Genomic DNA, 71114 nt, shown 5'->3' with positions numbered 1-71114 from the left:
AGAGGCCCACAATTCATATTTGTTAAAATGATTACCCCTTAAAAGAGGTGCTGGGGACAGAGCCCAGCACCAAGCTGGAAGCCTTGTGGGCCAGGCTCGTGCGGACCATGCCTGTTGCCAAGCATGCACAACTGGGGCTCGGTCCCTGCCGCCCAGAGAAAGGACCCCCAGCCAGCCGGGCGTGCTGCAGAGCGGGCCCCGCAGAGAGCTCTGGGCCACTTGGAGGTGCTGAGGCAGTTTCCCTGGCATCTGTGACTCTTCTGTTCCTGGACTTGCTCTGCTTATCCGGCCCCCACCCCCATCTTCTCCCTGCCAGCCTCTGTCACATCATGACAGCCACGGGCCACTCAGACTCTTTCCAGATAAAAGCTATCAGCACCTGGAATAGGGACTTAGACATAGTAGGCACCTGATTAATATTGAGCAAGGCAGGTGGTTAGGATGAAAAGAGGGTGAAGCAATGCTCCATCAGTCCTCCAGAGTGGAAACCTGAGCCTGTGACCGCCACAAAGGGTCAACTGGCCAGGCAGTGGCAGCTGTAGAGATTAATGGATCAGATACTCCTGGGAGCTTAGAGGCAGGGGCAGGAGGAGGCCATAGGGAGCCAAGCAAGGAGCTGGCCATCTTGGTAAATGTCCCTAGCACTCTGCTGCTCTCAGCATGCGGGCAGTGGCTCTGGTGAGAGCCACAGAGCCATCATCCAGAGCCCTCCCAGGATCCCCAAAGAGCTGCGAGCCACTCTCGGTCCCACAGCCACAACCCTCGTGGTGGTGATTCGCTGCACACACAGACACTGAGCGTTCACATCGTGCCAGGCTCCCTGCCAGGTGCTGGGTTGGGGACTACAAAGAAGAATGAGAGACAGGCTTGGTCCCTGAGGAGCTCATGTCTTGTGGGGAAGACAGATACATAAATAAATGGTTGCAATACAATGGGATAAAGACTGTGATGCGGGGGTGTTTACAGAGGTTTGAACACAGAGAAGAGAGTTACTAAATTTGCCAGGAGGAGTCAGTGATGAGATTGTTGAGATTTTCATTGAGTCCAAATGACTTTGGGGGCAGAATGGGAGTAGTGAAATTTCATTTCTTCCACAGAGATATGTGAACACCTCTCTGCTCAGCAGGAACCTGCCTTCTAGGGGCAATACTCACCTTGCTCTCACCCAGCAAGCATTTATTGAGCACCTACCATATGCTAGGCACTACATTAGGCTCAGAAGATATAAAGATGATTAGGCGCAGTTGCAGCCCTGGTCTACAGGAGAGACAGGCAGACAAAAAATATGCGTTGTAAGCCAGTGGAATATGCTCATCCCAAGAGGGGCCTGTTCAAGGTACAGAGAGAAAGGAACAATTACCTACATGGAGTGGGGAGATTAGCAGCTCAGGGAAGACTTCCTAGGGGTGGTTATGTTCAAGATGGGTTTTGAAGGATGACTAGGAGTTTTCAGAGAAAAAGTGGCAGGAGGGGGCGTTATAAGGTCAGTGGGAATGATTATAAGGGCATTATAAGGACATGAACAGCTGGGTGATTCTGGAACTCAACAATAACACAAATGAGAGATACACAAGGTGTCCCAACATTGAAGACAAGCCTCCTAAGTACCAAATTACTGTTGTGGAGAATAAACCCAACACAGGGTTTCTTTGCATGTGTGAAACATACTCAGTTTGGTCTTAGCAGTTGTGGCTTATACCCTAGGTGGATGTGCCCTGTGGGCATTTGAACATGGAGCCAGACTTCTTCTGCCTCCAGCAATGTCACTGGTCACTCTCCCAGTCTCTGGGCTGAAAATGTTCAGGGGTCACTCCTGGGCTTCCTGTGAGTTGAAGACAAACATGAGGAAGTCACCTGGTGCAGTGGCTCCCAGTGTGTCAGAACCACCCGAGGGCACTCTTCACATACTGCTCCTTGCCTGTCTGCTGGGGGTCCTCACTCAGTGTGCCCAGGCTGCACCCCAGGGTCCTCACTCAGTGTGCCCAGACCATGCCCCAGGCGCTGGGTGTTTTAAGCTCCCCAGAGTGGCTGTAATGAAACCGTTGATCAAGTGTGCCCCTACGTGGCTGTCCCTTGTTTCACAAGGAAAGGACAGTAGGCTATAGGTATGTTTCAAGGGGAGATGAGGCCTGTGAAGTGGCCGTGCGGGGCCCCCAGGTGGTGCTGCAGCCTGCAAGGATTCCAGAGGGAGCAGAGGCCCAGAAGATGTGTCCCCAAGCACACCGGGGTGGGGGTGCTGCCTGTCAGGTTGTTTAGTCACTGATGATGATGCTATTCTTAGCACTCAGGCAATTTGGGCTTCTCTAATCAGGGAGCAGGGAACAGGCCAACTGAGGGTGCCAGGAGATTTGAAATTCTATGCAGGGCTTGTTAGGACTGGACCAGGAAAGATGACATTCTTGGGCAGGGGCTGGTTGGAGGAGAATTGGATGTTCTCCAGCTCTGCAGAGAAAAGGACAAGAGTTAAAGATGCTAAGATGCAGCAGGAAGGAATTTGTGAGATGCCTAAAGACTTATAGCCTCTCCGGTGGTTACCCAGGCAGGAAGGTAGACTCTGCTCTGCCTTCAGAAAGCCTGGAGCTGGCTCAGGCAGGGAAGCCTGTTGGAAGATGTGCAGGGCCCATGGGGAGGAGGCTGGGGCTCAGATCAGGAATCCCAGAACAAGGAGGCTGGAGCACCATATAGGAAATCGAGTCCTAAATCAGGGCATAGAGGGCTCAGAGAAGGAGCCTAGTCACAGAGGAAATTAGTCCAAGCAGGGAACCAGGCCACCAAGTTTTGAGGAGAACCAGTAAGCAGAAAGACTCTCGGTTGAACAGGGCCTGGCCAGGTTAAATGACATCTTTGTATGAATTAGAAAAAGTGCTTCCCTTCAGCCCTACAGATGCGGCCACGCAGATTTCAGCCCCTCCTGACCCGCACAGTTGTGCACAACGGCCTTGAGGCTGAGCTTCTAAATGGACTCCTCTGCTTCCCTGTCTAGACACAGGGCTGTTCCCAGAGCTTGGTCTGGGACTGTGCCTACAAATGGCGCCACCCACAAGGGTAGAGGGACTCGGGGGCACGGGACCAGGCTAAGCCACAGGTGTTCGTTGCCAAGAGGTAGGTTTCCCTGAGTCCTTGGGGAGCAGGAGACTCACACGGGGTGAGGGGAGGGAGCTGGGCTGGGTGGAGGCCCCAAGCCAGATCCCCTCAGTTCAGCCCCTCCTCCCTGCCTCCTGGGGGCTGGGTGCTGTTTCTGGGTGCTACGGCGACAGCGGCCTGCCCGGTCACAGCCTCTGTCTCCTGCTCACCAGGGGAAGGGGAAATGAGAGAGCCATTGAGTTGCTGGTGATATCAGAGCGAGCGCCCACTTCAGGAGGCTTGCCATGTCTAGACGGTGTTCAGGCCCGATCAATACGACGCCAGTCTCCAAGGGCCGCCTGCACCTGGCCGGGAATAGACAAGCGGGAGCGCAAGTGTGCTGCCCATCCTCCCACGGCGCAGAGGAAGGAAGGAAGGGGGAGGGCAGGAAAGAGCCAGGAAAGGATGAAGACCAGACTGGAGCCTGGAAACAGAGGAGAGGGGAGAGCTTGGAGGGGAGTCCATGGCAGCCAGTGCTCCCTGTAGACAGCGCATCTCGTGTCCCCCGCGTCATTCTGCACTGATGTGTGCCCACCTGGTTTCATCCTCACACTAATCTTACAGTGTCAGGACTCTTACTATCCGTGTCTTATAGACAGACACAGAAGCAGAGAGAGGTGAAAGCATTTGCCCAAGGTCTCAGAGCTAAGGAGGGGCAGAGCCAGGACTTCTGGGTGGGCCAGCCCCAGCAGCCACATGCCACGCAGACTGTGACAGAGCCAGTGTGGCAGTGTGAGTGCAGCCCTCCTGGGCCTGTGCGGTGGAGGGAATGGAATCCTGGGTTTCTAAGGCCTTTGGGTTTGGTTGGAGTATGTGTGAGCCTGTTTTTCACAGCTCTGCTGACAGATACCTGAGAATCACCTTGGGGCTGCGATTAGCTTCCAGGGAGGAGGACAGGAAGGGAGTTAGGCATCAGGGAAGGAGCAGTTAGCCCACACACCCCTCACTATGTGACGTTCCCATTGGACTTTCTGGAATATAAGAAATGGTCTGTAGACGCCACCCACAGGGACACCCCTCTGAGGACACCTGGGGGCCCTGGGTCAGAGCCCCAGCCCGCACAGACGTGGACGCTGGTCTCAGACGCTGAGTCTCAGGCACCACTTGTTGCTGAAGACCCGCAGGACACGGCCTCCCTTCCCGCTGGCCGCTGGCCGCGTCCCCTTCACATCAGGGAGAGTCCTCTGCCAAGACATGCAGTCACCATGGAGCGGCTGCAAGGAGCTGCTTGCCCAGGTCTGTGCCTGGGTCTGTCATCTGTACCTGCAGTTCTGGGGACACACAGGTGCCCATGAAACAGGCGGCACCTGAAGACGTGAGAGGTGGCAGAGGTGCTGTTTAGCCCGCCTTTGCCTACGGGCAGCCAGCCTGAGGAAGGAGTCCCCGGGGGAGGAGGGACTGGCCAGGGTCCTGCCATCCAGGGCAAGGAGGGGCTGTGCGATTCCAGCCAGGTGGGGGCAGCTCGGCCAGTCCAGGGCGAATGACGTGCGCTTCTGCTGCCCAGCTCTGCCTCCAACCTTCCCCTTCCTGGGGATCCTGCCCACAGCTCCAGGACTCCTCGCCCTGCCAGAGGGAAGCTGGAGGCCTCTGTTCCCGCCATCCTCCCTCCCCAGCTGCTGTGAACAATTAAGCCCAGGACAGCCGTTACCCAGTGCTGAAGGGCCTGTATTGATTAAGGATAATTACATTTACTCTTTAGCAGTGTGAGGCCTGGTAAGAATATTTTTTGTTAATTTACTGCTACTTAACCTCAGGAATGGGGACTGATATGCCAACCCCACCTGGATCACCCCCTACACACACACACACTCAGGCACACATGCACGCACGTCTTCATTATTACTGAATTACTGTAAATGCTCATCGAAAGCCCATGGCATTCTGGGCTGCCCTTTCTGCAGCATTTATTCCAGAAAAGAACATGGGAATGGTTGAAGGTGGTTTACTGTCCTTTGGCTATTTTTATCTTGGACAAGAGGCATAGAGGAGCCCAAATTGCCCAAAGCATTGCACGCACGTGCACACACACACACACACACACACACTCTCACACGCACACACACACTCCTTTCCTCCCTTCTCCCCAATAAATATATTTTTAAACCTGAATTCTAGGAGTAAAGGTGATACAGAGGTGTCTCTTCTGTGTCTGTGATATAAAAACCCAGATCTAGTGAGAGGCTGGCCCGATGCCCTCCGTACGTGGTAGAGTGCACCCTCCCCACCGCTCAGCCCCTCGGGCCTGCTGGCCCTGCCTCCCTGACAGCACTTCTCACTCTTGGCGCTTTATTTTGATCCGGCACGAGCACAGCTTCCCCTGTTGCGGGTTCTAGGTGCCTTCCTTCGTTCTATAAACATTTACCAGGACCAGGCGGGCACCAGGCTTGGGCTGAGGATACAGAGGCAAAAGGTGGCCTTAGGTGGCTCTCAGGCCAGTGAGGGAGACCAAATGGGAAGATGCAGGCACCACCCATGCTGTGGGTCTGGAAGGCCTGGGCTCACACCTGGGTGCCAGCACTCCCCAGTGCCACTTTACTACCTGGGGCAAGTGGCTTCTCTAAGACTCAGTTTCCCCAACTGTAAAGTTAAGACAATAATGATCCCTACCTTGCAGAAGTGTTGTGACAGCACATGAGATCATGCCTGTGATGTGCTCAGCAATCGCTGGCATGGAGCAAATGCCCAGTAAACAATCATTGTGAGTGTCTGATGAATGCTGACTGTATACCAGGCAGATTGCACACACACTGTCTCGTATCATCCTCATGGGAACCGGATGAGGAAACAGAGGCCTGAAGAGGTATGCAATGAGCTGAGAGTCAGCCCCCGCAGCCTGGCTCCTTGCCCACATGCTTAACCTGTGCTCTCTGTGCCCACGCCACCCCCAGGTGAGACCGCTGCCATCCTTTGATCAGCAGCAGCAGCGGAGAGCATCGTGGTGCACGGAGAAAAAGCACCTTACATAACCTGGGGGGAGTGACATCGGGAACAAGCTCCTGCAAGAGGATAAATGGGTTTTTCTGGCAGAGAGAACTGTGTGTTCAGAGACCCAAAGGTGAAAGAACACAGTGTGTTTGGAGAACAGCAATATTTCAGTATAAGTGGATGATAGCTCGGGTGACCATATATTCTAGTTTGCCTGGGACTGTCCTGGTTTACACCTGTTGACCCAGCTTAATTATAAATAGTCCCTTGTTCACTCTCAGACAATCCCAGTTAGGTTGATAAATTACATGGTCACCATAATGCTAGCATGCTGGTAGGTTACAGGGAAAGGCAAGGAGTGAGGCTGGAGAAGTAAAAATGGGGCATTGCTATTTGCTAACCCACCCAAGGACTCACTCCACTGGGGGGTGCATTCTAGGGAGACAAGGCTGAAGCCAACACACCTGTAGGCTGCGTGGTCCAGGGACAGTGATGTTGCAGGCACTATTTCAGAAGTGGAGTCAAAGGCTTTTGTTAGCAAGAGGCAGTAGGGTTAGTGGGTAAGAGCATGGACTCTGCTGCCAGGCTCTCACAGTTCAAATCCCAGGCCAGCCACTGATTATGTGACCTTGGGTAAGTTATTTTATCTCTCTTTGTCCCTGGGTAGGGTAGAATAGAACCCCCCTCCCACGGCTGTTGTGAGTATTCCGTAGAGTAAACATGTAAGGCAGTTGGAGCAGCCCATGGTCGGCAGCAACAAGTCAGGGAGGACTCCTTAGTCTCTGGCTTAGGCAACTGGAATGGAAGACGGAGAATAGGAGACACAGGGATGGAAGGCAGTAAGCCCTGTTCGAGATATGCTGGATTTGAGGTGCCCAAACTGAGTGGCGATACCGCATAGGTAGCTGGACATGCCAAGTCAGGCATTCGAGGAAGATCCAGGCTAAAGATTCCAACCTTGACATCACCTGCTCACAGCTGGGAGTGGATGCAGTAGGAAGAGGAGCACCTCAGGGAGCACCAGGCTTTTAAGTTGTGGGTAGAGGAGCCCATGAGGAATCCAGGGCATTGTCAGAAAGGCAGGAGAGAATTATTTCTCAGAAGCCAAGAGAGAACTGAATTGCAACAAGAGGGGAGCTTTCAACAGCGTCAAATGCTGCAGAGGCTGGGCAAAGGCTTTGCTCTTCAAAAACTGAAGAACACCTGGTGGATACAGCCGCAGAGGCCATCAGTGACCTTGGTGGGCACATTTCACTGTGGATGGTGGGGATTACAGTGCGTGGGAAGCAAGGAAGCTGAGGGCACGCTGTGGACCGTGTTTAAGAAGCTTGGCTATGAAGGAGAGGGGGTGCAGGCTCAGGAGAGGTGCACTTGTCTGTAAGAGCAGGAGCCTCGAGCTTGGGAGAGAAGGGTAGAGATGGAGAGGCTGAAGGAGATGTCTGATAAAGGCTCAATTGATGGCACAAAGTCCTTGAGGAGGCAGGAGGGGACGAGATGCTGGGTGCCCCAGCAGGATCAGCTCTGACAAGAGGAAGGCTGCCTTCTACAGTGAGACGAGGGACAGAGATAAGAATGAGTAGGAACACAGATTGCTCTGTGGGCTGCGTGTGTGCCGAGTGCAGACAGGCGGGTAGCCACCATTTTCTCCGGAACATCAGAGGCAAGATCTTCCGTCTCCAGTGAAGGGATGGGAGTCAGGAGTCTTGAGGAAAGGGACAAACATTTGTAAAAGCTGGGAGGAGAATGAGAAACGTGTTTCCTGGGGCAGGTAGAGGCTAGCGAGGGGCCCAGGCAGAAGGCTGTTGTTAGGGTGGTCCATGTGGATCCTGTAGCCCCCTGGGGTGATGACAGGGCTTGGAGTGAGGTGGGAGCAGATGCCATGGTTTTCAGTGACCGGAAAGTTGATCAATGGCATGGATTAGAAAGAGGGTAGAGGTAGTACATATCTGGCATCAGAGAAGCAGGATGCTTTTTTTCAGTTTGCTAACAAAGGAATAATTCTGAAGTGGCATTGGTTATCAGGTAGGGAGCCTCCCCCCTCCTGGAAGAATGAGGATTCTTGCATAGAGGTCTGCAGGCACACGGCGACCTTGAAAGCAGAGTCTGTGTCCAGTTTTTCTTCACCTCATTTTCTTACCCCCTTGGCATGCCCAGCATACGTAAGGGGCCATTTTCAGCTGGGGAGTGGTGGAGTGAGTGAGTGCCCCGAGCAACGAGCCCATCCTGAGAGGAACCTCCAGCTGGCGCCTGCCTTCCCTGCCCTGGCCCTCGCCCCGTCCTGCCCCTGACAGTGGTGGCTTGGCCTCTGCTATGTGCATGCCACCTCTCTTCTCAGGGTCACGTGGGGAATTGGAAGGTGAAGACGTGTTTGCTGTCACTCCTAGCGTGAGCCGAAGTCCCTGCCTGGGCCCCAGTTCCACTCCTGGACCCCATTTGTGCCAACATAAAATGATGGCTGTGTCGTGTCCAGCACTTGGGTTCTCAGTATCTCTAGATAACAATGCAATATGTAGCAAAAGGAGTAGTGGCAACACAGGGTAAGGGGAACACAGGTTCAAATTCGAGGAGCCTATACTTTTGCAACCATGGTTCTAGTCTCTCGGTCAGGCTTATTTTGCCCCTCTCACTACCTTCTTCCTTCTCAGCCTGGCACCAATGGCTTGATCAAGAACCCTGCAAGGCAGGGCAAAAGGTGCTTCACTGGCTCCCAGGGGGACAAAATGAAGCAAGAAATCCACCCGGGCAAGGAGGACCACAGCTCATCTATTCCCAGAGGCCACTCAGACTCCCAGGGAGCAAAAACAGACAGGCTTTATTTTTAGCCCCCTTCTGGGCCCCTGAGTCCTGCCCCACTTTCTGAAAGCGGAGAGCTTGGGGCCCACACCATCTGGCCATAGTGTAGGGACAGGGCAGCCTTTGCCTTCTTTTGCCACTCATGACAAAAAGCCAGGGGAACGCAGCCCTCCTCACGTCCACATTGTCCAGGCCAGGAGACACATGTGGTGGGGCCTCCACTGGGACTGGAGTCTGTTGGACCCACACTGGTCAGGCCTGTGCCCAACTCTGGTGTGGGAACAGCAAACTCCAGGGGCTGTTCTGACTCCACTGTCCCCTCCGCAGACCCCAGCTAGCATTTTCCTGAGCTCGGCTTGAGCTTCCCTCTAGGACTTGGAACAAATCTATAACTCAGATGGCAAAAGACAATGAAAGCAATGCAGAGGCTCCCAATTGAGCTCAGTCCAGACCAATAATGAGCATCATTTATTCACTCGTTCAGCAAAGCATAGAACTCATGCCCATAAAGATGCTAAGGATGCCAGAAATGAACATAACATGATCTTTGCCCTCAAGATGCTGTTTATACTCTTACTGTCTGTCTCATAACTGGTCGCAGGGACTGCCGTGATCCCAAGACCCAAGGCAGAGGGGGTAGGGAGTGGGGCTGGAGAGCTGGGGGTTTCTCCTTCCTGAACAGAATCCCTGGATTTGTAGTTTCTGCCGACTTTTTCTCTGCTCTGGCAGTGACCCTTGTTTCATTCCATCTCCCACATGCTCTCAGCTCTTCCCAACTGAATTGGGAAGGCACCTGCCAAACAGCATCGTCCTGTAAACAGAGGTGGGCACCACTCACGTTGGCAGGGTCTGCTCTATGGAGCCGCCCATGGTCCCCGTCCAGAGTGAAGACCCTTCTTGGAGTCACCTTCTGCCCTCCTCACCAGGCATCCGACCTAAGCTGAAATCTTCCCAGTGCCCCCAGACTCAGCTGGGTCTCTTGCAACCTGGACACCTCTCAGTGGCATTAACTCCCTGGTCAGAGCCTCGCTGGACCTCACCCGGATTCCCACTCTTGGGCCCTGACATCTTTCAGGGGGTCCCTCCTGTTCCCCATGGTTGCTCCTCAGAGAGACACTAAAATGCAGCAGCTGAACGAAAGGACGTGCAGTCATGTGGGCAGCACGGGCCTCTCAGGCTAGGTGGGGAGTCTACAGCTGAGGCCTATCTCGAGCCCAGCGCTGATTCACCCTCACCATCAGCACTTCTGCCAGGAGTTCTGTGAGTCCCATGTCCCCTGTGAATGCCCTGCTTGTCGAGGGCAGTCCCGAATCAGAACACCTGGGCCCCTTTCTGGTTGGCATGTGGGACCCAGACCCATGCCCATATGGCATCCCAGGTGCTTTGCTCCCAAGCTGCCCGCTCTCCCTCCAGGAACGTTGCCATGCTGCAAAGTCCCAACGTGCCCTGGCCCAGAGGCAGCAGCTGAAGAGCAGGAATTGTTGGAAATGGCATATCTGGGCCAAGAGTCATCCCCGGGCTCCCAGGGTCTGTACTCCCAGGGCAACTTGGGCATCGCCTCCTGCCAGACCACACTTCTGAGTTCTTTCTTCTCTCCTAAAGGGCCTCAAACAGCAGACACTGAAATAAGACATTAAAGCAGAAGGGGTAAAATGCCAAGAAAAGGCCGGGTACGCGGGAGGAAGCCAGGCACAACAGAGCAGGAAAGGCTGGGGACTGACATGGCTTGTGCCCTTATGGGGCAGCCTCATTTTGCAGCAGGCATGTTAACCGCTTAGAATTGTCCATTTAGTCTTCACATCAAGCCCACAAGATAAGTAGTGTTATCCTTGTATATTTTATAAACGGAGACACTTTGGAGAATTTATCTTGCCCTAAGTTGCATAGAGACTAAGTTGAGCATGCTGGTTCTAGACACCTAACTTTCCACGAGAGGTGCCCAGGAAGCCTCAGAGAGTAGCAGGTGAAGAGTCAGGAACAATTAAGTTCTCTGATATCTACCTGCTAAGAAATAGAGAATGGAAAAGCAAGTTGACCTGTAATCTCATGGATCCTCCTGCCTGTTGGGTAGAACTCAGGCCTGGAGCGTACTGCAAGGAAAGTTCTGACTGCACAGGGAGAGAGAAACACTACATGCCCAGAAGGTGCACGTGTGTCTGAATCTGTGAGCCAGGGGGAGGCCGCACAAGTGAGAGGATTTGAAGGGGATCATGCCACAAACCGCCCGCCAGATGGGGCCCAGGAATGATGCGCCTGCAGCAGAGGACGACGAGGAATGGTGACGGGGCCTCTGACTAATTAGATGACTGCAAATATCATTCTGCTAAAAGCAGAGGAGCTGATAAATTTTTCACTTGATCCACTAATAATTTTATCTCTTAAAAGGTAGAACAGACAAATAAGGGAACTGAGTCCAGACTTCATTAGGATCCACAGAAAGGAATGAATTGTTGATAGTAAGAATGCTTGTGTTAACACTCAGCTGCACAGTTCAGGCATATAAGCCTGAACAGACTAAGACACCCAGAATAAACCATTTTTTAAACAAACAGTTCCAGACAACAAAAAGGTACCCTTGGTATTTCTGTAGTTATTATTGCTGAGAGGAAGGATTTGTAATCAGACTCACTTAGTTTGAATTTCAGCTTGGTAACCTTCAGAAAGCTCTTTAATCTTACTAAGCCTCAGTTTCCTTATCTATAAAATGGGGATGATATCTATTCCCAAAGGGTCACTGTAAAAAAATAAATGAGATAATGCATGGTAAGTGCTTGGCTTAGTACCTAGCACATTTGGTTCAATACATATTAGCACCATTATTATCATTATTCCCTGCTTGTAATGCCCTAGCTCTCCTTTTCTATCAAACCCTTAAATAAACGTTAGCTTTTAGTGGTTTTGTTATTTTTAAGTAATGCATGAACAAGGTAAAGGACTGCTCCTTGGGGGAAATGATGTAATATCAGCTTTGTTTGAAAGAAATATCTAACAAAAAGGAATGGGGGTACTGAGGGCAGGAAAGGAACACAGCACGGATGCCTGCACGAGGGCAGTGACTCAGGAGAAGAGCGAGGGAAACAGAAGCACCTGCCGCTTGTTTTGCTTCTGCCTTCTTCACCAAAGGGAACAAATTTGATATGACGTGTAAGTGCCTATCTATCATCCATAAATGAGGTCAGGACTCCAGGTGCTTGATGTTTCGGGACTGAAAGAATTTGCAGGTACAGTGGCTGAAAACTTGTTGGTGATTGTTAAGAAAGCATGTGGAACATAGGAGATGCCCAAAGACTGGAAACATCTTCCTTTTCAAAAACCAAAGTCCTGGCCAGGCACGGTGGCTCATGCCTGTAATCCTAGCACTCTGGGAGGCCGAGGCAGGGGGATCACTCGAGGTCAGGAGTTCGAGACCAGCCTGAGCAACAGCGAGACCCCGTCTCTACTAAAAAATAGAAAGAAATTATCTGGACAGCTAAAAATATATATAGAAAAAAATTAGCTGGCATGGTGGCACATGCCTGTAGTCCCAGCTACTCGGGAGGCTGAGGCAGAAGGATTGCTCAAGCCCAGGAGTTTGAGGTTGCTGTGAGCTAGGCTGATGCCACGGCACTCTAGCCTGGGCAACAGAGTGAGACGCTGCCCCACAAAAAAAAAAAAAGCAAAGTTCTAGAAGTTCTGAGTTGATCAGCCTGATGTCAAACTGATAAAATTCTTAAAAGATGTAGTGGTAAATAGATTGTGTACACTTAGAAAAGAAATAGATCCCCAAGAGCCAGCAAGGGATCACTCAAAATAAATCATGCAAAATTAAAATAATTGGCTTTTCTTAGTAAGTTATTTTTTTTAGAATGTCAAAGGAATACAACTGGCACACAGTTTGGTTTCAGGAAAGCATTTAATGGAGTCATTCCTTATCACATTGTGGGTAAACTGTAGAAATGTGATCCGGACAATAGTACAATAATGTGACTTCAACAATGCCCTGAAAAGTGCCAGTTGTTTTCCCCAGGTGTCAAGAGAATATCTTAAAAGGTGGTCTGTGCATGGGTCTCTGTTTTGGACTTTGTTCAAAGTTTTTATAAGCGACACAGTAAAAGACAGAAGCCGCCCTACTAGACGTGTAGATACCGCATACCTGCGAAAGTTAAATTACCGGGTGGATATAGCAGCAGGATTCAAACGGGTCTCCACCACCTGAAATGACGGGCTCACACTGCATAAAGTATAATGGAAACATACAGAAGAATTGCAAGTGTTTTACGTAGATACTCCACCCTCAGGAGCTGGAGCACAACTTCCCGCTCCTTAAATGTGGGCTGCAAGTAGTGACTTCCTCCCAAACAGTGCCCTGCGGAAACGGGAGGGGAGAGTAAGCTGAACTTTACAGAGGCGAAGCCTGACAAACACTGCCTCAGCCCAGCTGATCAAGGCTGACCTCAACCGTGATGAGTCGTGTTGATTGTATGTACCCTTGATACGATATGACGAGAGTCGTCTCCCTCCCCAAAAGCCAGTGTTGTTGGGAGAAAAATATCAGACAAATCCCAGTTGAGGGACATTCGACAAAATACCTGACCAGTACTCTTTAAAACCATCAAGGTCATCAAAAACAAGGAAAATCTGAGAAACTGTTAATCTAGAAGGGTCTAAAGAGACATGAAAACTAAATTTAATGTGGTATCCTAGACGGGGATCCTAGGTAAAAAAAAAAAAAATAATGAAATCTGAATACACTATGGACTTTAGATAATACTATATTGAGACTGGTTCATTAATCGTGGAAAAATGCACCACACTATAATGTAAGATGTTAATAACAGGGGAAACTGGATGTGGGCTGTGTGGGAACTCTCTTCACTGTCTCCACAATTTTTCTATAAATATAAAACTTTTGTAAAATAAAAGAATTCTTTATAAAACGTAACAAATATAAGTGTAAACTCCTGCATTTAGCATAAAAAATGACTTATTATGTTCATGTTTCTTGGGGGACATCTAAATTAAACACAGCTTATGGGAAAGACATCTCGGGCTTTTAACTGACCACAATCTCGATAACATGGTGCTGGGCAGCGTGGTTGTGGGAGAGCCGTGTGATCCTTTGCTGCATCAATGTCCCCTAGATCTAGCCCAGGCTTCGTACTGCTTAGACCACATGAGGGGTCTCAGCTCTGGAGTCAGAACTTCCTGGTTCACACCCAGCTCTGTCACATACTGGCTGTGTGATCCCAGTCAAGTCACTTGGTGGCTCTGGTGGCAGTTTCCTCATCTGCAAACTGGGCTAATGACAATAACTACCTCACAGAGCCACCGGCCAGAGAGGAACATGGCCCGTAATATCTACTCAATACGTGGATCTCTTTGGGCAGCAGAGGCCGCCGGAGGTGGGGCAGGTCCTGTATCTTGTTTTTCAGAGTAGGCGTCATACCAGAAGGATGTTCAGCATCTCCGGCACAGCGTCAGATGAGGGAGTGACAAGGGACTTGGGACCTTCCTCTTACTGAAAAGCTGGGGCCTGGAGAGCTGTTGCGTCCCAGGGCACAGCAAGGAGGAAAAGTCTTGATCACTAACTTACTGAGGCCCTAGATTGTCCCTAAGCCTATCTGGATCTTTGCCTCCTTATCTTGAAAATGCAGATAAGGACACCTTCTGGTCAATTTTGTAGGGTGACTGAGAGCGTAAAATAAGTTAATAAACATGGGAGTGCCTTGAATGAAGAGCAACTGCAGTTAATAAGCATATGTTGTTATTAAAACTATCTTAGATGTATATGTCATTTTGTGCCAGTTCTCGGGGTGGGGAAAGGACAAGAAAGTGTCATTTGAAATGCTTACATTTTTTAAACTGCAAAACCACTGGGGCAAGTCAAGGACACAGGCTTCTCTTGGAGGATGGTGTCATGAGCTTGCAGAGGGGCAGGTGCCAGACTGGAAAGAACACACAGGCCCTGGAATCAGAGGTGGGGTCCTGGGAAACTTACCCAACTTCTGTGAACCTCAGTTTCGCATCTGTAAAATGGAGATCATAGCATGAGCCTCACCAGTTTGCTGGGGGGTTACGTGCGTGAATGGGCTGGCACACGGTAAGCACTTAGTGGTGGCTGCTTCAGTAACCTGCCCCTCTGGTAGCTGTGGGGAAACGGTGGGGCTGAGTGCCCCTAACCATCAGGCCTGCCAGGTCAGATGGTCAGTGCCCTCAGAAGCTTCTGGGGTCAGAGGAGAAAAAGCCCAGCCTCACAGGAAACAAACCTAGAAGGCACAGGGAAGCAACTTAGAGAGCAACTTGCAGAGTCCGAGTCAACAGAGTGCAGGCTGAGACTAATAATCCATCCCAGACGCTTTTAAGAACACTTTTTATCAAGGTCTTACCAGTGGAGAAGATTCTGGGTGAAACCAGAGCCCAGAGGAAGTGAGACTACTGGGAAGGAGTGAGCCGGGCCATTGGGAAGAGAGATGGGGAGTCATTGCTGAACTACCCCGCGGTCACTGTGGCTCAGAAGGAAACACGGGGCGTGGGCAGCCCCGAGAAGGCAAGCGGCCCACACTGGCAGTGCCCCGTCCCAGAGGCAGAGGAAGTACAAGTGCCTTGGTCCTTCATGATTCATGTTGACTTGTCACATGTCTCAGATGATCAAATGTCTCTTGTCCAGGATCCACCCATGTGGACTTCAGCACCATTCAGAACATAAAACCGTGCATTATGCCAAAATTTCCATACCCTAGAGATTTCTAAAGATGTTACCGCATGCCTTTGGAGAAAAAAGCAACAGCAATGTATTCAAAAATTTTTACAGAGCCTGGAGGTACAATAGACAGTGACAGATGGATCTGGATTTACATAAAATGACACAGACACGGATTTTCTGAGTCTTTGTTGGTAAAATCAACAACAGCTAAAATGAATCTTCTCCCCCCACCACCATTGCCAAGCAGTAGAGGCTTCCGGCAGGCGCAGCACAAAGATCTGACGCAGAGTTTCCAAAGGTCAGGAGTTAAACCCTCATTAGATTTGGCTGGTTCCCTCCCTGCCAGCACTGCCTCTATCCCTGTGGGTTGCTTTGGAGGCTGATCAGCTAGAGTGCCTCTGAGAAACAGCTCTCAGCTTAACCCTTAGATGGACTGAGCCTGCTTCTAGCCACAGGGCTCCAGGTTGCCACCTGTTCCTCCAAGTTGGTTTGAACCCCCTGGATGATGATGAGTTGGCTTATTTAAACTCAGAACAGGGCCCCACATTCTAAGAAGGGTATTGACAGATTGAAGCATGTTCACAGTTGGGCATCCTGGCTAGTGGGGGCCCTAGATCATGTTTTGCTGGTTGTTTTCAGCTGTCTGCAGGGTTGTCGTATAAAAGATGCAATAAACTTGCTCTGTGTGTTCTCAGAAGGCAGAGTAGCAACCCAGGTATGCAAGTCAAAGAGAGGCAGGTTTGGGCTCAGTTCTGAGCAAGACTTTCACAGTTGGTGTCTCTGAATCTGATTGCATGGAAGGTAATCAGTTCTTCATTATTGCAAAGATTCAAAGACTGGATGGCCATCTATCAAGACTGCTGTAGAGGGGTTTCACTTTGGATAAAAGATTGGATTAGAAGATCTCTAAATTGCTTTCCAAGTTTCAGATTGTATGTGTCTGTGTTCTCAGTAAGTAGAGAGAGCAGAGACTAAGGATTATTGCTTAGCCAGAAAGAACTGAGATGAGTATGTAGAACGGGGAGAAAATCCGTAAGTTTAGTACGTGTTGTGTTTTGGTTTTCAAGCTCTTGTGTTTTGGCTTTCAAGCTCTTTTTTGCAGAAGGGGAAGTAAATATAAGTCTTAGCCCCAAGACCAGACGTGGCTTCTGGTGTGGTGTTTAAAGACATCTGCCCCTTACAATAAAGTTCTCTCCAGTGGGCAAACTCCAGTGGGCATCGAGGGCTACTTTTATTCCCTGGACCTTATCCTCTTTTCCAACTTTAAGTTGGTCACAGGAACAGGGAGAGAGCTGGCTGGAGATACCTAATCCCCTCCGTGGGTCAAATCCTTGACCTGACCCATGCAAAAATGACAGAGTAGATAAATGGAATTAGGTCCATCCCAGTCACCGTCTCGAATGACTCAGAGCCCTACTTCCCAACTCGCCAAGGAGGCATGCATGCGTACCTGATTAGGCAGCTTCCTCCTGCTCCTAGCCTGTGTGCCCAGGGCTCTCCATTCAGACCCTAACAGGCCATTTCCCTCCTGAAATAAGCCCTGTTCAGTGCCACTTCTTGCTGGTTTTTCTTATTTATTTTTAAGCTTCTTTATTCAGTTTAGTTTACTCTTTTTAAAGATTTTCAACCACTATTGCCCACCACCATCTTCCCTGATTATCTATCTACCTACATACACATCACTTATTAGCTAGCTATTTGGGGAGATATCCCCCATACACACATATATTAAGACATTGATAAAGCAAGCGATATTGAGAGACTATTTTAGACTTCTGGCCTTCACGTGTGGGTAACAGAAGGCAGAGTAATTGTGCCAGAAATCAGCACCACCAACGTTTGGACAGCGTTCCTCTTAATTTGCTCTCTTTTCCTCATCCAACAAATCCCAGCTGGCTTGCTGCTCTTGCCCTGACCTGCCTGAAATTCTTATTTTGAACATGATTCCTAAGGAATTGAGGACTTGTTACCAGCTTGAAGTATAATTTCAAGCGAGCCACCTTTCCTTTCTGGGCCTCAGGCTCCTTGTCATCAAGCCTTTGACTGCCCCTATGGGCCACAATGGGAAAGGCCATTCATTAAGGATACATTGGACGCCGGAAAAACAGGTGCAAGTGTTCCACGCTGCTTGCAAGCAAGGGAAAGGTCTGCACTAATCATCCCGGAGTCAAAAAGGTTTCCAGCATCTGTCAAGATCCAAGTGTAAAATGGACGCTATAATTGGGCCCTTAGTATCTCTAGCAAGTTTGCTTGACACCTCTGCAGCGCAGTGCATGGATCAGACATGGTGTCAAGCGGTGAGCTCGTTAATGTGCAAAACAGAGAGGTGCCAAAACTGGCAAAAAGCAAGCCTCCAGTTCTTCTCAATCTCCATAAAAACAAGTGAATGCAGATGCTCAGCTGCCACCAGGAATGAGGGACCAAGGCCAGTTTGGCAACGCTGCCAGTGTATGGTCCTGCTGCTTTCCTGGCTGTCTCCCCTCTTGCCTCCCACCTGCCCCTGAAACTTTAATTACCTCCTGGACCCAGTGTGATGTCTGTTTGCTGGTAGTGAGCTGGAGGAGGGAGGAGAGATGGCTCCCGGAGAAATACAAAAGCTCATCAGCCTTCGCAGCAACCATGGGGAACAGAGTGACTGTTTTTAGTTATAAAGACATCTTGGTGGGAAGATTTACCAAAGATGTATTTATTCCATTAGAACTACACCTCCCTTCGGCCTCATTATCTCCAGCACCACATTTGTCAGTCTGCCACTGCGTTCTGGGAGGCGACACAGACAGAGACTCTATCTGAATTGGAGCTCTGAGTTTTTGGATGGAGCAGTTGCGAGTCTAGGGCCTGGGCCCCCTTCATCACCTTTCCCTGCACTGTCTTGGAAATAGGTCCAGCTGCCATACCCTTTAGAGAAAGGGTGTGGGGTTGGAGATCTTTCCAGAAAAAAAGGAAAGGGAGTGAGAGAATGGAGAAATATTAATATATGCATAAAAATTACAGTAGCGATGATTGGAAAATTACAGTAATGTTTGTTAGACATGGTTTTGGTTACTAAAACCCTCCCTAGAAGCTTTTCTGGAACTTAGAAAGTATCTAGAAAAAGAATGAAAGAAGAATTTCCAGATCTGATCCACATTGTCACTCAACATCCCAGGCTCCTCTAGAGTTAAAAGCCATGAGTTCTGCCTCTTTGAGTCTATGTGCTTGTACCTGCACATGCTTGGGACCACATATGCCCCACCTTTTAAAGAGGCCTCGCCATTAGCTTCCTGACCATTAGCCTGGGGGTGGGGGGTGCAGACCCAATGTGAGTGGATGTCGAGCATGCTGAGTCTGTGCCGTAGAGTCCCGGGACACTTTCTGAGTGGGGACAGACCTGTGGTGTGGGGGCTGGGATGGAGGCAAGCAGAGAGGCTACTCCAGCTAGAGGTACAGGAGTACATTCACCACCTTACAATCCCAGTCGGTGACAATCTCCAGCCATACCTGGGGCCCTGTGTACAGCTCTATGCTCATTGTTCTGGGGGAGTAAAGGAAGGAGATGTTCTATCCCTGTGCTCCGGGAAATTACAGCTTGTTAAAGGAAAAATGTGTAGATAGACTCAGTAGTTCCCACCCTGGGCGCAGGGGCCTTCTAGAGAGTTTTAAAAACACATATCCCTGGATCCTGTAAGTGAGTATCCTGGGGGTGGGTTGGACTTGGAGAGCCTCTGCATTTTATAGGCTCCCCAGGTGATTCTCATGGGGCCAGCCCAGTACAGATCTGTGGACCCACATTTGGGAATATTTGGACTAGGGCAGTCAGTGAGGACTTCCTGCAGTAGGCGCCACCTGAGCTGTACCTTGAAGGAAAATACAGAGCAGGAAGGCAGGCAAAGTACAGGATGAGCAAAAACAACAAAGTCAGAGGGAGTCAGGGCGTTCAGGGAAACAGATTTGAGCCTGTGGAGGGAGAAACTTACTCCCCTTCAACCTTTTGTGTCCTGGAAGATGAAAAGGGGAAGTTAGCACGGCCAACACCAGAGAAAAGTGAGTTTCGGAAACTGTTGAGGTTGGGAGGGGTGCTGCCTGGAAGGAGTCCATCCCGATTTCTACGAAGTCCTGTTTAATCATAAAATTCATGTAACCAATGCATATTTTCATATAATAAGCAATGTTTTCCACATCTTCTGGTTTAACAAAGCAGTTCTTAAACTTTCCAGTCTCCAAAAAACTTTGGAGGATCTCAATGAGCTTTATTTCTGTGGGATGTTATATATGATATTAGAAATTAATGCAGTGGAATTTTTTTAATATTTAAAAATATTCATTAATTAATTTTAAAATAACAAATCCTTTGCATGTTAACATAAATTTTATAAAAAAGAACTGTATTTCCAACATGAGAAAACGTAGTGGGCAGCTGGATTCTCACACTGCAGCCGCATTCAGTCTCTTGTTATCTGTGGCTTTAGTTGAAGTGTATGAAGCAAACCGGCCTCACACAGCAGGGCCCCCAGACTAGGCTGGGCAAGCGAGGCCCCCAGGGCCCAGGGTTTAAGGAGGCACCCACTCTCACTTGCCTCACTAGCTGGAATCCCAACTGTTCAGGCAGATAAGTCACTGGAACAGCCAGTCATACTTCAGTAGCCTTGTCAGGTGATGCTGGCCACTTTTTTTCTTTTTTTGATACCACACCAGAACACAAATGGTGAGTCAGTTGTATTGTGGAATCTGAACCATGTCAATGTACTTTTCATACCCTGTTGCATTAAAATGTATTGATCATCCTTACTTTGAATGGATCTTTTGCCCATACTCACTGACCCCTTCAAAGGGTCTTAGGACCCCCACAAACCATACTTTGAATGCTGTTGGCTTAAGAGATGCTATGGGAGCTGCAAGGAGGTTGTCGTAGCTGGAACGTAGGCTGAGATGCGGAGAGCTCTAGCGCAGGGGGCTGGGGGGCTGGGCCAGGGCCAGGCCTGAGCAAGCCTTACATGCCACTCCAAGAAACCAGCCTTTATCTCGAAGGCTGTGGGGAGCCACGGGAGAGTCCCAAGCAGGGAGCGATGGGACCAGATTTGCATGTCTAGATTGATTCATTTGTTCAGCTGATATTTACCAGGCTCCTATTGTGTGCCAGGTACTGGGAATGACAGTCAACAGAGAAGGTGTCTGTCTCTGTGGAGCTTATATTCTAGTGGGGAAGCAGGTAAGAGAGAAATACAGATCTGCAGATCCACCCTGGCATAGAAGGAGAGACTGGAGGAGAATTAGGCTGAGGGGAGAAGGGTTCAGGCAGTTGTCAACACAGCCCAAGGAAGAGACAATGGTGATGAGGGGACCAGCAGTGGAAATGGAGTAGAAGAGAACACCAGAGAGTAGGCACAGCATCAAGAACATGGCAACCAGCCTCCACCTCAGGCAGTCAGCTATACTATGCTCTGATGTGGGGCATCCAAAAGGAGAAGCATTTCTCAGGGAAAGATACTCACTCAGCAACATGTTGAGTTTGAAGCAATTGGGAGCAGGGTCATTCAGATGGAGAAGTCCAGCAAGTGGTTGCACTGTACGGGTCTGACCCTGAGGATGAAGGCCTGGACTGAGATTGAGAGGGAGGGTTATCACGTATGCAGGTGCTGCGTGGATAACGGCATCAGGAACAGTGCTCAAAGTGAGATGAGGGACGCTAACATTTACCCACCTATTCCCACCACTCTGCCCCAAATTCAGCAGCTCTAAGGTCAGATTTGTTATCTTCCTCCATTCCTGAAGACCGTTCTCCATCTTAGTTGATGATGCCAGTAACCACACCGCCTTTAGAGCTGGAAACCTGGAGTCCAGCCTGGATGTTCTCTCCTGCTTGACTCCCACCGACCCTGGTTCCATGATCTGCTCAGCTCTCCCCGCCCTGTGCTCCACACCCCTAAACTGCTCTTTCACCCTGTTCTCTCTGCCTGGAAGGCCCATTCGCATTGCCCCTACCCATCAGGAGCTTGCCCACCTAGAGAATTCCCACTCATTCTCAAGACCTGCTCAAGCATCCCCTTTCACTTTAGGTCCCCCTGCCCAACCACACACAACTACACACCATCAGATGTAACTGGTCGTCTTCGTTAGCTTCCAGTTTCCTCAACCATGACTGTATTCAGCACTTATAACATTGTAACGCAACGATTTGCTCATGTGGCTTTCTCTCTTACTACACAGAAAGCCACATGATAGCAGAAAATAGGTTGAATTGTCTTTGCAGCACTGGTTTCTAAGGCGGTTCCTGAATGAATGCTAAGACCTCAACCACGGGGCTTAATGAGGAAGGAAGAGAGCCAGGATCAGAGCCAGGGAAGTGGCTCTCCCCAGCTAGTCTACCCAGCATCAGCGTCCCTGGGAATCCAGTGTGGAGGGCAAGCAAGACCACAGAGGCTGTGAGCACCGTCAAGCTCAAAGGCGAATAGGAGGCAGCACCTTGCTTCCAGGTGCCTCATTTGCTCAGAGCAAGAACCTGGCAGTGACCGGTGCGGCCAGGGTGTGACAACAGCAAAGGGCAAAGCAGTGTGTCCAGATGAGAGGACGGAGAGCTGAGCGGGGTTTGTGGAGGGGCTGTCTCTGTACCCCAGTACACCAGGCCGATGGCTCATCACAGATTCCAGAGCTCACCTGACAGAGGCAGCAGCGAAGACAGGCCCTGCTCAGGATGGGGCTGGGGATTACTGAGCCTTCCAGCAAGAAGGGCTCGTCCAGGCAGCAGCTGAGAACACCTGAGGCACACAGATGGCATTTGTTGTTTGGGGGGACAATGAGGAAGCTGGCCCAGCTAGGGCAGAGGATTTGCACTGGCAACTAATGGGAGATGGAGTTGAATGGTATAAACACACTCTTTTCTGTCTATTCAAACAAGAAAATTAACAAGCTAAAAACCCAGACAGAAACCCACAAAATGAGACAATTATTATGAGACAGCCACAGGTACATGGAACTAAAAACTGGGTCCTATCGTTGTTCACAAAGCCATGGGGAAATTGTGTGAATGCCAGGCTCTGTGAGGGAAGGAGAAAGCCTTTGACAGATCTTGCTGCCAGCACAGGGCACAGCCCTGAGCCCAGCAAACGTAGACGGAGCCACCATCGCTGGGAGAGGTGCTTCCCACGCCAGATATGGCCCATCGGTGGCACTGCTCTGGGCAGAGGGGTGAGCCCCAGGCACGGAAACGCTGCTCCCAGGAGCGCCTGAGCAGAAGGCAGCTGCCTGCCCTCCCTCTTCCAGGAATTCTTAGCACGTAACAAGGAAGTAGAATAGAACAGCCTTAAAACTGCAAATCTTTTTGCTTACTTATTCTCTATCCCAGGCCTCTAGAGAAAAGATAGCAGAGTCCCTGCTGGTTCCTCGTTTCTTATTCCTCTGCTGAGCCCTGGCTGATCACCAGGGGGTCCGGAGTAAGGTAGTGCCTGCATTCCTTACCCGGGTAGTGGCAGAGGGACGCGGAGAAAATGGATAGACTTGGGAGTCACACAGGCTCTGCCAGTTAGATCTGTGTAACCTCTCTAAGCCTCAGTTTCCGCAGATCTAAGATGGACATAATAATAGTACCAGCCTCATGGAATTGTTACTAGGAGTGCATAAGACAGTGCTTGCAAGCCCAGTGCTTGGCATGTGCTTATTGTGCTCTAAATCAGCTGTTGCCACTGTGATTATTGTCTATCCCCTGCCCTCACTGGGCTCAGGCATCCCAATGCTTAACTTGCAATGTAGGCAGGTATCAAAATTCTGTGTGCTCAGTGTCCTGGACCCCTGGCAATAGCTCCAAGTCCTGTGCAAGATGAATCCCTGCATTGTGAACCCAAGGGTCAAGGGACAAGAGCTGGGTCACAGATGCAGGGGTGCTCACTAGGGCGCAGCCCCCAGGCCGGCACCAGTCGTCTTCCCTCTCCTCTCGGATTTCCCATTTCCTGCCTCAGTTTTCACTCATTACGAGAAATTCCAGCTGTCGTCTGTGCACACATCTCTTCTTTTAGCAACGTATGCTACATGTGCATGTCTCCCAGCTGTGCTGTGCGCTCAGGCAAACCACTTAACCACTCTGTGCCTTAGTTTTCCCTTCTGAAAACTGGGAATAATCATACAGATGTAGCATCCCTAATCCAAAAATGCAAAATCTAAAATCTTACAAAATCCTAAACTTTTTGAGTGCTGACATGACACTCAAAGGAAATACTCATTGGAGTATTACAGATTTGGGGTTTTTAATTTATGGATGCTCAACCAGTAAGCATGATATAAATATTCCAAAATCCAAAAAAAAAAATTCAAAATCTGAAACACTTCTAGTCCCAAGCATTTCAGATAAGGGATACTCAACCTATAGTAGCAGCCTCCTAGGATTGCTGGAGATTAAACCAGGTAGTTCATGTGAAATACTTAGAACAATCACTGGCATATTTAAGTGATCATCAAATGTTAGCTGTTATTATTATGGCCATTATTATTCTAGAAACTTCATGTCTCCCATGAGTAGGGATTTTGCTCTAAGATGCCACTGTCCTATGAAAACCCCAAATGAATTCATAAAGCCCTTAGGAGATTTTTTAAAGTCAATTAGTCCATAGTTCCAAAACTATGAACTCATTGACATAATAAACCACCTGTGAACAACCATCTGACTCAAATAATCATTAGAAATAGAAAGAGTAAAAGCCCTGAACCAAACCTGAGGGCCTGAGACCCGAATGTCTCTGTGTGTTCGTGATAGCTGGGGGGGGGGGCGACATGCAAAGGAATTGCCTGTGGCATAAGAGCAGACATGTATCCTAGGCTTAAAAGTTGAAAGTCAAAGCTAGGTGTGGTGCACACCTATAGTCCCAGCTACTCAGGAAGCTGAAGTGGAAGGATCATTTGAATACAGGAGTTCAAGACCAGCCTGGCCAACATAGCAAGACCCCATCACTAAAAAAATATATAAATAAATAAAATTTTTAAAGAAAGAAAGCTGAAAGTCAAGGTTTTGTGGTCCTGTGGCTGCACACTCTAAAAGAAAACATAGCTCATGAGGAATGAGAGACTCTAAAAATGAAATTATATCTATAAAAATCACATATAATTCCAAGAAGGAAGAAAAGTTGGGCATCTAAGAAGTCAATGTGGTTTACCTGGGAAACCTGTAATAAACCTGCATTTTAAAAGTTGAAAAATATATTTGCAGCAAATGTTGGTTAAATGATTAATATCTTTAACATATAAAGATCTCATACAAGTCAATAATAAAACCCTTAAGGCACAATAGAAACATGAACCAAGGATGTAATAAACAATTCACTAAAGAAGAAATAAAGCTGGCATTCCAACAGATGGAAAATCTTCAATCTTACTAATAATCAAAATGAAAATCTAAACAACTATTATAGTTATTTTTTACCTTGTAAATTAGTAAAGATTTTGATTCGAATTTTTAATGAGTACCTGATGCTGGTAGGGGTGCAAAATACTCCCATTCAAACATTGCAGATGGGATATGGCACCCAGGAGAGTCACTTCTTGGATCTCTCCTAAGGAAATTGTGCTAGTTCAGAAATACTGTTATTAATAAAATTATTTGTACAAGTAAAAATCAGAAAGAATCAAAATGCAGCCATGTAGAATAATGTTTATGATGATTTCAGATGGTAATTTGGGGAAAAAGCAGGAAACAATATTGTACAGATAATAAATATATTAACAACTATGATTTTAGAAAAATAATAAGATTATTAAAAAAACAAAATACCAATGATGGTATCTTCGGGTGTTGGAACAATGAATGATGTGTTTAGTTCTTTCTGTCTTTCTGCTCGGTGATCAGATTTTTGGCAATGGAGATGCATTACTTTTATTATGCATTGATTTAAAAGTACTGACAGTTCACATAATGGAAGACAAATCCAACAGCCGAGTGCGAGCCTGTGGTCTGATGTCAGGGATCCTGAAAGCTTCCAGTGGACGTGGCTTGTGGACAGTGCTGTGATCAACACGAGGAACTTGTACTGTGTCCTCCTCAAGAACGTGAACATGACAGGGATGAGCGTGCTGTCTGGGAAGCGTGTGCAGAATTTAAGGGACACCTGAGCACCATAGGCCATTGTGCCGCACAGTGAGAGGAATCCTGGACCCCAGATCTATGGGTCAAAAAATCCTAACAGCATTAGAGACATCCATGGTCACCAGCCTAGTCCACTCTTCCCAAAGCATGGACTCTGGACCACTTGACAGGCCTGAAAGTGACTCTAAAGGATGCTCAAAGCAATTTCGGTGGTATATGGACATGAAACGTTTTTTTTTTTTTTTCAATTTGCTTTCAATCTTTCTGATGATACCAAAGAGAAAGTCTTAATTTGATACTAGGATATCTTGCTAATCTCCCTTTCTAACCAAGGAGGAGCAAGCCTCAGGCTCAGTACTTTAAGCAGACAGCAGCTCTGGCTAGAATTTAATAATGCAAGCATTGTGTGGGTATGGCAAAATCACCAGGGCAGGTGAAGAATGAATGGAGTTTGGTAAGCGCTGGACTAGTCCAAAACCTTGGGCAGCTGGAACATAAAGGGCCACGGGGTGGGGTGGTTTGCTGTAAGTCAACCAACTGGCCAATGCCAGACCAAGCCTAGTCTCCCCATTTCAGCTACAGGCTCTTTCCCCAAGTTCTTCTGCCTTCCACAGAGCTGTCAGTATTTCTGTACCTTCCTTCGAACAGCAGGCTTAGTCCTGTCTTTCATTTTTATTTCTCGCGTAAGCTTTTTTCTTTCTTTTTTTTTTCTTTTCCCTTTTTTTTGGAGTTGGAGGGCATGGGATCATGTTATCAGCATAATCAAAAATGTTTTTAGTTTGCCTCTGCACTTTTGCCAAGCCTCAGCTTTTCGTAAAAACCCAGCATGTTCTGCATCCTTCCCTGGAGGCCACACTACACCCCAGCGCTGGGCTTTGTCTGTTTACAATTAAACAGCCTTTTGCTTTTGCTTTTGTTTTTCAAATGTGAACTGGTCAGACAAAGCTTGGCATGGCCATATTAGTATCTTTAGATGCTTCCTGACTGGGATTATTTGTGCTTGGATAGTCAGAATTTCCCCAAAGAATTTCTGGCCTTGGATTCACACCTCAGCTGTTGCCTGGGCTGCTAACTAACTGAGTGACCTTGTGCAAGTCATTCAACCTCGCTGCATGGGTAACAGCCCTGCCCTACTTAGCTCTCAGGGTTGCAGTGAGGACCAAATGAGCCAGTAGTCACAGAAATGCTTTGCAGGGAGTAGTGCACCCCACAATGAAATGTGGTATTCAGCTCCTATTTCTCTTTTGATTTTTCCATCAAGGAGACTGCTCTTCAGATTGGAAAGGGTAAGACCAGCATCATTAAAAAGAGAACTAAAGCTCAAAACAGGAGCAAAGAGAGACAGTAGATCACTCTTTAAAGTTTGGAGCTTAGTCCCTGGGCACCTTAGAACCCTCGAGCCTGATCTGCAAGGCTGTGACGCGATGTTGTGTCCGGGACCAGAGGAGGTTCAATGGAGAGAGAACAGGAGGGACAGTGAGGGCTTTGGCCACTGTCACACGTGAGAAACCATTGAAAGAAATTGGCAGTTTAGATAAGAAAAGGCTCGAAGGATGGCACACACACCACTGCCTGCTTAGAATTAGGGCTTCCTCCAAGAACTTTACAAATTCCGGAACACCTTTCCTCACCCCCTACCCTGCCCAGCCCCCGAGGACAGTCCTCCGGACCTTTGAGGGACATGTACCATCTCCCCAGCCACCCCCTCGGCAGTAACGGGGTGGCTGCGAGAGCCCACGGAGCAGTAAGAACCCCTGCTTCTGTGATTCCAGCCACAGCTCAGCTACCTAGCTGGGTCCCCACCATCTGTTGGTTCAGATTGTGCCTCCACACTTACAAACCATGTGACCTTGGGCAGGGGCTGTGTCTTGGCTTTCCCATCTATAAAATGAAAATGATATCTTACTCATAGGCTTGCTGCAAAGTTTAGATAAGATGACATAAAATTCTTAGCACCAAGTATATTTGCAAAAGATGTTAGGGGTTTTTTTTTGTCTTCTCCACTTCCTATATCCCTATATATCCCTATTTCTGATTATAAAAAGAGGACTGGTTCAACAAAAAATTAAACATAGACTTACCATATGATCCAGCAATTCCACTCTGGTTGTGTACATACCCAAAAGACTTGAAAGCAAGGACTCCAGAAGATAATTGTACACCCACGTTCATAGCAGCATTATTCACAGTTGCCAAAAGCGGGGAGCAGCCCAAGTGTCCATCAACAGATGAATGGAGGGGCAAACTGTGATACATACATACAATGGGATATTATTCAGCCTTAAAAAGGAAGGAAATTCTTGCGTATGCTACAACACAGATAAACCTTGAAGACATTATGGTAAGTAAAATCAGCCAGACACAAGGGACAAATATTATACGAGTCCATTTATGTGAGCTACTTAGAGTCATCAGAATTCACAGAGACAGAAAGTAGAAAGATGGTTGTCAGGGCTGGGGGAGGGAGGAATGGGGAGTTGTTTCATGGGTGCAGGGTTTCAGTTTGGGAAGATGAAAGAGTTCTGGAGATCGATGGTGGAGATGGTCGCACAACAGCATAAACAATGTCACTGAACAGAACATCTAAAAATGGTTAAAATGTAAATTTTATGTTATATATGATTTTACCACAATAAACAAATTGTTTACCTGACAAAAAAGATACACCTTAACTTTTAGTCATGACACAATTTCAGAAATATTAAAATGTGAAAATCATGTAAATCTTTAGAACAAAGAGAATATGGTTTTTAACAGCAAAAAAAGAAAGAGAGAAAGAGATTGCTTGAGCCCCCACACAAGAAGGAGAGTAGAAATAGAATCCATGGCTCATTGTCAAGGGCATGGAGAGCCCTTAGGGGGAGATCTCAGACAGATTGTTGCCTGTAATTGCCTGAGGAGAAGCCCCACAACTCACAGTTCTGGGGGAGGGGGTAGACCGTGCAGAAGATGAACCCTGCTTCCTGAGTTCTGTGCATCAGCACATGCGTGCGCACATACACACACACACACACACACACACACACGCAGCCCCCCTCAGAGCCAGCCACTGCCCTTCCAAACAGCGGAGGGGCTGCAGGGTGCTCAGGCCCCCAGAAACTGCTCCTTGCCGCCTCCCAGGAGCAGCAGAAGGCCATGCCTGTCGGCAGAGATGACAGGAGCTCCAGGTGCAGGGCACCTGGCCACTGGTGTTACAGGCGGAGAGGACGCTAGCTGGGCCTCCAGTCGGTGGGGAGAGCCGGGAGGCTCACCACTGGGTGCTTCCAGAAGGTGTCCGGAGCCCCACAGCCTTCACCTTCCCTCCTGGGAAACACAAATCCCAGAGCAACCTTGCAGTCCAGGACCAGAGCTGGCCAGCCAGGGCTTCCTGGGCAAGAGGGTAACCAGGCATTTCTGAGTCCTCTCTCCAGCACTACCGTGGACCCAGGACAGCTTCAGTGGCTTCAGTTAATGATGCCAAAGAAACCCCCAGGCACTTTCAAGGCCTCTGGGCTGGGCTGACCTCACACCTGGAAATGAGGCCCCACCAGCTGCATTTTCCAGGTGCCACATTTCCTAGCTGCTGAGACCCAGCACTCCTGTCCTGGAACCAACTCCACTGCCAGCTAGCTGTAAGGTAACTGACCTCTCTGGACCTGTAGCACCCATCAATAAAACATTAAGCCTGTTCCCTGTCCCTGGGACCGCTGCATAAAAAATCCCTGTTCCATTCCACAGGCATTTATTAAACACCCACCGTGTGAAGACAGGGTGCCAGTCTCTCAAAGGCTTAGGAGAAGGATGAAAACACATCCTGTCCTTGGAGAGTGTATTGGTTTCCTAGGGCTGCCGTAACAAAGTACCACAAACTGGGTGGCTTAGAACAACAGAGATGTATTCTCTCGGTTTGGGAAGCCAGAAGTCCAAGATCACAGCATCACCAGGGTTGATTCCTTTCTGGAAGCTCTAATGGGATAATCGGTTCCCTCCCTCCTGGCCTCTCTCCTGCTGGTTGCCAGCATCCCTTGCCGTTCCTTGGCTTGTAGATGCATCACCCTAATCTCCGCCTCTGTCTTCACATGGCCATCCTCCCTCCGTGTGTCAGCATCCAACTTTTTCTTTCCTTATAAAGACACCCGTCATTGGACACTACCCTCATCTACTGCGTCCTCATGTTAACTTGATTACATCCACAAAGACCCTAATCCAAGTAAAGTCACCTTCTCAGGTTTCAGGGGTTAAGACTTATGTGTATCTTTTGTGCGGACACCAGTCAATCAAGGAAGCTTCCAAAAGTGTGAATGAAAATAGTATATCAAAGGAGAGGAAGCAAAAGTTTTAGAACCAGATAGAGTTGGGCTTTTTAACCCAGTGTACTGAGAACCTCAGTGTACTCAACTGTGAAATGGGATAGGCAACAGGCACATTGTAGGCACTCAGTAAGTAGTAACTGATGTTGTTATAACTATTATTATTATTATTGTTATTGGCTGAATGACAAGTCACAAGGAGATGGCGTAGCATAGGAGGGGTTCAAGCAAAATACCCTGGAGCGAGATTCTGCCAGGTTATAAAAAATAGGATTAGCTTAATGGAACAGACATTTTAAATAACATTTGAACCAGGCCTTGGAAAGACGGACAGGATTTTGACAGGTAGAACCATCAGAGGAGGAAATTCCAGGAAGTGGGAGCTACATAAACAAGCCTTGGAGAGAGGAGAGTTTCGAGCGTGTTTGGAGAAGAGCTCGGAGTTCCATTTGGCTGGAACATTGGGAAATGAATAACGAGTAATGATAATTGAGGTTGTAGAGGAGCATTTGGACCACAGAGCATGAGGAGTTGGCATTTAATTCATAGGCAATGAGGGAGCCAATGAATGTTTTTTGGAAAGAGTGACGCCATTAAACCTGCATTTAAGAAAATTAATCTGGCTGAAATGTGCAGGATTAGAGAGCTCTGCAGCCTCGGGAGCAGGGAGAGATGAGGGCCTGAACCCCGAGGAAATCCCTGTGGGAGGTGAAAGCTTTCCCAGTCCTGGCTAAAAAGTAAAAGTGGACCGTGGAAAGTGCCCTGGGACTCAGTCACGGCTTGGCTGGTCACCTTGGACGAGTCATGCATGCTCTCTGGTTACGGTTGCCTCATTGTAAAGTGGGTGATCGAGTGATGGGTGCTGGGAAATCTTCCAGACCCTCCCATGGCTCAACTCTCAGCCTAAGGAGACTCCAGCAGGCCCTATGAGCTACTTTCACAGGGAATCTTGCAGGTGCCAAGGGGGGTCTTGTGCTCCAACCTTTGCCCCATCCCCTTCCCTGCCCCTCTGGGAGACCAGAGCCCAGTCAGGCTCCTTGAGAGCTGTGAGCAGTCTTAATTGTTGCACATTAACTTTCTCCTCGATCTTACTTTAGAATTCTGTGAATATTTATGAGCGAGCTCTTGCTTAATGAGGAAGGGAACAGAGACATTAATGAGCTTTCTCTTTCCGGTTGGGCTTGGGGATTTTTTTGTTGTTTGTTTCACATCTGTAATCTGAATTCCAGCTGTGTTGTACCTTTTTTCCTCCTGGTTCCTCAGAGGTGAGAAGACACACTGTAACTTTTCACTGCTACCATCCAGGCAGGATCTAACACACAAATGCAAAAGCTGAAGCAGTCCCACACCCTCAGGCTGGGGGCAGGGCGCCTCCCCCCTGCAGTAGAGGGAGTGTGCATTTGTGTGTGCACACGTGTGGGTGTGCGCGGGTAAGAGGCTGTGCATGCACCTGCGGGTAGGAGGGTGTGCACACACGTGTGTGGCCTCTCGTGGGGCTGTGTGAGCTCTCCTGAAAGCAAGAAGGCCCAGCTGGGTTCAAGTGCAAACGAAAGCCACTTCTCTCTCAGGGAGGAGACGAAAGACCAGGCGGTGCCTCTTTCTTTTCTTGGCTCTCTTCTTTGCAGGAAAACAGTGCGACCCGTGGGGCTGGTCCTCCTCTGGGCCCTGTGCCTCAGGTGCCAACCCAGGGCCTCCCCAGAATGGGACAGCATCTGAGGCTTGCACTCCTGCCAGCATGAGCCAGCCAGGGCGAGGCGCTGAGACAGGCGGCCCAGGTGGCCCTTGTGAAACCGAGGAGAAAGTGAGGCGGCTGCGAGCAAGAAGGGAAACTTAGGGGACAACATACGGGCGTCACCCCCACTCTGGAAGTTTGTAGAACAGCAGCAGTCCCCTCACTCCGTCTGTTCCCCTGGGATATGTAGCCCAGTCTCTAAGCGCCTGTAGAAAAGCCTGGCAATTACGAATTGATAAATCAATAAGAAAAAAACAGAGACGGCTCTCGGACAGCTGAAACCCCTCCCTGGGACAATGTGAGGTTGCTTCTCGCAGGCTTCCCTTCAGCCTTTTGGCCACGAGGGACTCGCCAGCTCTCTCCGTCTGACTCCCACCTGCTCTTAGCCTCTGAGCCGATGTTAGCCACGTTGCGCTTCAGTGTATATTTGGCCAAAGCCAGTGCGAATTTGTTCTCAAGGACTCCTGCCGGGGAGGAGGCCTCAGGCCCTGGCACAGGCAGATCCTCTTCGGTCCTCCAAGTCCTGGTCCTCCTTCCCCTCCGCCCAGAGGCCACCCTTGCTCCAAATCTCCTCCCCATCCCAACCACATGTTTTGTAGCAGCTTCACTGTCTAGAATCCACCAAGCCCAGGACAGAGGTTCATGATACTCAGCTCTGGACCCTGGCTGGCAAGACAGCTGCCTCATAACAATGTGTGTGTGTGTGTGTGTGTGTGTGTGTGTGTGTGTTCGTACACAAGCACACCTGCCCGTAGGAACAGCTCACACCTGGCATTAGGCTAACCTGTCAGCCCTGATGTGGTTAACAGATGCTGAAGAACTAACATCAAAGAAAAAAACTAAAAACTGGCTTTGTGGTATAAAAGTCAAACTAATCACAGCGCCGTCTGAGTGCTCGTCACTATTTATGTCCAATCACACACGCACGGTGGCTGTTTTGCACATCACTGATGGGATAGATCATTTCTGTTGTAGGTTTCGCTTGATTACAACGCTGAATTCTGTGTCCGTATTCTCAGCTTTCTATCACTCATGAAGTGTTGTGATCTGCTCCCAACGTTTTTCATAAAGTTTAGTTTTATTAGAAATGTGAGGCATGATCTTTTTTCACTGAAAAATGCAGAGGCCCAGAAGACAGAAAAGGGTGGAGCGGTAGGAAGAAATTAACCATAATCGATCACTCAAACTCAGCCACTATTGACACTGTTGTGTTTGGTGTTTTATCTTTTCTAGTCATTTTTCCTTTGCATGATTTAATTAGATAACCCCCTAGCGTAAGTCATCTGGGTCGGTATCAGGTCTGTGCTGGAATAAACAATGCTGTGTTAAACGTTTTCATGCATTTACTTCTGAATGACATTCAGATGAAATTTGGGGGCCACTTTTGGTCTTGGACATTTTAAACCTCTTGATGCATATTGCCAAGTCCCTTTTCCGAAGGGTCGTACCAGTTGGCAGTGTGTGAGAATGCCCATTTCAATGCATCCACCAGGACTATTTTCTCATTTCTTTCCCTAATTTTTACCAATTTGGTGGAATGACAGTACTTCCTTGCTGCCTTAATTCACATTTTTTAGTAAATAGGTTAGATAGTTTTCCATGTGTTTATTGACTAGTTGCGGTGTTCACAACATTCAAAAATTAGGGAAAAAACATTGATTTATGCAAGGATGTGCGTCTGGGTGTGTGTGTGACCGTGCAGGTGCGTCTCAGAGATGAGATGCTCCCATTTGTGTGTCTGTGGGTGTGAGCACTTGTGGTTGTGACATGTATTAATATTTAGACTCCCTGGGCCTCAGCTTCCACATCTATACAGTGGGAGTAGGGAGTATCCATAGCACCTACCTCACTGACTGTTGTGAGGATTAAGGTTGATGATTCATGAGCTCTTGGTGCCTGGCAGGGAGTTAGCGCTGAGGAGGCTCTGGTGTTACTACTCCCACGGTGGCCCCGGCCTCCAGCCTCCCTCCGTCTTCCCCTCACTTCCTCCCTAGGGTCCTGGGAGGAGCTGCTGGCAGTGGAGGTAGGGGCTGGGCGGCTTCCCAGGGAGGGATTTTTTGTGTGTAGGAATAGCCAGGAAAGCCCAGAAATACCTTCCCACCTTCTGTCTCAGCCTCTCTGAGGAGCAGAGCTTATGAACTGTAGGTACGATGCGTCAAAGAAAACCAGAGCTGGACAGTAGTTGATGTAGTGAAAACATTTTATTCAGGACTGTTGCAATCGGGGGAAAGAAACCTCAGTATGGAACTGGGCTCAATTCTGAGTACCATGAGGAGAAGTGGGACTTTATCGCCAGGGAGCAGGGTGGGGAGTGTTGGTGGGTGAAAGTCACTAAGAGGAAGCATCAGGGGTGAGGAGGTTCTGGCTAAACTGGGCCTGACAGGACTCCGCTGAAGGCAGGCCAGGGCGTCAGACCTCAGCAGGGATGGCAGGGGATGAGGAAGTCATCAGACACCAACTTAGCAGGATTCTTACCAAAATTGGGAGATACAGAGACAGACACGGAAGTCCAAAAGTCAAGGCCTAATTGGGAACAGGGTGCAGAGAAGCCTGACTGAAATCTGGCCAAGGAGAGACTCGTTGTCACATGAAGGGAAATGACTGATGAAAAAGAGCAAGGGAGGGAAGGAGAGCATCACAGTGCTATTAGAAATGCAATTTGCAAAGGGGCAAAGGGGCTGCTCTGGGCAGCGGAGGGCTGGCGATGGTGCAGGAGGCAGCCCCAAAGTGCCCGGGTGCAGTCTGGGCACACCCACCCCCCACCCCACAGATTCCAGTCCAGGTTCTACCTACAGTGCCCTGGGGGCTCCAACAAGCCACTGACCCCCCTGGGCACACTCTGCCTCTCCTGCCAAAGAAAGAGGCTGCTGCTTCCTCTCTGAGGCAAGAGGAGGCCACCCTCTCCAGGTCTACCCACTGCTTTGTGTTCTGTGTAACAAAGGTGCCACATGAGCCAAGGTACAAATTAGCCGGGTATTCTGCTGTTTGATAAAAATGTCAGGGCTCTGGGCCTCCCTGATACGGCTGAGCAGACACGTCGCAGGGGCGCAGGTGGAGAAGATGAAGAAGCGCCTGCCTTCAACGGCAGAGCTGGGGCTGTGGGGCTGGACGGCCATCAGGGCAGTCAGGCTCCATCCCGGCACCTGCGCCTGCGTCCCCTACACCAGCAGGACATCTGAAGAAACGAGACTTTCCGTCAGTTATCAGCTTTCTGGCAATAACATCCAGGCTCCTAAAGCAGATTTTATCCCAGCGATAGGGGTTTCTTTAGGAATAAGGTCTCTGCTTTAAGCATTTGTTAAAACCAGATTAATCAGAATGATAAGAAAATAAGATGACACAGGCACCTCGAGCACTCATGTCTCAGTGAATGCCTCACGGCATGTGTCTAGTGAGCGCCCACCACGGCAGCGGCCCCAGCCTGTTTGGCACCGGGGACCGTTTTCATGGAAGACAATTTTTCCACAGACTGGAGTGGGGGTGAAGGGGGTTGGTTTCGGGATGATTCTAGTGCATTACATTTATTGTGCACTTTGTCTATTGTTATTACATTGTAATATATGATGAAATAATTATACAGCTCACCATAGGCTGGGGGCCCCTGCACTGCGGTAGAGGCAGAACTCATGCTAGATCAGGTCTGGTTCCCAGCGATGTCATAGCAGATGCTGTTCTCTCTTCTCGTGGTGTGGCATCTGCAACAGGCTCCCAGACGTCCCCAGCACACTTGGGGCTGCCTGGTCTGGGCCCCGCCCCAGTTGCTGCTACGTCTGACCTGGAGCTTCCCGTGCTGCGGGGTAATTTATCAGTTTGTTTGCTGGGCTCCTCCACGAGTCTGCACTTTCCTAAGATATGCGACATGACTCAGTGTTTCATCTGTCTGTACCTGGTGTCAGTGCAAGGCTGTGGCATACGCGAATAAACATCTATTTGTGTCAGCCGGTTACATATCTGTCTTGGATTGTGGGCTTTCTGAGGGCAGGACCATTTCCATTATTTACCTTTGTACCTGAACACCTGCCCTGGGGCCCAGCACATCATAACTGCTTGCTGGTGCGGCCAGCAAATTGAGTAGAAGCTCAGAGAGATTGCCAGTGTGCCAGTGGGGTGGGGACCCTCAGCAGAAGGAGATGTTGTATATAAAGCACTTAGCGCAGTGCCTGAAAAAGCGTGAGCACTCGCTGAACCCTATTATTGTTACCTCGGGCAAGTCACTGCGTACCTCTGAGCCTGTTCCTCCTCTATAAGATGGGAGGGGAGTCCCAGTGCCACAGGACTCTAGTGGGAGTTAAGGGTGGCCATGGGCAGGGCCTGCTGGCTGGGGAGACCCGGAGCAGAACCTCTCTACCTGGCACAGGTGTGTGAGACAGGAACCCGGTGGCCCTGCGGTAGCTGGGCAAACCTAAGACAACTAGAGCCTCGAGCTGCTCACCTCTGGCTGGAGACGGCCGCCCTGCTGACCCAACGTCCTGAACAAACATTGCTGTTTTCCGCATGTGCTATGACGTGAAGAGGGTCCAGAGGCTCTGACCTAGGCCAGACAGGCCCAGCTGAGGGAGAAGGGGCTTGGCTTCGGCTCTGATGCTCAGCCTCTGCGTTGCCATGGCTCCTTTCTGACTCTTCATGTATTTTTTAAAAATACATAATTTCCTAAAGGGAAATTAAATTGGATTGTGCATTAATTTGAGGGACTGGAGTCTGATAGGGCTGGTACCAGAACTGCCGGCTTCTGATCCTTGCTAAGTTTCCAAGGGTGACCTGAGGGGGCTCCTGTGACCCCACTGTGACTCCTCCCCACACACTCCCCCCACGCGGAGGGCGCCTGTGCCTGCTGGCCTCCAGGTGAGCTTCCTGCTTGCGCCTTTCCAGGGGGGAAGGGGAAGAGGGTGACGACCGGATTCCCAGAAGCCTGAGGTTACTCACATGGGGGCGCTCACTCCTGCCCACTCCTTAACCTTGGGACCTGACCTAGCTGGCCCTGCCCCTGCTGGTTCTAGATGACAGGGCTCATCTTGGTGGGGCGAGGGGCAGAGGATGCTGGGAGAACATCTTCCTGGAGGCCCCCAGAGCTGAGCAAGAGAAATCCAAGGGATTGGACTGCAATTGAGTGAGCAGCAGGGACTGGCTCCTCCGCCAACCTGTCCTCAGCAGCCAGAGTGAGCAGGGCAGGGGCCTTGGCTCAGATACTTGTGTGAAGCAGGGCTGGGTTTGGGGCCTGGTTTGACTGCTTACAAGTTGGGTGACCCCCACAAAGTCATTAAGCAAATGCATCCTAGTTTCATCTTCTGTGAAGGGGGATGCTAACAGAATCTACTTCATTGGGTCCTTGTGGAGATTAAAATAAAAGTCCAGGAGAATAAAGTGCGAAGGCACAGTGCTTGGCATGCAATAAGCACTCACAAAATGTGCACTGCCCTTGTTTTTCCATTGCCTGCTTTGTGCAAGGGTTCTGGCCCTGCTCACACTGGAGGAAAGCCGCATTGCAATCCAGTGGCTCCTTCACACTGTGGCCCCCAGCACTCACACCGTCCCCGTGCCCCGTGTTTGGTGGGTGCTCGGGGACCCCACCACCACTCTGCATTTCCCCCAATGCCCCATGCAGGCTGTGGCACAAGGCCAGTCGGCACAGGGAGAAATCCCTGAGGAGCTGAGCCGGAGGGTGTAGAAACCAGCTCCACCATCACTGCCAGGGAGCCAGGAGTTGGTCGTGACCCTCATCCTCCTCCTTTTTACCACCGCTGGTGAAGACCAGCTGGACAGGCCCTTCCCTTCACAGCAATGGCATCTCTCCCTGAGCATCTACCAGGAGCCACGGCAGCACCCAAAAGCCTCACCCCGTCCAGCCCCACTGCGGTCCTGTTAGCATCATCCCCAGCGTTCAGATGGCAAGACTGAGACTCAGAGAGACTGACCTGCCCGGCGTAACACCGCAAGTAGCAGAGCCGGGGACGTCTCACCTGCTCTTAATCACCACTCTGCACTGCCTCTAAGCCTTGGAATCACTTCTGTTCTAGGCCAAGGAAGCAGGCAGGTGGGGAAGACAGAAAAAAATAGCTGAGCCTAAATTCTCTAGGCCCCAAGCTCTCAAAGAAAATTGCTAATGTTACTCACCTATTCCCAGTGAGTAACATCTCTCCAGGGGAAGTTTAAAATAGAACTTTAGTCATAACTTAATGGAGCCAATTGATTTTTAAAAATAATTAAGCCTTAGTCTCATGTAGGCGAGTCTGACTATGGGTGCTAATGGGAGAGAGCAGGGGCACAGACAGTCCCTGCCCTACAAGCGGGTGATTCTAAGGGTGCATTTGACTTGGGAATTCAATGAGCCGTGTCCACCCAGGGACCTGGAAGTTCATACTCAGACATATGGAGCGACTCACCCTGCCACCCTTCCGTCAGCCACCCCTTAGCCGGTCCCCCGAGCCAAACCTCGTACCAGGTAGGAGAGGGACGGACGGCTCACAGATGACCTAGTCCTCGTCCATTCAGCATGTTTCTTGAGCCGGGCACTGTCAGCATTTCCCGGTTTGGGTAGCAAGCGGTAAAAATATATCAACTTTCATATTTGTGTAGTATTTTTCTGGTTTTGTCTAAATTCCTTGACCTCTCCTATCCATTTTATCTGCACTATAACACGATGAACCGAGGCCGTATGAATAAAACACCGAGCCCAGGACCTGGCATGTCATTGCCCCCCACTCAGCATCAGTCCTCTTTTCTCCCCTGCACAGGTAACGCAGGGATCGCGGAGCCTGTGGAGCAAACGAGGAAAGTAAAGCACAGACAGGAAGATGACTCGCTGAGCTCACGTGTCCAGACAGGGACAGAACCAGGACCTCCCCGCAAATCACACTGTTCGGACCCCCCTCCCCATACTCAGCGGTTTTATACAGATAACATCTAATGAAATGGAATATTGACCGCGGTGTTGGGGAGATGCCACAGCAGCTAGGCGTGTGTCAGCCTGCCTGAGGCCCCGCAGCTAGTGAGGTGACAGGCAGAGGCTAGAGGGACTGTACATCCCCAGACCAATTATTTTAGCTCACGGTTATTGGCCTCCTTTTACAGCTGCCGCAGCCCCTCGCAACAAAAACCCCAATTTGTTGGACCCCCAGGGAGAGTTCCTGCTCTTTGCCCTCCTCCCCCCCAAAAAGAAAACAGACTCTGGAAAAAAGATGGCCAAGTTTTACACTTATTTTATGCTACTTAGTGGAGTGCTCCTTTGCCTTTTCCGTTATTAAAGCCTTGGGCTGACAGCTGCAAACCAGCTCCCTGGGGTCCTGGGAGGCTACTCCATCCTCAGCCTTCACAGACATGTCTGTAAGAAACACTGAATTTGCTGTTAGCTCCAGGGCTGGAGAGAGGCATTTTCCACCTCCCTGGGCTCAACTAATTGGCTATAGATTCTCACTGAGAAGAGGAGGAGTAAGCACTCAGACACCTGCCCTCTCTCCAGCCAGGATGGGAGCGTGGCGAGAAGGTCAGGATGTGTCAGCCTGTGCCCAGTGTGGGCTCCGGGGTGCAGCCTTTGGGCAAACTGGGTGGATGGAGCCCAGAGCACGGCTTCTTCCTCTGCCCCTGAGGGTCCCAGCAACCGGGGCCTCTTTCGCAAACTGTTCTGTCCCAGCATGAGGGATCTGCCCTCTGCCAGCTAGCTGAGGGCCCATTCTATAGGACCAAGAACTGAAAGAGAATAGTCTCTGGGTCCACTCACCTAACCCAGCCCCATATCAGAAGAAGGGAAATAAGACCCAGAGGGGAAAAGATGTAGAACCGCTCACCCAGTTTTTTCTAGATGGAGCCCCTCTAGATTTGTCTAGCCCCTCTAGACAAATAGATTCAGGAGGCCCCTCACACGCTGACCCCTTGGTCATCTCCTGATCCCTGATTGTTGGCAGACAAGAGCTGGAGCAGGTCATCCATCTCTGACCTCAGTAATATCCTGTCCGCACTGGGCGATGCTGGACTAGGAAGCTGCTTCTTGCTTGAAATTTCCGGTGCTGCTTTTGGAGCCCAGGAGGGGGCTATAAAACCATTTGGCTGGTCCAGATATCAATCAGTGAATGAAGAGGGCCCTAGAGCAGGCTGGGCAGAGCGAGGAGCCAGCAAGAGGAACTATGTCTCCCTGGAGCTAGTGAACATCCCGAGGGCAGGTTGCGGACCCTGTTTTGATCACTTCTGAGTCCCCAGCACTCGGCCCAGTGCCTGACATGCAAAGGCCGTCAATTAATATTGTTTTAATCCTTGATCAAATGAGTAGGTTGGTGCACACATGTGCATGCAAACAAATGCACACAGAAGAACTGTGACACAGTTTTTCCAAGTCTAGAAAAATAATTTTCTAATGTTGAAACAGAACCTGTAAGGCCAGGGCATTGGATTCTGTAGTCTCCTTGGGCTCTTAATGATCAAAACACAACTACCACCACTTCTCCCTGCCACCTGCACAAAGCCTCCTCCCTGGTGCTGCCCCACCTTCTACAGCAGCCCAGCCCCCACCCACATACCCTGCTTAGCTCCTCCGCCTGCCTTGCTCCACCTCAACACAGCCCAGCAGCCAAGCTTCCAAAGCTTCTCTCTTCTCTCTCTCTCTCTTTCTCTCTCTCTCTCTCTCTCTCTCTCTCTCTCTCTCTCTCTATCCCTCCCTCCCAGAGCCAATTCCAGTCCTTCTACCTTACACTTTAGGCCTGTTGAAGGAGAGAAAGGCCATTGATCCTGCTTCTGGCTGGGGGTCTGAGGTGACCCAGACAGGATTCTTCAGGGCATCCCTGTCCTTCTTGCTTTAGTGTTTGGAAATGAAGGGCAGACACTTAAAGTCAACATGCAGGAGGCATCTCTGGCAAGGCCTACCTGTGGTTCTCCAAGTCCTTGGACAGCCGGGGGCTGCAGAGCAGAAGTACTTCTTGCAGAGGTGACGTCTTCTCTTGGACACAGGGACTTTGTTGGTCTTGGCAATCTCTAGCCACTCACATTCACCAGCTCTGCTCATCAGAGTTTCCAGAATGAGCGCGATGAGGAGCTCTGATGGCAGAGGGATCCCATATGTTCTCCCTGTCTACCCTGAACCCTGCTGCCCTTAGTCAGCAGTTGCCTTGCCCCCGACTGACTGGGGAACAGGGTCAGGAAAAAGACCATATTTTGAAATTCAACTGACCTCTTTTCCTATGGACCTCTGAAAAGGAAGCCCTTGCATTTACACATCGTCCTGGCACACAGGTGGAATGGGTTTGTGGACCAGGAAACACTTGACCAAGAAACATAAGTTTTGGGAGTAACTTTAGCTCTTGCATTCATTGATCTCAAGAAATAAATGAGTTCCCTTCAGTACAAATAAACCAGGGACAAAGGTGCTGAGAAAACTCAGACTAATGGAGTGATGGATGTCAGGCCAAATAAATCAGGAAAGGTTTTGTGGAAGAAGAAATGTTTTCTTAGAACCTGAAAGTGGAAAAAGAATGGAAGTAACATTTGTTGCGTTGTTACTTCTATATGCTAGGCATTGTACAAGGCACATGTGTTTTCTTGTTTGTTTCTGTGTGCTGCATTCTGGCTAGTGCCTTCTAACCTGCAGTGCACTAATTTTCTCTTCAGCTGTGTTTAAACCCATCCATTGAGGACCTAATTTTGTTTGCTGTGCTTTTTAGTCCTATAATTTCTATTTGGATTTTTTTCAAAATTGCAAGGTCGCTTTTTAGTTTCTCTTCCCTAACAAAATTTTCAAGCTTGCCTTTTATTTCTTTGAATTATAAACATAGTTGTCTGTGTCTGATAATCCCAATACAGTCATACTTCACTTAATGATGCGGATATGTTCTAAGAAATGCATCATTAGGCAATTTCATCATTGTACAAACATCATGGCTAGATGGTATAGCCTACTACACACCTAGGCTACATGGTATAGCCTCTTGCTCCTAGGGTACAAACCTGTACAGCGTGTTACTGTACTGAATACTGTAGGCAATTATAACAAAAAGGTAAGTATCTGTGTATCTAGACATATCTAAACATAGAAAAAGTACAGTAAAAATACGGTATTATAGTCTTACGGGATCATCATTATATATGCTCTCATCATTGACTGAAACATCCTTATGTGATGCGTGACTGTATTTCAGTTCCTTGTGGGTCTCTTTTTATTATCATTTCTTCTGGTTCCCACTCATAATGTCTTCTTTCCTTGTATGCTTTGTTGTTTTTGACTCTGTTGGTCAATGTATTTGATTTCACCTCTTTTCTTTTCTTTTCTATATAGAGATGGAATCTTGCTCTTGCTCAGGCTAGTCTTGAACTCCTAAGACTAGCCTGCAATGGGAGGGGACATTTACTCCTAGTTCATCTTTACCCTGAGGGTGAAGCCCTTCAGGACCCCAACTTTGATTGTGGAGAGAGTATATATCCAGGCTTCCCACCTTGGAGGGCAGTGAGGAATCTGCAAAAACCACAGCTCCTTTTTTGGCACTGTTACTTCTGTATTAATGTCTTTTTAAAGGCAAGAGTGGTGTTGAGTACTAGATTACCTCTCTAAATTCTCACTTCCTCGGAGATATGGCCCCATGATTCCTCATTACTTTGTTACTTCTTTGATGATTTTAAGAAAATGTTTGTTATATTTCATCCAGCTTTTTACATTGTGCTCAGCAGAATGGTTTATTCAAATTGCTTAGCTTTCTGTTACTGGAAGTAGATGTCCCTTCTCTCATTTTTCCTCACAGCCACCAAATAAAGTGAGTAGATATGAATATTCTCATTTTACAGATGAGAAAATGGGAGTTAGAGGTTGTGCTTTTTAGTTCTAGAATTTCTATATTTGGATTTTTTCAAAATTGCTAGGTCACTCTGTAGTTTCTATTCCCTATCAAAAGTTAGAGATTTTATCCAGATCTTACTCAGAGGACTTGAGTGTTGAATCAAGATTGTTCTGAGCGCAAAGCCCACAATTTCCCACTACAGCACGTTTCGGAATGGAAAGGAGGAGCAGAGGAGCTCCTTAGAGTGTCCATGAAGGACAAGTGCGGGACAGCCAAGGGAGGCGGGGGAGCTGTGAGTAGATGCATCCACAGGAGCAGAGCTTCCACGTCACAAAGAATGTCCCCAAAGGGAAATGGCAGGCCATGCTGAGCAGGTGCTGCCCACTGGTGTGTTGAAAGAGATGTGCCCCCTGGAGTGACCCTGGTCTTGGGGAGACAGGTGTCCCCCCTGGAGCTGGCGGCAGGTGAGCACCCAGGCAGCTGGGAGCCCATGTCAGAGCAGAGCGTGCCTCCCGGGAGACACGAGCCGGTGGCTTGGTGGAAGGACCTTGGAGGAAGGCCAGACTGAGGGTTTGGGATTTGGCCTGATGGGAACTACAACGCCCTTTCTAACCTCATATTCCCTCCTGCCCTCCTTATCCTCTCCCTGCCACCAGGAAATGACCCAACAGCCTCTCCAGAATACCTGGGTCCCAGACTTCTGAGTTTAGGAAAACATAAACGCATTCTGTACTTCCTTTTCCCCCCCACAAGCCGATCACCACCTTTTCACAGCATTGGTGGGAGAATTTCCTTCAGGTGTTTCCCCCCAGGCCTGGTGGACAGCAGCCTCCAGCCCTCCACGCTCCTACCTCCTCGCTCAAAGCTTCTTCTCAAGGAAAGTTGGCGTCTTCCCTAAAGTTTAAGGTCTCTGCTGAGCCAAGCTCTTTTAAAGGGAGTTGATTTACGCGTCTCTAGGAATTTTTTGGGGGGGACTTGGTAATATTTCTAAGATGAATTTTCATACCATCCACACAGGAGGCTCATTAAAACGCACAGGGTATGTGTTAGCCTGACTGTGACAGGCTCAGTGAGGACCCCACCAGCTGGGAGACCGAGAGAGGGCAGACTGGCAGTACGTTCAGGCCTCGGGCAAGGACAGGGGGACAAGGCTGGCACTAGGCGCTTGCCCACCTGGGCTGTGGCGCCGGGGCTTTGGCTGGCCCTGTTCCTCCCCACGGTGTCCCCACGTGCCCCGACCGGTGGACTGGGCTGAGATGTGTGCGTTCTCTTCTTGTGGATTTTCTTACTTTTTTTTCCCTGTTGGGGTTGGTGTTTCACTGAGATTAATGGTCAACTGAGTCATTTTAAAGGGGCCTTTTGACAAAGAGAAAGCAAATAAATTAGCCCTGCCTGTCAGCCGAGGCTGCCCTTTCCTGCATGCCACCCAGCTCTGCTTTGTAGCCAAGAAGGCCTCTGTCCTTTATTTGAGCCACCCGTCACCCTGAAGCAGGCTGGGAGTGTGTCCCCGTGCGCCCCCCCTGCACCATCAGCCACACACACAAGGCCCTTGAGGGGCCCAAGGCAGGAGGGGGGCAGTTCATGGGGCAGGGAGGTGGGGAAAGGCTGTGAGCTTTGGAGGAGCCTTGGCCTGTCCGTGCCCAGCTGTCCTAGGTGCGACCTTCCTCCCTCACTGAAGGCCAGTAGCTGAGAGCCTGGGCTCTGGGGCAGGCTGCCTGGGCTCCAGTCCCAGCTCTACTGTCAGCTCCATGATTTGGCGATCGTTCCTTAACCTCTCTGAGCCTTAGCTTCTTAATCTGCAAAATGGGGATAGTCAACAGAACTCATCTCCTGGGCTTGTTAGGAGAATTAAATAAGCTAATACTTAAATTAATATATTAATTAAATTAATCAAATTACTACTTTAATTAATACTTAATTAAATAAGATAATACAAAACACCTGGACCAGTGCCCGGCACATCGTAGGCTTTCGTGTATTATGATTACTCCTACTCTCCCAGCGGTGGAGCAGAGCACCCTGCCCCATGCCCTTCACTTGGAGGGCAGTTGTATTTCCTACAGAGGCTGCCACTGGGACTGCCAAGGAAGCCATGCGGAGGCGTGCAACTGACCCCGGCATGCTCCCTTCCCTGCACACGGCAGCCATGCTGGGCCCAGCACATGGAAGGTTAATTGAAGGGCAGAGGGCAGAAATATTACAAAAGGAGGGTTGAGAGCAAAGAGGCTGCACTACAACATAACACGTGTGCAGTCGCATCAGGGTTTGGGGGAGGCTGGCAGCTGGGCCCCTGCTAGCCCCGTAGCAACCCCCAAGCCCACCTGCCTCCTTTCTGCCTGCGTGAGAATCTAAATGACATTAAATATTGACCAACAAGGAGTGCATGCTGCCAGGACTGACGGAGGGCTCTGATTACCCAGGAAACAGGGGAGTCCTTGGCCACAGCATCGCCCTGTCACTTTGGTGGCAGCAGGAAGGTGAGGGCAGAGCAAGGGCAGATGCCAAGGGCGTGGGGAATGTGAAAGGAGGCCTCGGTCCACAGGGAAGGGGCTGGCAGCTTCTGCCAAGCGGTCGTTGCCACCCACCCTGTTTTAAGCTCTATCACAGAGAGGATATAAAGTAGCGTAAGACTCAGCCCCGCCCTTGAGAAGCGGGAGTCCAGTTGGTAAGATGAGTCCCCCACAAATGAAAATGTTAAAGAAGCTGCAAGGGATTTTTTGCAGGGCTGTTTGTCATATGTGCAAAATGAGCAGGGGCCTCAGGAGGGGGTTGGAGTAGAGGGTTCTCTTCTAACTCGTTTTTTGTTTTGTTTTTGCTTTACTGTTTATTACGGCCAATTTCAAGCATATACAAAAGTGAGAGGATGATAAATGAAGCCCCACGTGCCCACCTGCCTGCCTTCCACATGTTGCCCCTCCTGTTTCTCCTCGCTTGCCCTTTTATCTTTTCTCCTGGAGTATTTTAAAGTGAAATTCCACACATGTGTCATTTCACTCATAAATACTTCAGTAGGCATGAACCAGATGATTTTTTAAGGTTTCGTCCAGCTGTGACCTGGTGTGAGCGGATGTGCGAGGGTGGGTGTCGGAGGGTTTCTCGGAAGGGGTGAGGAGAAAGTGCTGTGTCCATGTGGGGGCTTGGTATATGTGAAGACACGCACACACACGCACACACATGCACACACACGCACTCACACGCACACACACGCATACACACAACCTGCAGCCCTGATTGCCCCAAAACTGCTCCTACTGATCCTGGCAGATGTCAGCCCAGGCAGAGCTGGGGAACAGCTTGGATGTGGGGGTCTGAAAGAGGCAGAGACAGAAAGAGAATGAGATCAACATCTGTTTATTCATAAAATACGTAATGAAATTCTGTTACGTGGCAGCGCAGTGGAGAAGCAGACGTGACCCAGGCAGACAAAGCCCAGGCGGTCACGGGCTCACAGTGGGGCTGGGGGAGGCCAGAGAGCAAACGGGCTGGTTAGCACAGCGAGAGGATGCTGTACTGGGGTGTTGCACCAGAGAGCTTCTCACCCAGAACCGCAGGACAAGAATAGAAAAAGGGCAAAGACCCAGAGAACCAGAGGCTAAAGATCTAAAGAGGCCGGGGCTCCTGTCCCCTCCAGGCAGGTGTCAGGCGAGATCCCTGCTGAGGACTGCAGGAGCAGCCGCCGCACCCGGGCGGCCTCGGGTGGGGTCGGGCGAGCCGGAGTGCAGCACACAGCTCCATTTCCACCTTCCAAAGCAAAAGAAATACTTCGGGGGGATTATCAAGGCTCAGTGGAATTTACTGAGCTGAATCAAACCAAACCCAGAAGTGCTGAGCCTGGGGCTGGTAGCTTCAAGGTATGCAAGGATTCTTGTGGCTTTTCCACAGCTCGGTGGAAGCAATAAATTGGCCCCAGGCCCTGGGGCAGGGTTTTAGGTACCTGAGATGAGCTTAGAGGTAGTAGTGCTGGGACCTGGGAACTTAGTCCTGCTACGGGCTCTAAGGGAAGCCTGCCTTAGAAATAAGGACTGAATTTAGTCCACCCCCTAACAGTGTCCTTTAACAGCCCGCTCTGTGTCCAGTATTGCATGGTGCTGACGTCATACGGAAGTAAAGACCCTATCTTCAGGGTGGTGACATTAGGTTTACGATGCACCTCCTGAGTGCCTAGCACTGTGCCAGGCCTGCTGTCATGAAGCTAACCCTCCGGTGAGTAGAGAGACACAAATCAGGCGTCGTGTCCGTGCTGCACTGCGGGGTCTGTGAGTGCACAGTAACCGTTCCCTCAGGGAGACATTGGTCCTGGGTTGGCAGCTGAAGGAGCTGAGGCTTAGGGATCTAAGTCACCGCGCTGAAGTCACACAACTAGGGAGAGAAAGCAGCAGACTCGCGGTCCAGGGCCTTCTGACTCCAGAGCCTCCATGCTTTGTATGACACCGCATTGTCCCAGCTTAGGGCCTGCCAGGGAACAGGGCTCAGGCAAGTGTGAAACAGCCACCAAAAGTGCAGCCCAGTGAGATGAGGAGCCAGGCAGTGCCTTAGGGTCTTGGAGGAGGGCTGTCGCGCTGGCAGAGGGACAGATGTACTCTGGAGTCCCCCGGGGAGAGCCAGGACTTGAAGGTGCATGGCACAGGTAAACTGACGATTTGTGCGGCCTGGCGAGGGCCAGGGCCTGCGTTGTTTCATGCAGAAGAGTAACTAAGCTCTGTCTGCCACTCCACAGTTCATGAAGTGCTTTTACAGACTTGACTTTTATAACAACCCTGCCAGGTAGGTTATTGCTGTTCCATTGCTCAGATGACTAAACTGAGGCCCAGGAGGCTTGTGATGGCCTGAGGTCTCTCAGTGGGGAGCGGGAGAGCAAGGAGTTCCGGGCAGGTCTGTGACACCAAAGCCTGTGAGTGCCCTGGGGGGCAGAGCTGAGGCTGAGGCTGCCAGAAAGTGGATTCCTGCACCACATGGGGGCCGGGCCTGCCCGGAAGACCCTTTAGAACCCTGTAAGAGACTGAGACTTAATGGAAGAGGGGGAACTTCTGGTCTTCAGAGGATGGGGCTGGGTGACAGGGGGAGAGAGGACACCTGAGATGGCAAAGGGCAGTACTGGAGCAGCACGGGGGTAGGAGTGCCAGATAAGATTCGGGGGGATGGTAGTGGAGAGCTGAGCTCTGAAGAGTGGGGACACCTGGTGGCCATGTTTAAGGTCAAGGGGTCAAATCACTCAGCACTCAATCTGGCCTGGCAGAGGCTAAAACTCCTCTCATCCCTATGTCCTGCTTCTTCCACCTCCTGTCACTACCTCGGCCACCATCCCAGCTGGAGCCCCGAGGACGGACTGAGAGGTGTGCTGGCAGAGGTCTGCATCAGCAACAAAGACTGTCCGCAAGAGTCTGTCTGGCTTCCCAGCCCAGCTTCTGCGTTCTAGCTCCCTGTCACCTCCATGGGCTTTGACCTTGACACTTCATTGCCTCTGGAGACCCTGGCCAGCCCTGCCTCTGGTGCACAGACTGCATGCAACCCTTTCCACGCCCCCCAAGTGCCCAGCCCTCCCTTCTACAGCGTGCGCCCACTTTGGCACTGACCAGGGTTTGTCATGGCTGCCGCTCCACTGTAGAGTTGGGGCAGATCACCCCTTTCTGAGGCATGCTTGCCGGCCCAGGGTGGCAGAAGGCCGAGAAGCTGCCCCCGGGGGGAGGCCGTCGTGTAAACATACGGAGACAGAGAAGCAGATGGCGCAGGCCTGAGGGACAAGGGCTCTGAGGGAGCAGTATGGCTTGGCCAGACACACATGCTGCTCCTCGTGTCTCTTTCTTGTCAACCCTGCTCCCAAGAGCGTGGAGAGATAAATGGGGAGGAGCTTCCTGGGGTCTGAGATTGGGGAGAATGGTCTCAGGAAGGCCCAGTTCCCAGAAGTGCTTGAAGACTGGGGCCAGGGCTTTGGACCTGTGAGGGTGGCTCCCGCCCCACCCCCAGCGGTGCCCCAGGTCAGGGCACGTGCCCTCTTCAGAGCTGAGGGGCTTGTCCCCAGGCCGGGGCGAGTGACTTCACAGCCTCTGGGGCCTCGGCCCTTCTACTTCTCCCTCTGTGGTACAAAGGCCCTTGCAGACCACGCCTGAGCAGGCCCCCCACAGGGCGGGGAACAAGCGACTGGATATCTAGGGAGTGTCACCCTAGGTAGCCACATCCCAGTCTTCATCTCAGTGTCTCCCCACTGACAGGAGGCCAGTGGCGAACTTGGCCACATCTCCTTTCTGGTTTTTATCTGCCGGTGGCTGGCTGGCACTCACTGTCCTTCCCTGTCCTGTTTGAATGTGGCTTTGCTGTCTGTGTCCTGCTGTGTGCTCACCCTCTCTGTACCCTGGGAAGGGGGGAGCTTGGCTGGAGACGTGCTCAGAGGCTGCCCCACCTCCCCAGCCGGAGCGCACCCCAGGGTGCTCCCCTCCACCCCCACGGTGAGTCAGTCACCAAGTCCAGCGGGTCCTGCTTCCTAAATAGTACACATCTGCCCCTCCTTCCTGTCCCCACTGCCACTACCTTGATTCAGGCCTCATCCCTTCCTGCCTGGACTGGTGCAGTAGCCTCCTAACTGGGCCCTGCCTTTGCTCATCCCCATCCAGTCCTGCCACCACACTGCTTTCAGGGTGATCTTTCAAACATGAATATTTGACATGTTACTCCTCCACTTAAACCCCTTCATTGGCTCCCCAGTGCTTTCAGGAGGAAGTTCAAATTCCTTGGACTAACCCAGAAGGACCTTCATGTGGCTGCCTCTCCAGCCTCATCTCCCACCTACCTTTACTCCAGCCAGTCATTTCTCATGGTCCCTTCACAGCTCAGAAATCAGCCTGTGCCACCGTCTCCAGATCTTCTGATCACCTCCCGTTTGATTTAGAGGTCCCGCCTCCTGTGTGCTCATACAGGACCCTGCATACATCCTTCTCGTAGCACTGTGTCATTGGACTGTCAGCAGGGTTTACTTTTCTGTCTTCCCTATGATGTCATAAGCTCCTTGAGGGCAGAGGACCTGCCTGTTTAGCTTCGTATTCCCAGCACCTAACAAAGTACCAGGCACAAGGTAAACACCCAGCAGACGTTTGATGAATCAATGAATCCAGAGGAATAGGGTGGAAAACTGTGGGCCAGTGCATATGCCCGTGTGTGTGTGTGTGTGTGTGTGTGTGTGTGCGCGCGTGTGGAGTGAACGCAGTGGGCACGGCATCCATCTGGACGGCTCCCCCACCCAATTTATGACCTTGTCCCAGTTTCCTCTTACGTGCAATGGCTGGTCTGAGGCTGGTTGCTACACCCCTTTCCTCTGACATTCTACAGGTCTGCAGATCTGTGACCTGTGAAGAGAGGATGGTTTAGAGTAGTGGTTCTCAAAGTGTGGTCCCCAGATCCAGATCACCAACATCACTGTCACCTAGGAACTTAGTTAGAATTCAGAGTCTCATGTCTCGCTCCAGAGTTACGGAATCAGAAATCTGAGCCTGGGGCCCAGCAATCTATGTTTTAACAAGCCTTCCGGGCAATCCTGATGCACACTAAAGTTTGAGAACCACTGGTTTGGAAGAACATCTTTGTCACCCAGCACAACTGAGGTGGCAAGACAAGGAGATTATGGCAACAGACCCAAGAGTGGTGAAGAGCTCTTGGCCAGGAGTCTGCAGCTATGACTGGCCATGACTCTGCAGGGCAGCAGAGCACCAGGGCAATGGCCTGGAGGGGTCATGCACCCCTACTCCCAGGACTGGCAGAGCCCAGAAACATCTCTCAGAGAGCCTCCCAGCAGGGTCTCTGGGCTCACACCACTTTGACAGTTTCTCCATTGTCTTGAGGCTGTTCTTTCTAATGTGGATTAGCCAGGCCCTTTGGCTCATTTCTCTCTTCCTACAGCAGGGCGTAGTGAGAAGGAGCCCTGACTTGGATAAGCTGATGATCCTGAGCACGTTACTTAACCTCACTGAGCTTTCAGTTTCCTCCTCTCAAAAATGGAGTTAATAGAATTACCCCTTCACCAACCTATTAACTCCATTTTTGAGAGGAGGAAACTGAAGCTCAGTGAGGTTAAGTAACATGCTCAAATAGAAGGAAAAAGTTCTAGTGTTCAGTAGTGCAACAGGGCAACTATAGTTAACAGTAATTTATTATATTTCAGAATAGCTGGAAGTTTTCAAAGGCTCCCAACATAAAGCAATGATAAATGTTTCAGGTGAATCATGTCCCAATTACCCTGATTTGATCATTATATGTTATATGCTTGTATCAAAATATAACATGTACTCCATGAATATGTACAATTATTATATATCAATAAAAAAAATAAAAATTTTAAAAAATGGAGTTAATAATACCACATAAGGTTGTTGCAAAGATTGAATGGCCCATATTGATGCTAAATTAAAATAAACTATAGTCCGGGTCAATCCTAGCACTCTGGGAGGCCAAAGTGGGAGAATGGCTTGAGCTCAGGGGTTTGAGACCAGCCTGAGCAAGAGTGAGATGCCCTCTCTACAAAAATAGAAAAATTAGCTGGGTGCAGTGGTGTGTGCTTATAGTCCCAGCTATTCAGGAGGCCGAGGCAGGAGGGTCACTTGAGCCCAGGAGTTTGAGGTTGCAGTGAGCTATGATGATGCCACTGCACTCTACCCAGGGCAACTGAATGAGTAATAAATAAACTATTACTGAACTGTCACTGTGATTCTTACTAGATTGCCCTGCTCTGAGCCTCATATCTCCCCTCTGGGTCTACCTCCAGCTGGGGTCTTCAGAGGAACTTCAAGGTTCCAAAATGCCAACCATCCTTTTGGCTCCTGGCTCACGCTGGGGCACACTTTGCAGGTGAGCCCAAGAGAGCACCTAGCTGCAGGGACACGAGCAGAGGTGTGTGTTGGGGGGCACGTGTGGTAGAAAGGAGGGGAGGTGTGGAGCTTCAATCTCATTTCCCAAGTCCCTCACCCTGAGAATCGGCAGCATAGAGCTGGTTACTTGCAGAACTATGGCGAGGCTGCTGCCCTACATCTATTCACCCTGAAGTTTCCTCCTCCCTGGCTCTCTAACAGGACTGCTGCCTACCATGTTGGTTCCTCAGGGGCCATAGCTTTGGGCCAATGTAACTAGTAGTTATGTGTAGGGACTTTAGAATCAAAGAGACCTGGTCCATGTCCCAGTTCTGCATCTGGCCAACCAAGTGACCTTGGGCATATTGCTTAACCACTCTGTGCCTCAGTTTCCTTATCTGTAAAATGAGGATAATAATATTATCTACTCTCAGGGTTGTGGGGAGGAGCAAATGAAATAATGCATGTGCAGCACCTGACACACTGTAAGAGTTAAAAAAAAACAAAAGTTACAGCAGTTGTGCTTCGCGGGAGATGATCTGAACATGAAAAGAGGCTGCAGGTGTTTCAGCCCAGGCTGGTGTTTTTGGTGTCCTCCAGGGAGGTCTGCCATTGTCCTTGCCCCTGGACATGGACAGCCACGAGCTCTGAGTCCCTGGGACTCACTGTGGTGGCCCAGCCTGCTCTGAGAACTCTCCTCACCCTGACCCCACCCAACAGGACAGCTTCTGTGTCCAGTCCCGTCCCCAACACCGGGGACCCCGGGAAGCCAGGTTTGGGGCACCCCAGTGGAGAAGGTGGGTGCGGGCGGGGGTGTGGCAATGAGCCTAAGACGTCCCTCTCGCAGGAACTCACCAAGGATGTGTCTCTTCAGTTGAGCTACCAGCAGCGGGGCCCTAAATGGACTGTGCCCTGGTCTCCAGTAAAGAACAGACTTCCCCCCAGACAGGAGCCTCAGGCAGAATCAGACCAGGGAGCGAGGCTTGCACTTATCTCTTGGCACCTGGAGGAGGAGATGAAGGGAGCAATTAATTGTACAAGGCGGGTGGTTTGTGCAGCTTAAGTTCAGATAAAAAGTTTAATTATCCCTAAGCCCTAATACAAATTAATTAGCCTTCCATATTAGGAGGGTAAGCTTCCCTGCGCCTGCCTCAGCCCAGACATTACTGTGGATTGCGGAGGGCTTGCTGGGAGGGAAGGAGCCAGAGAGGCATGGAGTCCCCAAGCCACCCTGCTCAGGGCAGACGCCTGCCTCCCGGCCCCACAGCTCACCCGTGCCTGGGATGTCACCTCCAGGAAGGGCTTTCTTGTCACTTACTATCCCCACACACAAAGCTAGGATGGGGTGGGGAGGGGAGTCCTAATTTGCATGCATGGAGGAAGACGAAAAGGAAATAAGGCTATGGGTTTAAATTTTTTTTCTAGGCCATGACTGTTTCTGTTTTTTCTTTTCTTCCTCCTCTCTTTCTTCAAAATTCCACAGAGAAAATAGGCCGTAGATGCCATTAGGACTGAGAGACTCACCAAGAGCTCCCCACCTCCGAGCTCCTGCCCAGGTGGGCCCCAGGGTCATTGTGCTCACAATTAGTGGCTGTTTAGTGAGTGTTTACTGTGTGACAGGCATGTAGTCTTTGCAACAACATTGAGTTAATTACCCATTAACTCATACATTCAGCAAACATTTATTGAAGTGCTTTGAGCAGGGAAATGACGTGCATGGGTTTGCATTTTAAGAATATGCTTCTTTGTGAATTAAAAGGGAACAAGAGTGGAAGTGAAAAGTCCAGTTAGGAGGATTTTGCAGAAGTCCAGTCTAGAAATAATGGTGGTCTGGGTGCAGGGTTTATTTAATAAACACTTATAAAGCTCTTAACTGTGTGCCAGGTTGAGCACTTTTACAAATAGTATCTCATTTAATCCCTGACAACAACCCTGTGAGGTAGGTACTATTATGTTATCTATGCCAGGAAACTAAAGACAGAGAAGTTAAGTATCATGCTCAGAGTCACCCAGCTAACAAGTGGCAGAGCCAGGATTTGCCCTGAGTAGTCTGGCACTCAGAGTCCACACTTTTAACCACAGTGCTATACTCCTGCCACTGAGGCAGGGGAGATGGAGAGCAGTGGGTGAGTTCCAGCGGATTTCTCCACAGCCAGCCCTTCCCCAGCACCCCCTACTCCGCCCACCCCACCAGGGAGCAGGACGTGAAGGACAGAACAGGGGTGATGGAGGACAACCTGGGCTCCAGCCCCAGTACTTCTGCCTGTTACTGCCTGAGTGACCTTGAACAAGTTACTGTCCTCTCTGGACTTAGCTCCTCATCCCTAAAGTGGGTTAACCCTACCTGGCAGGGTGGGCTGTTGCGAGACCCACTGATGCAGATAAAGCTCCTAGCACGGGCTCTAGTACATCGTTCCCTTCCACTCCTCCAGTCCCCATCCCCCCTTCTTCAGGCCAAATGTCCTCGTTCCTTTGATTGTTTCCCTTCAGAGGATTTCCAGACAATTCACCATCCTGGCCTTCCTTCTCTGGACATGACCCAGTTAATTAATGTCCTGTACAATATGTAGTGCTCAGAACTCAACACAGCAGCCTAGAAAGGGTCTGCATCAGGGAGCAGTATGGCCACTCCAGACACAGTACTCCTGTCAATCCAGCCTCGTGGCATGTAGGGTTTTAGCAGCCTCGTTACACTGGTGGCCCATGTGGAAGTGAAATTCCCCAGTGGTGTTTAGTGTAGACTCCTTTGAGCCAGGTCTCTCCCATGAGCTATACAAGTCATTGATTACTTGAATCAAAATGCTGGTGTTGTAATTTATCTTTGTTAAAATTAATCTGGTTGGTTTCACCCATGAATAAAACTTGTTAAAATCCTTTTGACTCCTAATGACCCCAATTCACAGTAGCTCTGTCATATAGAAATTTGAAGAACTTACTTTAAAACAATTGGCAGTAGCAGCCTTCTCCTCCTCCTCCTCCTCGTCATCGTCATAGAATCCAAATGAAAGAAGGTTAAGCAAAAATAGTCATTTGTTAGTAGGCAGAGTCAACGAAAGGATGAAACGACTAATCCACAGGAAAGTCAAGGTTAAAGCTGGTCCTCAGTAAGCATTAGAACAGGAACTCAAACTCCATCATTTCCCATCTGTCATCTGTCTCTACGCACCAGCCTTCTTCCTTCCTAACGGCATGGCTTTGCCCATGGCAGAAAGCATGGCTGCCAACAGCTCCAGAGCATTGCTTGTTGCAGCTTCAACTTCTTTGAAAGAGATTGGTCTGTTCCCAAACATAAAATCCAGGGAATGGGAAAAGGCACTCCACATCACTAGCCATTAGGAAAATCCAAATCAAAACCACGGTGAGATATCACTCCACACCCACCAGGGTAGCTATAGTCAATAAACAATGTTGTCTTAGATAAGGAGAAATTGGACCCCTCGCTCACTGCTGGTGGGAATGTGAAATGGAACAGACACTTTGGAAACCAGTTTGGCAGTTCCTCATATGGTTAAACACAGTCACCTATGACTCCTAGAGAAAAGAAAACATATGTCCACACGAAAGCTTGTACACAAATGTTCACAGCAGCACTGTTCATAATAGCTCGAATGTGGAAACATCCCAAACGTCATCAACTAATGAATGAATGGACACCATGTGGTATGTCCATACAACGTAATATTACACAGCCATAAGAAGGCATGAAACACTGAGGCATGCTATGACATGGGTGAACCTTGCAAACATCATGCTAAGTGAAAGAAATCAGACACAAAAAGCCACATATATGATTCCATTTATATGAAATGTCCAAACTAGGGAAACCTATAGGGACAGAAAGTAGATTAGCGGTTGCCTAGGACGGAGGACAGAGGGTCGGGTATGGAATGGTCACTGACTGACTGCTAATGGGTGCAAGGTTTCTTTTAGGGGTCATGAAAGTGTTCTAAAATTAGACTGGTGATGGAAGCACAGTTCCGTAAATACACTAAACACCACTGAAAGGTACAATCTAAATGGTTATATTGCATGGTGCCTAAATTGTATCTCAATAAAGTTTTTAAAAAAATAAATCAAGGAAAGGAACACATTGACCCAGCTTGGGTCAGATGCCCTATTTTGAACTTAGTAACTGGGACTAGTGGGAGTGGGGGTGTCGGGGAAGGTTTCTAGGACTATGGCAGCTCCTACGTGGGGTAGGGTGTCAGCAGACAAAACAGCAGGTACCCACCACAGTGGCTATTTCTAGAGAATTTACAGTTACACAAACACTGAATTAAGTGTTTCTTCTGAATTATTAAGTATGGCAACAAGACTGGGGATAGAAAACCCATTTTATAGATGATAAAGGCTCGCGTTAAATAAACTGCCCGTGGTCACTTAACTATTTGGCAAGTGCTGTGGGGCTAGGGTTCAAACCCAGGTCTGAAGCCAGCGTCCTCTCTCAATTATTAGGCCATGCTGCCTCCCTCTGGCTTTATAAAAAATGTTGAAAATACTGGAACATACCACTGGAGACCTAACTTGAGATCCATTCTTTATTTCATTTACTTATCTGCTCTTTCACTAAAGGAGACCCCTCTCACATGAAAACCATGAACTTGCTTTTCTGGCATAGGACCACTGTCGGTAATCTTTGGGAAGTGCCAGAAGACTGAAGATGGTTGTTCCACTCCTGCTAACCACGTTGCTACCCACCCCGCACTCCTCCAGCTTGTCAGGGGTATAAAGAACTGGGACAGGAACACATCTTGCTAAAATCACAATGCAGTGGGTCTGTAGCAATCTCCTGATCCAGCAGCCGGTTAACCTTACTCTCAAAACAAGAAATAAGGTTAATTTGGCAAAATGTGTGCACAGTGAACAATGCAGTTTATTTGCCAAGTGTTCACAAACTGTCCACGTAATAATCTGCTCTCGACTTCTGCCAGAAACTTGACGGCAGAACTGATGGATGCCAAGCCCACTGGTCTGTGGTTTCTCAGAATTCCTTTCCCCTTCTTTACAAATGCTGGTCCAACCGTTTTCCATGCCTAATCTCTTGGTATTTTTCTGCTGCACCATGATTTCCCAAGGATCATGGGCAGTGGTTCCACAACCCATCTGCACCTGCCTGCTGTCTTCCGGGGTGGATTCATGTGGGCCTGTGGTGTAAACTTGCTGACTTCAGCTGGGCACCTACCTGCCTGTGCTCCCCTCTCCTACTGCAAGCTCCCGATCCTTCCCGTTGGCCTCTGTCCCACCCTCTCCAGGACGAAGCACGTTCTTCTCTATGGGGAAGGCAGTGCAGTCCATGGGCGTGGAGCTGTTCTGCTTTCTCCCTGTCATCTGTCACCAGCAGGCAGTAGGCATAGCTTCTCTCCTCCTTCTTCCTTCAGATGGACACAACAATCTTGCTGTTGTCCCTAGCATTTTTCACCAGCCTCGGTCATTCTGAAATGTGCTTGTTCTTCTGTGCTCCGGCCACACTTCCATTTCATCTGCCGCCATGTGCCTGCTGGCCCCCTTTCAGTCACGCCAGCTGAAAGTCCCAGCTAACACTGGGATTATTTGAACTTGGGACAACGAACAGTGGTTTTAGAGTTTCCCATTAACCGAGACTATGGTTTCCAGAATGCCCAGGTAAAAGTAATAGCATTTATTGTTTATAGAGCTGTGCATGTCACGATAGGATTACGATATAGGTTACTGATATGATCTTCATTCTAGAAACAAGGAAACTGAGGCCCAGAGTAACATTCCCCAGAGTAACAAGGTCACATAGTTATTTTATGGTGGAGGTGGGTGGGTCTTGAACCCAGGTCATCTAAGCCTGGAATCCACATTCTCAACCACGTCACTGGAGGTCTCCCCTGAGCACCATGCAGAGGAGGCAACCCAACCACAAAGATCCAGAAGGAGCTTTTGCAGGCCTTAATGGCAGTGCACGTCCAAGACAGCGTGAGCCACGAAAAGGAGAAGGAAGATAGCCTCAAAACAGGAGCCTACTTCATGGGGTATTGAGAGGCTTAAGTGAGATCGTTCATTCATTCCTCAAATACCTGTTATTCTCTGCCATGGCCTCCACAAAGCCCTTAGGTGTTTAGGAGGCAAAGACTCTTACTTCTGAAACAGCTTACCCCATCCCCTTCCATGTCCTCTCCGGAGACCCAAGACACCTGGGCCCCTCAGGACAAGTGAGTTGGAGCCTCGCTATTTCAGCATCAACGATTCCTTGGTCATCCTAAGCTTGTTTCGGTTCCAGACACCCAGAGCGCACAGAGGCGGGGGAGATGGTGTTTCTGGCTTTGGCCAAAGGAGTCATCACAGCTCTTTGCTTAATAAGGCCTTTAAATTATCTCAATAAAGAGGAGACTAAACACTTAACCGCTGTGGAGAGCGTCTTATTGATTGGAGGAGAGGCTCTGGCCTGCCTGACCAAGACTGAGCAGGCTCCAGGCCAAGCTGGTCCCGGGGGCAGCTGCCAGGGTGTGAAGTACTTAGGAGAGTTTCTCCTGGCTCTGGGAGGAGCCGGCACAGTTCCAAAGTGGCCTCACAACTTAAGGGGCTGAGTTTCAGAGCTCATGGTTCCCCTCTGAGGCATTGTGGTTAGTAGGAAAGAGACAAAAGCAAGAGGAGGGGGTTTTAATCCCAGCTGAGCAAATGAGCTCAGTCCATGCAATGTCTCTGAGCCTCAGTTTCTGCATCTGTTCAATGGGGATAAGAATACAAAGTTCACAGTGTTTGTGGGGCTCCTGTGAGATTACTATGTAAACGTGACTTGCAGGCCAGGTGTGGGGACTCACACCTGTAATCCTAGCACTTTGGGAGGCTGAGACAGGAGGATCGCTTGAGCCCAGGAGTTTGAGGTTGCTGTGAGCTATCATGATGCCACGGCACTCTAGCCCGGGCAACAGAGTGAGACTCTGTCTCAAAAAAAATTGACTTCTAATTATAAATCTGCACGTGAATAAGAGGTAAGTTTATTGTTTGTTATTATTGGTGTTTTGAATGAGATCATGTTGCTCTTCTGCTGCAGGCGCATCCGTGGCCCCTCTTCACACTCAGGGTAACACGCATACTCTGCACCGCGGCCCACTGGAGTCCGCAGGATCTGCCGCCCGCCTCCCTAAGCTACATTGCTGGAACTCTCCCTGCCGCATGCGTGTCCAGTCCTGCTGGCCCTTTGACACTTCCCAGAACAGGCCAAGCTCTTTCCTACTCCCTCAGGGCCTCCGTGCTTTCTGTCACCTCTGCCGCACACACCCGCCCCCAGCTGTTCTGCATGGCTGGATCCTTTACTTTCAGATCTCAGCGCACATGTTAGCTCCTCAGGCCTTTCCCAGCCACACGCCTGCCACCTGACACAGCGCCTAGCTCTGTTTTCTTCATAGAAACAACCACCAGCCACAGTTTTTTTTTAATGTATCCACTTATTTGTGTATGGTGTTCCCTTGTAGGACATGGGCTCCATGAACATAAGGAGCCAGGTTGCGTCATAGCACCTGGCATGTGGCAGGCACTCTGCCAATTGTTGAATGAATAAATGATGAACCATTGGCAGGGAAGCTGACTCGTTTCCCAAAGGGCCCCTCCCTTACACCCTCTCTCTCCCCATCGCAGATATGGAGACATGGTGCCCAAGACAATTGCAGGGAAGATCTTCGGCTCCATCTGCTCCCTGAGTGGCGTCCTGGTCATTGCGCTGCCAGTTCCTGTGATTGTTTCCAACTTCAGCCGGATTTACCACCAGAATCAGAGAGCAGACAAACGCAGGGCACAGAAGGTAAGCCCGGGGCGCGGGGCTGGGGAGGAGTGTAACGGGCAGGAGCAGCACCGGGCAGGCCCGGCCCCGGGCTTTGTGCAGCTGGCGGTCAGCTTGCCGCGCCCGGAGCCCCTCGGAGGGTCCCTGCACACACAGCCCCTGGCTTGGGAAGGTGAGGAGCTTCCTGTCCCTTCCCACTCGCCAGCGTCCTGACAGCTCCAGAATGCGGTGAGCCTCAGGTGTCTGCAAGCTGACTGTCCCCTTTTGGATAGCCCATGGCAGCTCCCGGTCCCCGGCTCTACCTCCACGCCCTCGGCCACCACCGCTAGCAGCCCCCTGGACTTCTCCCTCTCAAGCCAGGCACTTACTAGGAAACATAATCTCTTTTTACACAAAATCTAGTGGCAAAAATAAATTTAATAAAGAAAAATGAATGCCGTGAGAGAACATTCTGAGATCACTGAGTTCAGGGACAAATGGCACAACAGGCTTTAGTAACCTCCAGGGTATCGTAGGGTTAAGGCACAGAACTTGGTTGATGATCGGAATAACCATCAGCCCTGAGAAAACCTTTAAATTCTGTGTAGTATATGCTGCTTAAGACGGCAGGGAAGGGTGAAATACTGTCACTTACCCACGGAATGAGGCAGGATGTCTGAAGGCTTTGGTCTCAGGGAGAAGCCTCCTTGCCCACTGGCCTTCAGCCTTCTCTGCAGAACAGCTCGGCTCGGCCAGCTCTCGGCCAGCGCATTTTTAAGGCACCTGGCTAGTGGAGGTTCTTGGGCAGGGACTCTTGCCAGGGTTCCTACCAGGAAAGGATGTCTGAGGGGGAGTCTTTCGTTTCTCTTCCGATCTGGGCTAAAATGTGGTGGCCCTTCCCTAGCGCCTCGGCCCCCAGGGGGTATGGTGGCAGCCTTTCCAGGGACAGCGGACAGGAGGGCACCTTGCTGGAGGATTGGGGTTTTGTCTCCTCACTTTCTTCTTTCTTTCATTCATTATTCCAGACAGGTATTGGGCGCCTAGGATGCAGTAGGCCCCATGCATCGCAGCTGGGTTACTTCCTTGCCACGTGGTCCCTGCCAGGCGGCCTTTTGTGTGCCCTGCGGTTGCCTCCTCCCTGCCTTCCTGTCCCCCCTGCCTGAGCTGAGCTGTATTTTGACATCTTGACCTGGTCTGTAGTGTTGCCAGCCTGAGGATTTGTCTTCTGGCTCTGTGCCATCTTCTCGGCCCCATGCGGACCTATCTCCTACCCCTTCACCCAGGGTCAGGGTTTCCCCACCCCCATCCCCTGCCAGCCGTCCCAGAAATGGAAATTTTATCTCTTTCCTTGTTCAAGTCAGCTGACAAATTTGAACAGTGTCTAAATTCATTGTGCAATCCTAAATAAACAGGCAGGGAGAAACTGGGATCTTCGTTCCATATCCAGGAGCTGAGAGCCTGAAGGACCAGGGATCCTGTAGCACCACCCCCGCCAGGGGCTAGGGCTGTCACAGGTTTTGGCGGAGCAGCGAGGTGAGGCTCACACTCTAGCCCAAGGGTGCGCACGCACGGCGACAGCCCATTGCAGCTGCGCTCTAGGTAGCTCCTGCACTTGGCTTCCCCCCACGCCCACATCCTCACCTACTTCTAAGAGCATCTCATCTGCTTTTTGCCCCTGCAAAGAATATAACAGTAGACATTTTCCCAGGTGGTTTTTTTTTTTTTTTTTTAAGAGACATAGTCTCACTACGTGGCCCCAGCTGTAGTTGAACTCCTGGACTCAAGCAATCCTCCTCCCGAGTAGCTGGGACTACAGGTGTGCACCACCACACCCAGCTCTCCCCTGGGACTTTATAAGCTCATCTGGCGTGATTAAAATCCAGGAGAAATAGCTTCAGCTTATTCCTCCCTCTAGCAGCTGAAGATGAGTCTCCCTCCTGGCTCCCTCCCTGTCCCCTTGCCTCTCCCTCTTCTCTGTCCCCTTGAAATCAGAGTGAATATTTACAGTGCTTTCACCTGCCTGGATGCTGTTTCTCCTCAAGCTTGCTCAGCTCTGTCTGTTTCACCCTGGGCTTCTGTGAGAGGGGAAGAGGCACTTCCGGCTTCTAGCACGGAATCTGCCCCGTGAGTCGAGGCGGGCAGGTCCAGAGGGCATAGCGGGAAGTGGAGACAGGGGACGGGAGGGGTCAGGGAAGCCCAGGATTGTTCTCAGCCCAGCCCACACACCTGGGAACTGCGGTAGCCACACAGGTGAGCTCCAGCCCACGTGCCCCGGGTGTAAAGGCTCCGAAGGAAGTTAATGTCATCCTCTTATCATGACTGGCTTGCTTGGGGTCATTACTAAGATAAGTCTGCTACTGTTTGCTTCAGAGACTATGTCCTCTGGGCCAAATGAACTGGAGATCCGGCGGGCTGGTCTAGCAGTGGCCAGAGGGACGTTTGGTCCCAATCTCCAGTTCTGGTGCTTGCCCATATTCTTTTTTATTAATGGAATATGTTACTGAGATAATTGTAGATTCACATGCAGTTGTAAGAAACAATACGTAGAGACCCCTTGTGCAGTTTGCCCGGTTTCCCCCAGTGGCGGCATTTTACAGACCTGCAGCACAATGTCACAACCAGGGCATGGACATCACGACAGTCCACCAGTCTTTCAGTTTTACTTGTACTTACACACGTGTGTGTATATGTAAGATTTTTATGATTCTATCACCTATGCAGGTTCGTGTGTCACCACCACAGTCAAGGTACTGACCGCCCCCAACGCCACGAGGATCCGTGTGTTGCCCTGTTATGGCCCCACCCTGACCCTGCCCTGTCCCTAACCCCTGGCAACCATTTCTCTGTCCTCCATTTCAAATGTCTTCATTTCACAAATGTTATATAAATGGACACATACAGTAGGTAACCTTTGGGGACTGGCTTTTTTCATTCCATATACTTCCTGGAGATTCATCCAAGCTGTCGTGTGTGTCAGTAGTTTATTCGTTTTTATAGCTGAGTAGTACTCCGTGGCATGGACATACCAGTTTGTTTAACTGTTCGTCTGTTGAAGAACATCTGGGATGATTCCAGTTTGGGGTTATTCCAAATAAAGCTGCTAGGAGCATTCATGCACAGGTTTTTATGTAAACATAAGTTTTAATTTCTCTGAGGTAAATACATAAGAGTGCAATTGCCCGTGATCTCTTTTGGCCTTCCCATTTCTTCCTCTTCCTCCTTCTTCTGCCTCCCCCGAGGCAAGAGATATAAATACTGACAGCCAAAGGGCACCTGCCGGCCAGGCAGATAGAAAGGCCTGGCTGTGAGAGGCTTCTCAGGGATTGATAGGATTATGTCTTGCACATAGATGTGCCTAGAACTGTATCCAGGTGGCAGCATTCTCCTTCCAGATCTCTCCTCCAACGCCGGGTCTCCACATCTGTTGAAAATGCAACTTCCTGGGCTTTGCTCATCAAGTTTAGAAACTTGCCTGAAAGGAGCTGAAATTCAGGGACAGAGGATAATGTTGTGGAAGCAGCATTTGACCTGGAAGTTGGAAGTCCTGAGCTAAAGCCTTGCTAGTCCACACCTTGACCTGGATAAGCCACTTACCCTCGTGCCCTCCATTTTTTTTGTCTTTGAAATGACCCAGGACATGATCTCTAAGCTCTCTTTTAACTCCCACATTGTCCTGATGGCCATGGATGAGAGTGAAGCCAACCAGTGCACCCAAGGATTGAGCCTGTTACAATGGCTTTATAAACACGGACTTCCAACCAACTACGTATAACCATCGTCCTTCCTCAGCCATCATAAGCTTTGTGTGAACACCTGCTCCGTGTGCCGCCCTGTGCTGGGTACAGGACATAAAAATATGCATAAACCACAAGCCCTGGCTCTCTGGAGCTCCAAGCTAAGCCAAAGAGCCCCACGAAATTTCATGTGCTGGAGATGGTTCTGTAAATACATTGCAAACCTCTTTATCCTGTGTGGGAAATGATTAAACGATATGGTGCATTTGATATGACAATCTATTGCTTTAATAGAGCCCAGGGTAAGATAAGATTAAAAGGAGTGCCACAAAGGAGAACAGGAGAATCTTTCATCTCGAGAAAATAATGAAGACAGACCCCAGATATGAGAAAAGTCTGGCTCTAAGTGGTTCAATCAGATTATATAAGGCTATAATGAGCTTGACACAATTGGATTTCCATATGACACTCTCACACCCAGCCCCCAAAGCAATAAGGGCCGCATCCTCAAATGGTGAGGAACTTGCTGGAATGTAAACATCTAACCTAGGGAAGAGCTGGAGCAGGATTTCTGGAGCCTAGAATTGACCCAGACCTTGCATGCAGATTCTTTGCTCAGAGAGAGGAGGGATGGCAGGGCTGACTTGCCACCACCCTTCCTGTTCCAGCTCCCTTTTGTTGTTTTGTCCTTCATCCAGAGGAGCATTCTTCCTCAGATCTATGGGCAGGTCTTCCAGGTTCACATCCTGGCCTTGTCCCCATATTTAGAGGCCAGGGAAGGGAGTTGAGCTGTCCCTGCAAGGAGATACTGGCCAAGGGGGGCCAGGAAACAAGAGATACAGTATGTCCTTTGTGCTTCTGTTGACAGCCTGAACTCCTGTGTCCATGGCCTCCCTTTAGCCGATTAGCCAGCTCAGCAGGACCCTTGGAGAAGGAGTAACAAGAAATAGAAATTGCCACAATTTCCCAAGGACTCTTCTCTTGCCCAGGGTCTATGCTGAAGTTACATATGGACTTGCCCAGAGACAGGGGGAGGGAACATTCCACTCTAGGATGGGTCTGTGATCCTTGTGGGCTCTTCTGCTTCCAGTAGCAAGAGCCCGGAGCCTGGTCTGGAGCTACAGGACTCGAACCTCAGGCTGCATTTTTATCCCAGCAGGAACTCCTCTGCCTTCTCCCTCTTGCCCAGAGACGCTTCCCTCAGCCTCTCTCTTTGCTTGTGCCACTGTCATAGTGACAGTGATTATGGTCATTAGGAAGGAGAAGAGCAGCCAGCATGTGCAGTGTCCAGCCTGTCAGCTTGCCTCTGCAAGCAAAAGAGAGAGCTTGTATTGAGACACCATGCAGCCCTCCTGCCGGGGACCTTCTCTGCTGAAGCCTTCCCAGGTTGGAGCTGGGGAGAGTTTCACTGGCCTAGTTAAAGCCAAAGTGGTGTATGGACATGTGTTCCATCCTCCCTTCCCTTACACACACACCAGGTCACCTCTCACAGGCACCTGCACTCATTCCCACTGAGACGCACAGCAAGGAGACATAGATCGACACATCCGTGCATGAATCCACTCCCAAAGGGAGACATACCATTGTATATACGTTTATTAACGTAAAAAAAAATGAGAGCCTACTGTTTACTAGGCACTGAGGATATGTCAGTAAACAAGGCAAAAACTCCTACCCTCAAAGAGTTTACATTGTAGTGGAGGAAAGAGACGGTAGCAAGATAAATATATAAAACATATACTATCTTAGTAATAAGTGCTAAGGAAAAATACAGAAATCAGAGAAGGAGTTAAGAAGTGTTGAAAAGCACACACCCTTGCTCTTCTCATAATTCATTAATATTTGAGGACCTACTGTGTGCAGGGAACTGTACTGGCCCCTGGGGGGAATCACGTACACTCCTTTAAGGAGCTTGCAGTCTAGTTAAAGATAAGAAGTACTCCAGTTCAATAGAATGTGGCATTGCGCAATACGGAGTAGATAAAGGTCATGAAACCTTCGGGAGGAGAGAGAACCTGGATGAGTGATATTTCTTCCACCAGGATCACACCCAGAGAGATGAGTGGAAACTCCTAGGAATTCTGACCATGACTGAGCTGCACAAAGTGGGTTACACAACGTGTCAGACCCAGTCCCTTGGTCTATAACCAGAGATGCATGAGGCTGGGAAGAAGCAGCCTGTTCTCCGTCATCAGACGTCACCTGGGAAGCCAGCCTCCCTGGGCCAGCCCATCGCTGGACTCACCAGCCTTGCTGTCCTTTTGTGTCGTGATCTCCCTCACTCTTTCATTATCTCTGCCCATCACAGAAGGCCCGCCTTGCCAGGATCCGTGTGGCCAAGACAGGCAGCTCCAATGCCTACCTGCACAGCAAGCGCAACGGGCTCCTCAACGAGGCGCTGGAGCTGACGGTAGGTGCCTGGAGGGCCCGGGCTGGGAAGGTAAAGGGGAAGGAGGGCCTGTTTTCTCTCCCCAGGGGCACGAGCACTCCCGCTCCAGAGCCCCAGTTTGAACCCTGAGGAGGACGTGTTTCCAAACTTCCCCAGTAGCAGCTGCCCTGCCCATGGACCTCTCCAGGGCATAGGATTATCACCACGACCCCTAAGCCAGCTTTAGACCAAGGGCCCCTGGCCCAAAGGTTAGCATGCTCTATGCTGACCCTAAAAGTTGGTTTGTCCAGATTTTTCTGTTGCCGTCCTACCTTCTGTGGAGAAATGAAGGAGCTGGAGCCACCAGCTTTAGACTCGGTCTCCCTTCTTTTCCCACTAGGGCACCCCAGAAGAGGAGCACATGGGCAAGACCACGTCACTCATCGAGAGTCAGCACCATCACCTGCTGCACTGCCTGGAGAAAACCACTGTGAGTCCCAGCCCACTGCCACCTCCTTTTGCATCCCTGACCCCTGACCCTTTCTTTTCTAAGGCTGTGCTCACATCCTCACCGGCCAGAAGTCGAAGTCTGCCGGCTTCAGATGCGGAAGGTAGTGACGAGATCTGTCAGCCCTCAGGAGGAGGCCTCAGAGCAGAGCAAGCTCACCAGCCCTGCGGCAGCCTCCACAGCCTCCACGAGTCCCCACAGCCCCGTTCTTGATTTCTGAGGGCTGAGGGCTCTGCCTGTCAGCTTCTCGGTTCTGATGGCATCACCCTTCAAAGCAGGGCTGAACTGGTACACGACACTAGAAAAGAGTGTGAATTTTTGTCCCATCTCTGGGGCTGGGTTGATGCAATCTGTGGGTCCCTTTGCTCCCTACGTTCCTTTTGGACAAAGGAGGGAGCGCATAGATTTCTCTAGCCAGGATTTAGCAGTACCACCCCGTGTCAGCCACCTGCGATTCCCAGGGAATTCCGATTCTGAAAGGCTGATTGTTAAAGCAGAGTCATGGTTTAAGGGTGCCACAGCTGGAATGTGCAATGACGCTTGTGCCTCACCAACAAACTGAAAGGAAGGGCAGTGGGACCAACCCTGGACCCTTGGCAAAAAGTGCTAGCAATGGGGGGACAGAGGAGTCAGGGTAGACAAGCCAGAGAGAAGCAAAGTGAAACCCTTCCCTCTTCATTCTAGGACCTCTCTCCTGAAGAGCCTAGCGTCAGGGCTCAGCACACTAAGGAGGGAACTTTCTAATTCTGAATGCTCCATAGCCTGGCCTCCCAGATTTGGGGGAATAGATGTTAGATGACTCTTAACCTGAGCCAAATGTGGACACTATGGATGACAGCTGAACCCAATGAGGTCTTCCAAAATGGGAGGGTGCTCTGCAAACCCTAGTTTCCAGGATTTATCTTCAAGAACTATATATGCATATCCAGAATTTCTCTGAACATTACAAACTTGCCAAAGGTATAGGCCTGGACCCAACTGCCCTTTCCAAGTCGCATGTGCTGGGTGGAATGTGTAAATTGGAAGGATATGGGTGAAAATATTTGGGTATGAAGGACCGGAATGTTGGCACTGAAGAAATGGATTTTGGAATTGGGGATGGAATGCTGGCATTGAAGGGGTGGAATGTTGAATCTGAGGGAAAGAATGTCAGACTGGGATTAAAGCTCCGGAATGCTGGATTTTACGGGAGGAATGTTGGACTTAAGGGGTGGGATGTTGGGATAGGAGAGGCAGAATGTTGGGATGGAAGGAGCAAATGCTGGGTTTGAGCAGGGTCCTGTTGGAGCCAAAAGGTGGAATGTTGGGGAAAAAGGGGGGCAGAATGCTGGGAACAAGGGGTGGAATGTGGGACTCAAAGGGTGGAATGCTGGGATGGAAAGATTGAATGTCAAACTGGCTTGGGAATGCTGGAATGTACAATCAATGGTGTTTTTATCTTCTGTTGGCATGTTGTCCTGTAGGGGTTGTCCTATCTTGTGGATGATCCCCTGTTATCTGTACGAACCTCCACCATCAAGGTATAACTTTTTAAAACTTCAATTGATGTTTTTCTCTCTGATTCTTCTAAGTCTGTGGATTCTTCTCTTTTTACTCCCTGGCCTGGTTCTCTGCATGTGCTGTTGATTCTTCTGGGCCTTAGCCTACCTCTGCTGTCACACCCAGTACCAGCTCAGGTTTCCAGTTTTTTGTGCTGAACTCCCCAACTGTCTTTCTGATTCCCTCTTTGAACCTCCCCAGGGGCTTGGGAGGGGTGGTGGAACGTGGCACCAATGCTGGTGTCCTGCAAGTGTCCACATGCCCCGTCTGTCTCTGCCACCTCCCCAGCTCCCTAGGGACTCCTGGTGTTGGCTGCCAGGGCTGGTGCCTTTCTGAACTCTGTTCTCTTGCTACCTCTCTTCAGACTTTCTCCTCACTCTTGCCAACCTTGGCCAGACCATTAATGCTATAGATGTGTAGTCACCGTTTTTTTTTTAGTTATCCTGAGTTCAGCTACACCCCATCCCGATGGCCCCCAGTCAGGAGACTGTTAGCAGTCCCTTTCCATGCTCACTCTTAACCTAGGGAATCTGTGTCTCCAGGTATATTAAGTATCCATGTCACATTATCAGGAAAAAAAAAACAATAATTAAAAGAATTCCTATCTCTGACAGTTTGACCCGCTGGCCTTCAGGAGCAATACTCTCCCAATTCTGTGAACAACTTAGCACCTGTAAAGGTTTTTATTGCTCCCTTACCAAAGTGTCATAAGGATGTTACCCATTAAATCCAGAAAAGACCACCTAGCATACCCACTACCCACAGTCCTTACCTGCCACCCCTGGCAGATCTCATACAAAGCCTGGAAGGTAATGTCTTTGCTTCTAGCTCTGATGATGCCACTACGTCCCTCCATGTCCACTGTATCCCCTCCGCCCAAAGCTGCAGAAGGGGTGCATGTCATGCCATGATTTAACAACTGCAGTGCTCACGCCTCAATCCGATGGCCAGGGCTGCCAATATGATTCTCTCTCTTTCCCCATTGGATGCCTGTGGGACATCACCCCTCCTGGGTGCTTATCTGTGATCCAGGCAGCTGGAGCCCTTCCTTCAAGGCCCAGAACAGAGACAGGCAGCCACACAGAGCATGGGGACTCGTCCCCTCCTCCCTGCCTCTTTTCCTACTTCTTCTCCTCTGCCTCCCGCAGAACCACGAGTTTATCGATGAGCAGATGTTTGAACAGAACTGCATGGAGAGTTCAATGCAGAACTACCCATCCACAAGGAGTCCCTCACTGTCCAGCCACCCAGGCCTCACCACCACCTGCTGCTCCCGTCGTAGTAAGAAGACCACACACCTGCCCAGTTCCAACCTGCCAGCCACTCGCCTGCGCAGCATGCAGGAGCTCAGCACGCTCCACATCCAGGGCAGCGAGCAGCCCTCCCTCACTACCAGGTGGGTGGCTTCCCTCCCCACCCCCAGCGGCTTGTGTCATTCCATTCACAGCATCGGGAGAACTCTGAGGGTCCTCTGGCTGCCCCCTCATCTAACGCATGCCCTACCTGCCTTCCTCCCCACACCTTCCTTCTCATCCTTGCAGGTTAACCCAGAGGCCTTTATATACTGTTGGAAGATACTATAGCAGCAGTTTTGGGCTGAAAGTGGTGTTAGATATCAGGAAAAAAAATAGATAGATAGATAGATGTCCAAAAATGGCCCACCCCAGTGCAAAGACTGGACCAACTATTTTCTCAAGGAAATAATTTTCATAACTGTCTTATCCCAGGCTGATTTTGAATCACAGACTGACTTTTCCCTCCCTTCTCTGCTTATATTTAGGCCACCTCCCACTACCTCCAAATGAGTTGCAGAGAATTCAGGGAAAGCAAATGCCAAATGCCACAAATGATAGGTAAACAACCACTGGGGGAAGGGGACTGTGCACTCTGAAATTCAAAGCCCAGTATACATGACTTTGTCATTGTTAGTAGTTTAGGAATAATAATTAGAATTGATAACTACCAGCTGATCACGAGATAGAGGGACACCCAAATCTCCTCCTAGTTACTATGAGCAAGGAATGTAGGGGTTCAAGGAAGCTTTGGGAGGCTAGCAAACAGGAACCATCATCAACTCACTCTTTTCTATCCCAGTCGCTCCAGCCTTAATTTGAAAGCAGACGACGGACTGAGACCAAACTGCAAAACATCCCAGATCACCACAGCCATCATCAGCATCCCCACTCCCCCAGCGCTAACCCCAGAGGGGGAAAGTCGGCCACCCCCTGCCAGCCCAGGCCCCAATACGAACATTCCTTCCATAGCCAGCAATGTTGTCAAGGTCTCCGCCTTGTAAAACCACTGGACAAAGGGCCAGAGGGGTAGTGGGGAGTGGAGGGGGCTGGCATGTTGGTGGGTGGCCACTGGGACCACCCCCTCCCCCTTACCCCACTGTTTCTGCCTGCCCCGTTATACCCCTGCACTGAGACTTGTGCCTGGAAGGAAAAGGAGGCAGCAAAGGGGCACCTGAGGTCCACGCTGCTAGCGTGGACACAGCCCTGTGGCACCGCATCTCACTGGGGCCAGAGGAAGGGAGGGAGGGAGGTGGGGATGGGCTGGTGGGGGCATAGGCTGTGTGCCAGGACAGGGCCTGGAGGAGGGAGCCTCAGACCAAATAACAGTCGTTTCCGGAGACCCCAGTGAGGACAACATAAGACCAAGAGCAGCGCAGAGGCCAAGCTGTCACTTGCAAAACAGGAAGAAAATATAACACTGTGTATTTAAGCACCTTTTTCAAGGCTCTTAATGGATAATATTTATTCATGGGAAAAGGTGGAAAACAAAAACACCAACAGATTTTTGTGAAATGTTTTTCTTCATGGACCCAACACCTTTGAACCAAAACAATGCATTTTGTGAGGGCTTTTTTTTTTTTTTTTCCTCCTTTTATAGCAAAAGCTTTTAGGCTAAGAAGTCAGTTATGGCTGAGCTCTCTCTCCATTCCCCCAGGTGGGTGAGGTCAACTGAGCCTGGGCCCCCACCGCCCAGCTGACCTACGCAGAGCTGCCAAGCGACCACACACAGTCCTTTCCCTCTGTCTGTCCCAGTCTCCTCTGTCTCTGTGCCTCTCCGCTTACCCCCTGGCTGTTTGTGTCCAGCCGTCCGTCTCTACATGGGTCCCAGTGATCCCGAGACATGTCAGTAAAGCCTTGTTCACTGCCAAGCACTACAGACTTGTGCCTGGGAGTTATATTTGTGTGAAGCAATTGTGGAAGAGGAGAGAATGAAGTAAAAATGGGGAGATGAGGGGTAGGGAAGTTTACCTTATAGAACAAAGGTGCTCCCCTTGTGGTTGGAACCACTTGCGTTTGCAGTTTCAGTTTCTGGGGAAGAAAGGGAATGACCAGATTTATCACACTGGCATCGTGGAAAAGGAAACAGCCAACACGTGAGAAGCAGCCGACTCTGGCGTGTGCCAGTGAGGAGAGAACGGAAGAACCCAGGGCTCGCGGCGGCAGTCGGCCTCTGTGGCACCTTGCTACGTACCCTTCTTTCAGGACGCACCGCAAAGCCCATCCAGAGCTCGGCCAAGAGGCCCCAGGAGCAGTTTCCTCCAGAGAGGGCAGTGGTACGGGGACTGAGGCAGCTCCACGTGGAGGCTGTGGAAGGTTAAGCCTCTGGGCCTCGTGAAGGATGCTCCACAGCGTGAAAGCGAGCACGAGATTCTAGATGATTGTCACCTGGTATGAAAGATGCCTTGAGGTCTGAGGAGTCTGCAGGCCTGATCCTCCCCGAAGAGAGCTGAAATGGGGGAGAAGCCTGATCACCTCTGTGCAAGTGCGAGAGCGAAGATTACTTCTTGAAAAACCTGGACAACATATCTGTTCAAGTGGCTTGCACCCTGGTGGGGCTGGGAACAGTGTTTCTGGAATCCTAACCATTGTTCACTGCATTACACAGAGCAGGTGGGCTTCAGGGTTAGTGACAAGCCCCTTCCCACCCCCTCCAATCCCAAGCTGCCCTACTGCAGGCTCTGTAGCCTGGGTTCTGAAATACTTGAGCTCCTCAGAGCTCCTTATCCATCCTACAGCTTAGTGGTTAGCTGTTTAATTGTAGGCCAAGAATTTCTCT

The 71114-nt window shown here is 49.9% G+C and overlaps 1 protein-coding gene across 1 annotated transcript; it reads left to right on the top strand.

Moving 5' to 3' along the window:
- The first annotated feature begins 37955 nt into the window (after positions 1-37955).
- Positions 37956-69592, top strand: LOC123634760 (potassium voltage-gated channel subfamily D member 3-like). Its single transcript, XM_045546493.1, has 13 exons — positions 37956-38028; positions 39488-39742; positions 51090-51172; positions 51892-51968; positions 53324-53500; positions 57039-57167; positions 58190-58219; positions 58774-58936; positions 64937-65038; positions 65397-65486; positions 66968-67024; positions 68192-68439; positions 69138-69592. Exons 1-13 carry the CDS (start codon positions 37956-37958, stop codon positions 69337-69339), a joined length of 1686 nt encoding a protein of 561 aa, XP_045402449.1. The 3' UTR covers positions 69340-69592.
- The last annotated feature ends 1522 nt before the right edge of the window (positions 69593-71114 follow it).

Source organism: Lemur catta, chromosome 3, assembly GCF_020740605.2.
Source record: "Lemur catta isolate mLemCat1 chromosome 3, mLemCat1.pri, whole genome shotgun sequence".
Taxonomy (NCBI): domain Eukaryota; kingdom Metazoa; phylum Chordata; class Mammalia; order Primates; family Lemuridae; genus Lemur; species Lemur catta.
This window is presented reverse-complemented; position numbering and strand designations above follow the sequence as displayed.

Bases quoted from the DNA above. Each gene is read 5' to 3' on its own strand.
- LOC123634760 (XM_045546493.1), top strand. From the start codon at position 37,956: ATGGAGCGACTCACCCTGCCACCCTTCCGTCAGCCACCCCTTAGCCGG. The intron at 53,501-57,038 runs GTGGGTTAACCC...AGCACCATGCAG, and splicing joins CTTAGCTCCTCATCCCTAAA to AGGAGGCAACCCAACCACAA. The intron at 57,168-58,189 runs GTATTGAGAGGC...CTTCTGCTGCAG, and splicing joins ACAGGAGCCTACTTCATGGG to GCGCATCCGTGGCCCCTCTT.